The sequence below is a fragment of the Juglans regia genome, chromosome 4, assembly GCF_001411555.2.
Source record: "Juglans regia cultivar Chandler chromosome 4, Walnut 2.0, whole genome shotgun sequence".
NCBI classification, from domain to species: domain Eukaryota; kingdom Viridiplantae; phylum Streptophyta; class Magnoliopsida; order Fagales; family Juglandaceae; genus Juglans; species Juglans regia.
Genome location: NC_049904.1, coordinates 14,217,384 through 14,289,472, shown reverse-complemented (window position 1 = coordinate 14,289,472; position 72,089 = coordinate 14,217,384). Strand labels below are relative to the sequence as shown.

Genomic DNA, 72,089 nt, shown 5'->3' with positions numbered 1-72,089 from the left:
CTTCAATTAGCATCTATATATTAATTTTTCTTTTGAGGTCAAGAGTAAAATACTTGTTATTGATCCTCGAGGCAAAAAATGGTATTGTATGTAAAAGTGGTTATAGTGGCGTCATCTACCTTTTTCTTTTTTTCGCATTCGACGATAGGTAAAAAAGAAACAAATTGACAAACTAAGAAACTTGATAAACTAATATAGTCTCAACAAATATATAAGGGGTGAACACCAATCAAAATGCATAGTAATTCTAAGCAATATCTTCTTTTTATAAGAATTCAGACCCAAATTAAAACTAAAATAGTTTAGAAAAAGCATAACCAAGTAACATGAACAAATAACAAAAAAACTAAGAGCTTGAAACAAGAGAAAGACCTAAACAAAAATAGTAAAGGATAAAAAAAGAACCCAAAAAATCCTGAACTGAGAAGTTGTATTTTTACTAGAGGTAGCACTCCAGATATAGAGAACTTGTTACAAAGTATGTTATTCCAACTTGGCCGCAAAACCTGTTGCTTGAGTAACTTAACATATTTTCATTTAGCAAGACACTTTTATCTATAAGGCCATATGCATATGTATGCACTTATATATGCCTGAAGACCATTCAAGGTCAATTACCATTATACCTTGACTTAATCTTCTCCCACATTTGCAACATTAAAAGACTCAGCTTGACAATTTTGGCACCGATATCGTATGCAGACAGTATCTGTAAATCACACATTGATGGAATTAAGTTCTCATCCAGGGGGAAAGAATCTCAAATTTTCAAATATAAAAATAGATATAAACAAACCCATAAACAAACTAGCAACCACATAGATATAAACATAAAACCCAATCTCCAAAAGAAACTAAAACAAGAAATCAAACAAATATAACAGGAATGAAAAGAACCCATAAATGTGAAAACAAAAGGCAATATCAGGGGTGGTCGTGGTGGCTGCTAGGCATGGAGTGGTGGCTCCGAAGGAGCACGGTGGCGCTGGGGAGACCTGGTGGCAGTGGGCTGCGAACAGAGCAAGGGGGAGAGGGAGGGCCTCGGAGTACTGGGCTAGGCGTGTAGGAGAAGGGGGCTCTGACGAAGAACTGGCAATAGCGTCGACATGTGGGTGGTGGCGAACGGCACCCCTAGTGGCTGCGATATAGAGAAATTTGAGAGAGAGAAGGGTGATGCCAGATTCGGGGAGGGTAGAGATCCCACGAGGGCTGGGAGAGAATGAACGGGTGGCCTTCGAGGTGAGGTGGTGGTGGCATGGTGGGAACGTTGGCGACGAGCTGTGCAGCGGCGTGGGTTGTGTGCGACGAAGGGATTAGAGACAAAGAGGGGCGAGAGGGGGTAGGGGGAGAGGGATGGAGGAAAATGAATGGAAAAAGAGCGGGGCTCTTAATTTTAGTAGCTTTTTCAGGCAAGTATATAGCGCCGCTAATAATATTTTAAGTGGCCACAAATATTTTACAACGACAATTTTCGCTCAAAATTTATCTATTGCGGCAATTTTTGCATTCAACGGAAATGAAATTTTGGTATAGTCAAAAAGTACTTATTGCGATGGAAACAATTGCCGCAATAGCTGTAAAAGTCGTCGCAAAAACTTAACAATTAATTTCTTCCTCGGTATTATCCAAACTCGTGCTTTTAAGTCACCAGCGAAATTTAAATTGCCGAAAATAAGTATAAGTTTCGTTATTTCTTTTTTTGTGTCGATCAAAAATTCACTGGAAATAGTTTTTTGGGCGATTTTGAAAGTGCAAAAATCGCTGCAAAAGACCACTTTGCAAAAATCGCTGCAACAGTCGTAACAAGTTTTTTAATACGCTGGCAAATTGTTTCGTCGCAAAAAGTGAATAATCACTGCAAAAGACCAATTTAGTATTTGTAGCCAATACTATCATCGCAAAAAGTTCAAAAATCACTGCAAAAAACCAATTTCAAATTTGTATGTAAAAAAATAGCGACAATGTAAAAATCACTGCAATTAAAGGCTTTTTGCGGCGATTGTATTTCCAATAGACATAAAATTCCCGCAAAAATCCTTATTTCTTGTAGTGCCACCGTACTCACCACTGCTGACCTCAGCCAGCTAGCTCCCTGGGCCATCGTACATTCCCTTCCCTCACAGTGAGCCTCTGCCGCGTAAACCTTACTCCATGTATTATGAGCATGTTTTCAAACAACAAATATTCTACTGAAGCTTACCATAAAGTTGGTCAAGCATATATTAATTGAGATTAAGTTACATTATTACCCTATGAGTTACAAGCTGTGTTAGTGTGTTTTAAACTTTTAATATGTATTAGTGGACTCTATTTTATTTATGTTTACAGAAATCATTTAAGTAATTTAAATTGTTATTAAGTAAAGATTTCTTTCAAAAGTAAACGATAATGATGTAATTTTATTTTTAAACACTTTAGATATGATCTAGTTTATTAAATAAAAGTTGTTTTTTAATTTAAAATATTTTTGTATAATTATATTATATAGTATTAAATTTTGTAGTTTGATTACACTAGTAAATAAGTTAAGATTTAATGTTTCACTCGGAGTTATTAAGTGGACACTAATGAGTTTAGAGAGTGATGATATTTTAGAGTTAAGAGAAATTTTAAGTGTTTGAGGAATTAAAATAGGTATTTTAGGTGTAATTACGAAGTAACTGTTCAATTGGAGTTTTATTCAAGTGGCATGAATTTTCTATAGGTGACGATTGATTTTTGTTCAGTACTGCTGTGGAGAAATTCTGATAAGCTAAGAAGTTCAGGTAAGCAGGGTTCCTATGCTAGACTTTGCATAAAAAGAAAATGAAATGTGGTTGATTTATTAAAATGTGCATGATATATTTGTTTTTGAAAATAAATGTGAAAATAACCTCAGTTATTTGCTCTGAATCACTCATGAGATCCGTAAGAAGAGAAGAATATTTTTGTCATGACTGGTGTAGATATGAGCTAGTTTTTGTGCATTTTGTTTCTGATCTGGAAAAGAGCGAATATGAGTCTTTTTTTTAAAGTTTTGTCTTGATGAATTAAAAATGTTCTGATGCATGGGATCTAAAAGTTTTGTTGTGAATAAATGAAGATGTTTTGATTCTGTTTATTTTGATTATGTGAAATTATCTAAAGTTGTTCAACTTTTGGCTTTTGATATGAAGTGGCATCTGAAAACATTGGCATGAGATTCCGATTCCATATTCTGATTAAGTCTGATTATGATGTTCTGTTCGATTTTTTGTTACGGGCCAGCCACGGATGATAATAGTGGCATACGTCCCAACCACAGGTTATAATAGTAGATACAGCCCAACCACGAGTGATAATAGTGGATACGGCCCTTCCACAGGTTATAATAGTGGTTTATAACCCTATCACGGGGGTTAAATATGGTATCTGTCCCGATGTGATGCTCTGATTGATGAAGATGAGGTCTCAGATTTTGATCTGCCAAAGGATTTTTGAATAAGAATGTTTTCTGAAAGTTTCACTCTGATATTTTTGGTAACATGTTTTGATTTTGCATTCTGAAAGTAAATGTTTCTAATTCTGCATTCTGAAAGTAAATATTTTGTTATGCATTATAAATTCTAAAAATGCTCATGTTTACATACTAGTGTATGTTCTCTGTTTACTGAGTTGTAGATAACTCACTCTTTCTCTCCATAATATTTTTCAGATAATTTTGATGCCTCAGTTGGAAGTCAAGAGTATAAAGTATTAGCATGGTTTGATGGTCATAGAGGAATAAGTGCCAGAAGGTACAAGTTTTTATTTGAGAGTTGTATTTAGTAGGTTGATGATTTTATGTTATTTGGTATTTGGAGTTATGAATATTTCTTAATCTTTATGGAGTTTTTAAATTATTTCATTGAATTATTTATTTGGTGTCCTAGTTGAGGAACATATAATTTGGTTTGAATAAATGGATTTGTATTTTGATAGAAAATTTAGAGTATATAAATTTTATAAGAGATGGTTTTGGGTTACAAGAGCTAACTCTTCGAACCTCCGGGAACGGGGCAATATATTATACATGGCTGAAAAGATATTGCATGGTTCATTCAAGTTATAATTCTCCTCAAAGCAAAAGGAGTTTATTATTTTGTATGAGCTAGGTGTTCCTTGTGTATCCTTTGAGACAAAGGCTATTTGGAAAGATGGAAAGTCTTAAAAGTGACAAGGAATTTGTACAGGCACATCATGAAAGTCGTAGTAGAATTTGGTTGAAAATATATTTAGTTTCTTTGAGACAGTGACAAGTACTTGAGAATGAGTCGTTCTCTATATATGTAATTGGATAAAGCCACTCACGTGAAGATGTAAATACTACAGTTAGTTGACTTGAGGGTAGGGAGGCACATAGATTGGCCCTATTTAAGCAATGGTTATAGTCGGAAAACTCTTTGGAAACCAAGTCCGAGGTTGATAGATACCTAGCCAGAAGTTGTGAAGAACTTAGTGCAAGGTTTGACATTCTAATGTGGTGGAAGGTTAATTTTGTTAGATATCGCGTACTTTCAGTACTCTGTTATGATATGATGTTGCATCTGAAAACCTCTAGCATGATTTTTTATTTTTCCTTCCATCATGACCTTACCATGGGTGTGAAACCGTGGCCTCAGTTATAATGTTGGTACCAACATCTCTGTTTTTGGTGCACCCATGTGATGACCCGAGTTTGTCTAGGCTTGGCCCTTAGAATTCGTTCTAGGTTTCCATGGCATTTTAGGAGACTTAGTTACTTAGGAATGCCTTAGAATCTTTGATGTGGTAACTTGAGCCTAAGAGGAGAGTGGCCCTAGTTTACTTTGTAATTTTGGCCCTACTTGTAAACCCAGGTCCAATGGTTTAGGCCCATGACCCAACTCTAAGTCACTAGTGCCATGTGTCATGAGAATGTTACACCTTGAATTTAGTCTTGATAGTGAATTAAGGGGGAGAGAGAGAGGTGTAGGAAAGCACCAAGAATGGCTTGCATGTCTAGCCCATTGTTTTGTCCATAATTCAAGTTCCAAGGTAGATTTCTTGGAAAGGGAAGCCTAGGGAAGTGAAATGGAGCTTTTCTAGAAATTTTGCATAGGAAACTGAAGGGAGGCACATAGGATTTTGAATTTAGTCAACTTTTGCCAAGTGTCAAGCATGCACTAAGTTTCTAGAAGATTATGTGAAGAGACTTTTGTATCAAGGACAAGTTTGGCCTTAGGTTTCGGCTAGCACACTCCCAAGCATCTTATTCACTTTCCACTTGTCACTTAGTGTATTTTGGACCAATGGTACATGAAAGGTCACCTAGGGATGGAGTACTTGGAAGATGAAGCATCAACATGGGAAAGGAAGATGAAGAGGACGACTAGGACTATGGCACACACCCAATGCCACTTTTCATCCATGCCAAAGGTTACATGTTGAAAAAAGGAAAATGCATGTATTGTTTTGCCAAGCTACCCTTGAAGAAATATTTGTTTGTTTAAGGAAAGGAAGGGCATAAAGGGGAGAGAAGGAATTTCAGCCGAGGAGGAGAAACCCTACATGCCACCCCCCAAAATATCCCTTCCCAATGAAACCTAAGTGGGGAACTCCAAGAGGCATTTCGGCAATAGGGGAAGGATAAGGAGAAACTGATGCCACTTGTCATCCATGCAAGGATTTTGGAAGCAACCAAGGAGGGAAGTGAAGGGTCTCCTATAAAAAGGAAAGGGTTCATGCCAAGGGGCTTTTCCCTTGCCATTTTTCAGAATTGCATGAGCTCTCACTCTTTCCACACAATTCTCCCATGTTCATTCGAAAGCTCCCTCACTTTCTTGTATTTTCTTTCCAACCAAACAAGGAGGATCCTTGCAAGAGAAGGGATTTCGGCACCACCAAGGATTAGAAAAGTAAGGATTGGCTTCCTCTAAGTCTTGCACACACACATGTCACTTCTCAATCCGAAAATGAGATTAGATTTAAATCTCATTAGACTTTGAGAAAGATAAAACACACACTTTCTACCATTTTCTTGGAAAAGGACTTAGGGTTTTTAAGAAAACCTTTGAAGCCGATTAGTAAGGGGGAGTTCATCCTCCATGTTTTTAACCATCACATGTATCTTTGCTTACTTTAGGTTTTGTTTTACTTCATGAATGAAATGAAGGGGTTTTAACCCAAAAACCCTAGAAACCGAATGGTTTAAGACCAAGTGATGCCCTGGAAATATACACACATACTCAAGAACATGAAGTAGAGTTTAAGATACTTTTTCTAATATAGTATGTTTGGATTTATAGCTTTCTAGTATTTCTTTACGTGGATTTTTGTAAATATACACTCAACTTACTCTTGGTTAATGCTTGTATATATTTGTGTAAATCCTTCCATGGTTTTGATTGCTTGGTTTGTTATCTCTTGGTTGTTTGTTTGAATATGTTAATATGATCTTGGTTTGTTATCTCTTGGTTGTTTGTTTGTGTAAATGCCATGAAATGTTCCTATAAGTTTTGGGTTTCACTTGATTGAGGTTGATGGTTTATTTAACATGATGTTTCGGTTTGAACATGCCTTGGAAGTTTCAGACTTGGCCAAAAACCTATGATTTCATGTATTATTTTACTATGTCTTGATCTCTATATTATATGCTTGAGGTTTGGAACATGTTTAAGTGATGAATCTTCAAATTTTTGTATCTATGAGTTTTGGCCTAAGCTAGTTCTCATGGTTTCATGTATATGTTTTGATATCTCATATGGTTTATGTTAACATGCTATAAAATGAACATGTTATGCTTGGTTATTTCATGCACAACATTTCATATGTCATATGTCAAGTGTAAGAATGCATGTTATAAGTCTCATGTCACATGCATTTGGGGAAAAAGTGTTTTCAAAGAAGTGTTTTCAAAAAGTGTTTTCAAAGAAAATGTTTTCAAAGAAAAAATTTATAAGTTTTATCACGACCCCAAGTGCTAGGGCGGGGGAATGTCCTAGTGGAACTCTTCTATCCACTCTGAAGTGTTTAAAAATGGAGTGGTAACCCTTGGGTCGACAAAGTACCGTCGACAAACTTCGAATGGATTCTTTTCAAATGATACTGGTGCGAGGAACCACCAAATGCTAGTGGGTGCATAAGGCATGTAACCCGACGAAGTAAGGTCGAGTTAATATGAATCTCTGTTTATGACATATTCATCCCGGTGTATGGACCGCTGATGGTGTGGTAACTAGCAGGAACACGCGGTGTTAAGGGGAATCGTGTTGTGTCCACCCTCTAAATAAAAATATGAGCTTAAATGCTAAAGATCACTCGATGCAAATCTTGTAATATGTTCTGATAAGTCAAGTTCTAAATAAGTTCACGTGAATAAGAAGAAGTTAAGAAGTTTTATGAAAAGCTTAAGTCTCTGTTACAAGTCTCTTGAAAATGGTAAAGGGCATAAGTCAAGTTCTGGTCAAAGGCATAAGTCAAGTACATGTCCATGCACACATTTCATGATATACCTTTTGTATACTTGTGTTAACTATGGTATGTTATGTGATTACTTGCTAAGATTTCTTGAAATCTTGTTGTGATAGTTCCACTACCATTCCCCAATCGGAATGGTGGAAGTTATTACAGGTACCTCGGAAACCCATGAAAGATGAATCCAGATGGTTCCCTGATAGAGGACAAGTACACTGTTCGGGCTCGTCCTGACTACACAGTTGATGCATTAATACATACGGTTAAGCTTCTTAGGCAGATCTTATATAGTATTAGTGAGACTGAGATTGATGCTATGATCTATCAACCCTCTAAGAATCTGAAGTTTTGGTGGAATATGGACTAGTTATCTACTTACCTGGAACGAGCCTCAAAGGCCTCGACTGATGCAAAGGCAGTGGCAAAGGAATTAGGTTTGATGCCGCCCGAGCCTCAACACTCCCATAGGGTCTTTTGGTGTCTGTCTCCTTATGGGACAATGGTTATGAAGAGTACGGGAGCTTAAGTCATTTTGAAAAAAAAATGAAGAAGAAGGAAAACAATACTTATGGTTTTTGGACTTTAGATTTGTGGAACTATGTCTTTTGAGGAGGTCCCGTGTTTTGGGAGTTTTAAACTATGCTTTATGTTTTTGGGATATTACGCCTTTATGGTACATGTTTACGCTTGGACAATGTTTGGGATATGATATTAGTATGGTGCCATGTGCTTTGCAATTGCATATTACATACTGCTAGTATACTTAGGTGCATAGCATATTATCTGTCATGTACGAGGGGTGTGTAGCCTTGTGTTACATGTCCCAGTGTCTCAGTCACTGCCCAATCCCAAGCGTGGGCTGGGGGCACCACATCCCCCTTTGGAAATAAAGTAGTTTTCTTAGTAGTCTTTTCTACGTGCACACTTAGGGCTTCAAGAATAATAAGGGAAAGATTTCACAATCTCTTTCTACTCGGTTGGCCGTTGGGATTTTCACAATACTACCACGGGGTTAAACATGGAATATATTCTATTATGATGTTGTTCAATTATGTTTATGCCAAAGGATTTTGTGTATTTTATTGCTGTAAATAAATGCTTTTCTGAAGTTCGCTCTAAAAATTAGATAATTTGTTTTGTTCTTCATTTTGTACTAGCTCATGTTTACGTACTAGTATGGGTTCACAGCTTATTGAGTTGTTGATAACTCAACCAATTACATTCAATATTTTCAAATGATTTTGATGGTTCAGCCTAGAATCAGGAATTGGAGGCATGGGCAGGATTAGCTAAGAGGATAATGGATTTAGTACCTAAGGGTACTATGATTATTGGAGGATTTTATTCAGTAGATTAGATCTTATTCTGTAGATTTGGTTTATTGAGATGTTTACATTTTTTTTAGACTTTGTGGGATTGTTGATTTATTTTGTTGGAACGTTGTCGATTTATTAGAACTTATTGAGTCTTTGGTATTATGTAGCTTTGCAGTCCTTGTGAAGTTCTTTAAAATTTCTAGGTGTTGAAGGATATTTAATTGATGTTAGTTTTGTGGATGTAACACCCAAGCCCAATTTCTATTTTTTGGTGGATATCGAATATTTATTGGGCTTGCTTATTAAGTGAAAATCTTTAAATTTTTTTGGACTAGGTGGAATCTTTTTATTGGGCTGAGAAATTTGTGGGAAGAGTAGGAGTATTTTAGTGTTTGATTGGAGACCCAAAACACAGGAAAAAAACCCATTTATTATTTCACACACTACCCAGGACGTGGGCTCAAATACTTGAAATGGGCCCTACCCAATCACCTGAAAACCCAACCCGTGAAAACCAACGTCAGTTTTTTTTTTTTTAAGCCCACCACACATGATTTCCACTCCCATAGTCCCATGCATGTACGTCAGTCTCTAGGTTTTTCTTCTTTGTTTTCAATCACCTTTATATACATACTTTTATCCCTCTTGCATGAAGAAACTCCCAGAATAGGGTTGCCGCAACCTACCTTATTGCACCTCCACGCCACTTTGACGCCCTCCCATACACTGTCATCAGCACCTTCGCATCCAACTACCAGCCTTGGGCCACCTGGCCGTGACCACCAAGCCGTCGTTCAACTCTAGGCCGCATCCTCGCCACCATTGCCGCAAACCTTCAGGCTTCAGTAAAGCATTTCCACCTTGTAGCTGCTGTCACCACACATGAATCCCTTCAAGCATGGCGACTCCAACCATCTCCCAAGGCACCCTTTCACGTCGGAGACTCCATGAAAACAGCCCAGCAAACCTCTCTGTTGCATAACACTCCTACTTAGCACTGCCCATGTAATACCCGAGTCCTACTATGTAGACCTTTACGTCTTTTTTATTAAATTTTTTAAGTGAAATATTCTTTTATGCATTTTAAATTAAATATTTTAAATTATTTTATTTTAAGATGAGTATGCTTTATTTTAAAATGTGATTTATTAAAATTAATGAAAGGCTTGATTTTAAGACTTTACAATATTTTCCTTAAACTCTCTAATTTTACTTATTCAAGAAATGACCCAATTATTCTCTACCATTAGATTGGTAGGTGAAAAGTATCTTTGAGGTGGATAGATCTCCACCATCCAATTGCTTCCTTGTGGTGGAAGAAGGGAATAAATACCAAAAAGCCCTTTCCCCTTCTCCAAGTCTATGGCTAAGGCAACGAAAGAGAAAACAAAAACTATCCAAAGGCATTTTTACACCTACCCGTTGGTCTACACCCAAGAAAGAAAGAGAAAAATTCATCTTTCTCTCCAAGGAAGCCATAGCCGACATACACCTTCCTTTCTTCTTCTCCTCTCTTCTCATCTTCAAGAAACCAATCTCCTCTCATCTTCTTCAAGCTTTATGACTCCATAGCAAGGGAAGAAGAAAAACATTTTTCTCTCATCCTTTCTAAGTCGTACAAGTATACCCCCTCCATACCCATTTCTGGTTTTGACTCAAAGCTTGGAACTAAAGCTTGATTTCATCTTCCAATCGGTGAAATCTTGAAGGTAATAAACTTTTAGTTCACTTCCTAGCATGATTTCCATATGGATTTCAATTTTCATCATTTAACTTACCCATTGATGTTTCGGTTTTGGAGTTTAACATAGTGCCATCATTTCATTCATCATCTACACGGCTATTCCACTATTCGGTCCTCCACTTGTGTTTTGAAAGGGGCTAAGAGCTTAAGGTAAAAACCCTAATTTGACTCATTTGTTTTTAATGTGATTTTGGGAGCCAACTAAGTTGTTTTAGCTTGTGTTTTGGTGTAGTTGAATTCCAATGTTGCAAATAAATATATATGCCCTGTTTTTGGCCCAAACCGAATGATATTATGGTTGTTTTGCTATGTATTTTCCGATAATTCAAAAATACTATGCTGTTATTAAACTTGGTTTAATCATAGGTGATAATTAAAGTGATTTTAGTTTATATATGTTGGTACCATGTGTCTTGTGTTGAGGTTTGGTTGGTAATCTATTTTTAGGATGCTAGATATTCGGTTTAGAGGTTTTGTTTGGGTCTTGTAATTTTATATCTTGCCTTTGAAAGGTATTAAGTGAGTAAAGCATAAGCTTTAAGTGTTTAAAGGTTTTAAAGTTGCTTAATGGGTAACCTTGCTATACTTTATGTTACTCTAATTTTAATGGGATATGCTATCCAAACTATTTAAAATATTGCTTGTGTGATTAAATTATAGCATAGTTGGTTTAGGTATAGAAGATTAATTGTGCATGATATATTATGATATGTAAAGCTGTCCAAGTACCCCTAAGCCTATGTCATGCCGAGCCTTATCTTGATATAAAAATAGTCCATATATGTTGTCCCTCGTTTGGTTAAATTCTACCAAACCCAAGAGTCCAAAATATTAATAAGCTAACCTTTTATAATGAGGGATCACAAGTTGATTTAAAGGGCATATTTCCTAAGCTTGTTTAGCCTACTTGAGATGCCTAAATCTATTTTAAAGCCCATTTTTGAGAATTTCCAGATTTTACCTCATAGTGTCCATAATCCCGAGTGAAAGTGAACCGAAGAGACCCTGCTTGAAGCCTATGAATTCTTAACTACTTTTCATATAAGCTTTTTAAATTGCCTTTCATGGACAACTAGCATGTCTTAATATTTAAGTTATTTCTCTTGTAAGTTGAGGTGAGCAGTAGTCATTTAGGTTAATGTTAAGCATAGAAGGGATGTTAGATTATAGTATCATGGCCTTATCTTTTAAAGGGAGGGCTAAATAATATTGTATGAATATTAACACGCTTATGCTATTTATTGGAATAGGACCTATATTGACGTTGGAAGTATCAAGGAGCATAGAGGTAAGTAGCTATGACCATGCTTCTTACACCAAGTTCTCTTTATGAAAAAATGTTTCTCTCTCTTATTTCAAATGTTCTTCTAAAGAAAAGAGTAAATGAATATAGTATGTACAAGCCCTTTCTTGATAGCCCCTATTAAGCACCCTATCGATTATAATTGTGTATATGTGTATAAGGTAATCCATGCACATAAGTTCTAAATCATGAGATTTTCATACATGTTCTCTCAATAAACTTATTAATTATTCCTATATGTAGTATAGCATGAAAATGTATCTTGTTCATAAAAATGCATGTGCATCAGACTAAGAAAGATGATGAAAATGTTTTGATTGCAAAGAAAAGGAAAGGAACGTCTCATGCCTTATACTTTAAGTGATGCTTTAAATGATGTGAAGAAAGTGTTTTAAAATGTCCATATGAACTGATGCTTTATGGATGCCATGAAAGATGATGTTTAAGCTCATGCTTTTAAATGACGTTTTTCCATGAATGAACTGTTAAATAAAAAGGACTGAAATGAATAAAAGAAAGAAAGGACTGAATGATTGAATGTTTTAATGTATGAAAATACGTGACGGCCATGATTGAATGAAAGGGTAACAAAGGAGTATGCAAATTGCAATGCTGGGTAAGTAGTACTGGTAGTCCACTCAGTGTTGCCCCCTGACTGAAAGAGATTCCCAACCTGTGGCCACTGGTGGAATCCAGGTCTAAACGAAGACCGCTAACCCTAACACATGGGGTGTAATAGTGTGTACCGACCAAAGGAAAGTGGAACATGAAAGCTGTAATGCCCCGTTCCCGGAGGTCTAGAGAGTTAGCTCCTATTAATCAAGAACATCTCCAATAATCAATAATAAATAAACAGAAACTCCACGAAATACTTAACTTATTTGTTCGACCCAAAAATCGGTGTCCTTCCACAGAAATACTAAACAAAAACCTCAATAAAACAAATAACATCTCCACAAAGACTCAAATTATTCATAACTTGACATACCAAAATAACTGCCAGAGATAAAATTACTAAATGTGATCCTCCAAAATACTTGTATCCTCAGCACTCATTCATCTATGATCATCAGACTTTTCCAATACTTCATACTCTTGTTCTCCAACTGGACCATAAAAATATCTGAAAAATGTTATGGAGATAAGGGGTGAGTTATCAACAACTCAGTAAGCAGAGAACATATGCTAGTATATAAACATGAGCATTTTCACAGAGTTCAGATGCAGAAATAAAACATTTCAGTTTTTAATATGCAAATCTCAAAAATACATATTATCAGAAAATCAGAGCAATATTTCAAACATTTCATATTCAGAAACCAACATTTCATATTCAATGACTCCTTTGGCATAATATGACTGAACATCTTCATCTTATCATATCATATCAAAGCATCATATCAAAATAGAGGCCATGTTTAACCCACGTGGTAGGGTTGTGCATTCTGCAGAAAACCAAGTAGACTATAAATCGCCATGAATATCAAAGCAATTGCACTCAGAACAGAAATCCACTATTATATCCAGTGGTAGGGCTAGAAGTCACTATTATATCCCGTGACAGGGCCAGACGTCACTATTGTATCCCATGATAGGGCCAGAGGTCACTATTATATCCAGTGACAGGGCCATAAATCAGAGCAAAATAGAATCAAAATCACATGTCAGAATCAGAGTCAGAGTTAAAACAGAATCAGAACGTCATGCCAAAGGTTTTTCAGATACTAAATCATTCCAAGATAGAGTACTAAACAAATTCAGTTCATTTCACATTTTCCAAAAATAGATTCAGAATATCTTCACGTCACATGCAAAAATTATCAATTTTCATATTCGCTCATATTTTTCTAAGTTCAATAACAGAATGCCAAAAATAAGCTCATGTTTACACAAGTCATGCCAGAAAATATTTTATTCTTATACAGAATCTCATGAGCAATGCAGAAGAAATAACTAAGATCGTTTAATATTTATTTTCATGATACAACATGCACATTTCCCAAAATTGACCTCAGTCTATTTTATTTTTATGCAAAGTTTAGTATAAAAACCCCCTTACCTGTACTTCTTAACTTATTTATAAATTCTCCACAATAGTACTAAACAATGGTCAATCGCCACCAATAAAAATTCATGTAACTTAAATCAATCTCTAGTGAGCAGATAAATCTCATATTACACCTGAAGTATCTATTTTAATTCCTCAATACTTAAAATTTTCTTAACTCTAAATATCATCACTTTCTAAATTCATCAATATCCACTTAATGAATCTGTACCGAAGAGAATAATCAAATAAATATTACGATAAATGAATACTGGTGTTTTTAAGCTACTAAAGTACCCACAACGTATTATAGATTAGTAGAATACTATGGCTACTTAAAATCCTATAAAATAAGGCCAACTTAAAAATGAATTTAATTAAAAACTAAATAGTTCAAATTAACAATATAATCATATTTTATGTATAATGAAAACCAAGCACATTCATTAAAACACAACCAATTAAACCAAGCCCATTAAAACAAAAACCCATTAAACTAAATCCACATAACCATATATTTGAAAACTTTATACTAAGGGGGCAACATGTAAAAACACTTAAAAAGGTTTGAGGTGTTTTACGGAAAAATAAAGACCAAAGGCCTAATGGCATTTTCGTAATTACCAGGAATATCATGACCATAAAGTTTTAAACTATACATTAATATTTTCAAAGTGTGCAAAGTTTCCGCTTGTTTCCAGGAAAACATAAAACTCAACAAAAAGGAAAAGGAAACCAAAAGAGAAGGTGGTGCGACTGAGGCTCACCGTGAAGGTAAAAGGTCGCAGTAGAGCAGGGCGAGAGATGGGGTGTTTTCTTTACGATGGCACACTGAGAGAGAGAGAATGGAGAGAAGGAAAGAGAGAGCACAAATCTGAGAGAGAGATCGCAAATCTGAGAGAGGACGCGCGATGAGAGAGAGAGAGAGAGAGAGAGAGAATCTGAGAGAGAGGGCACGCAAATCAGAGAGAGAGAAAGAACATGATCTGAGGGAGGAGAGAGAGAGTGCGTGAATTAGAGAGAGAGAGAGAGAGAGAACACGATCTGAGGAAGAGAGCCTGGGAGGTGTGGGTTGGAAGAAGAAAGAGGAGGGAAAGAAAGAAGAAGGAAAAGAAAGAAAGAGAAGAAAAAGGAAATGGGGTGCGGCACTGAAAAAGAACTAAACATAAGGATAGGGTCTTCACCACTTGTTTACAACACGACGCCGTTTGAGGGGATTTAGTAGGCTAGGTTGAAGGCTCATGGGTTGGGTTGGGGACCAAAAAGGCTGGGCCTAAAGAAAACAAAACACACTCAAACAAGCCCAATCCAAAATTAGAAGAGTCCAACAAAAGAAAAAGGCACAATAAAAATAAATAAGAGCCAAATAAAACACTACAACTCGATATTAATAAAATAAAAAAATAAAATTCTAACAATAAAATTATTCATTAAAGCAAAGAGCAATTTAAATGCAAACAATAATTAATATCAAGAAAGCACCTCAAATAAATTTCACAACTTAAAAATTATAAAATAAATCCAACGAGAAATTCAATAAATTTAAAACAAGAAAACCAATATTTAGGTTAATTAAATAAATCCTACAATTAAAAAAATTACATTAAAATACAGGGTATCACAAAAGCATAGTTATTTCTCAAAGATATTTGTGCATGAAAGTATTGCGTATTCCTTAAAATGTTTATGCATGAAAGCATTGTCAAATTCTCAAAATGTTTATGTACACATGTTTTCAAAAGAAAAAGAATAGATAATTAGTACATTAACGACATGGTGTACTACTTATTGAGTATTCGAGTCACTTTGTGTTTATGTTTTAAACATCCAGGTAATGACGAAGAGACTGGGGAGCAATGCATTACTGCAGAGGGAGAGGCTGACGCTTAGTGTCTTCCTTGTTGGTTCGACCTTGTATGGATGATGGGTTATGTTTATGGATGTTGTTTTTATATTGGGATGGAGTCTCTTCTTAACTAGAACAGTTATGTTTTTATGAACGTTTGATGGACTCTGAGAGTCTCTTATGGATGAATATTTGAATAGAATGTCTATCTGGTGTTCCATTTATTAAATTAGAAATTTAAAGTATACATTTATCATGTTCATGCTGATCGCATATTACTAGAAAGACAAAAAAAGGGAAAAAATAAAAGAAAAGGGACAGGTATGTATGTAGCGATTTTGTTACAACCCAAGCCACAATAGAAACTGACCACAACCACCTTGGCCCTTCCGTAAACCTTTGCCCAGGCCTCACCGCCATAGATAGCTGTGAACCCACATCGGAAAACACCACCCTCAAACACACCGAAGGACCTCTGTTTTTGCATCTCAAAACAGGGCACTTCATCTTGTTCAGTACTACCAGCCACGACAAAGGGAAGCCTAGTGATGCCGACACCCCAACCACTCTGTGATCTGCCACTACCCAACCACCTTGTCGCTGCCGCATCGCTACCCTCTCGGTGAGTATCCCATGTGGTCTCTCTCCCTCTCACGACATACTCTCTTTCTCTCTTAGTACTTACCTCTCTCATCACTTCTCATCTCTCTCTCTCTCTCCCTCTCTCTCTCTCTCTCATCAGTGCTCAACCGCCAGTCTGCCTGTGTCTCCGCCACTTCGCAGCTGCTTTCACAGTGACCTTTCCGTTGCACGTGTATCTTAGTCCAGTAAATGTTTCCCTACAAACTAAGTTGGTTTTGCTGTTTACGTAAAGTTAGGGAAGATTATATCTAGGATATTATGATTTTTCCCTTGAGTTATAAGCCAAAGTGTATTTTTATTTTGGATGTGAATTGAACCATGGGCCTCAACGGGTTTTCAAAAAATTTGTAAGAATATTTTTAACTAGGCCTAGTTTCACTTTATATTGATAAAAAAAATTATATTATTTTTACAGAAATATTTTAGAATTAATGTATCAGTCGAAGGGATTAAATCATATCGAGGAAATTTGGGAAGTGATTATACTTTTGGGTTATAAGAGTTGTAGATTGTTTTTTTTTTAGGAAAAATAGGTTATTTTAGTAATTCAGGTTTAAGTATAGAAATAAATGTTCGATTGAAATTTATGAAAGTTACGTGACAATTGTATAGGTGATGATTGAATTTCGTTCAGTACTGCTATGGAGAAATTCAGAAAGTTAAGAAGTTCAAGTAAGCAGGGTTCTTATTCTAGACTTTGCATAAAATAAAATGATCTGGGGTTGATTTTACGAAAAACATGCATCCGTTGTTATGAAAAGAAATTTTGAAATGACCTCAGCTATTTGTTCTGCATTACTCATAAAATTGTATAAGAATAAAGTATTTTCTGGCATAATTGGTGAGACATGAGCTATTTTTGCATATTGTTTCTGACCTGTGCAAAAGAGAGTGAAGATGAAATTTTGTGCATAAATTATATTTTTGTGATCTGATTATGTTTTGTTCTGAAGATGTTCTGTACTTGATATGATATGATGTGATTTCTGAAAACTTTTGGCATGACATTCTGTTTCTGTTTCATTTAGACCTTACCACGGGTGTAAAACGGCCTTTGTTCGGCTGGTACCAACTTTTCTATTTCTGGTGCACCCACTTTGGAAGCAAAGTGGTTTTCTGCGTGATCTTTCCTGTGTGTACACTTTGAGCTTCGAGAATAATAAGGGGAAGATTTATACTTTGTTTCTGCTCAATTGGCAGCCGGGGTTTGAGCGACCCTACCACAGGGTTAAACATGGAATTTTGTTCTACCATACCAAAGGAATTTTAAATAAGAATATTTTTGAACTTTCGCTTTGATATTTTTGATAACATGTTCTGACTCTACGTTCTGAAAATGAAAAAGTGTTTTGTTCTGCATTCTGAACTCTGTAAATGCTCATGTTTGCAAACTAGTATATGTTGTGTGCTTATTGAGTTGTTGATAACTCACCCTTATCTCCAAACATTTTTCAGATAATCTTGATGGTTCCACTGGAGAGCAAGAGTAGGTAGTGTTAGAGAGGTTTGATGTTCGTAGGGGAATAAGTGTCCAAGGGTACAATACTTATTTGAGAGTCATAGTTAGTAAATTGATTATTTTCGGTTATTCTGATATGATGAATTAAGAACGTTTTTCTAGTTTTTGGGGAGTTTTTAATTTATTTTATTCAGAATTTATTTGTTGTCCTTATGAAGGAACATGGATATTTGGGTTCAACAAATAAATTAATATTTTATGGAGTTTTCTGAATTTTATAGTCGTGATATTGGAGTTTATATTAAGTAATAAAAGCTAACTCTACGGACCCTCGGGACTGGAGCTGTAACGCCCCAACCCCGAGAGTTCGAAGAGTTAACTCATATAACCTAATAATCAACTCCAACAATCCTAATATATTTCCAAATCCAAGAATACATACTTTCAAAACTTCAAATCAAACGTAAATACTTCAAATTAATAGACCATACATACTCACATATCAAATCCTCAATCCAATAACCCAAATAAAAATATCAAATATTCTTCAGGTCCCAAATAACAAACTAAAATAAAATAAAATTGACATAAGTCTCCATAAACCGTCTAAATCCATATAAATCAACTTAATAAATAAATAAAATCCAACAACAATACTAATACCGCGAGATACCCAATATCTATTCACAGATAATCGTGCCCACAACCTCTAATACTGATCCTCAACTGAACCTTCAATGTCATTTGAAAATATTATGAAGATTAAGGGGTGAGTTATCAACAACTCAGCAAGCAGAGAGCATATACTAGCATGTAAACATGAGCATTTATAACGTTCAGAATGCAAATAAAATATTTACTTTCAAAATGTAAAAACAACATATTTACTCTTGAAACGCATAAACAAACTTGGCACAAAAACACTAGAGCGAAATTTCTAAAGAGACAAACTTATTTCCCAAAAAGAAAAATCCATTGGCATTTCCAAACTGAAACATTATAATCATATCATCTCTTAGCATCACATCGGGACGAATACTATATTTAACCCCCATGGTAGGGTTATAAACCACCATTATACCCATGGCTGGGCCGTATACCATGTTTCACCCCCGTGGTAGGGTTATAAACCACCATTATACCCGTGGCTGGGCCGTATACCATGTTTCACCCCAGTGGTAGGGTTATAAACCACCATTATATTCGTGGCTGGGCCTTAACAGAAAACAAAACAGATATCATCCGAATCAAATCACATTCATATACAGAATCAGAACTTCATGCCAAGGTTTTCAAATGACACATCATATCAAAACAAAATACTGAATAGTTTTAGATCACTTCACATGTTCGAAATAAACAGAATCAAAATATTTTCATTTATTCTTAACAGAATTTTTAGATTTTCATATTCGCTCTTTTGCATAGTTCAAAAACAAAATGCACAAAATTAGCTCATGTCTACACCAGTCATGACAGAAATACTTTATCTTATATTGAATTTATGCATATACAGAATAAATATCTGAGGTTCTTTTCAGATAATTTCTTTTCAAAAACAAACATGCTTATTTTCAAAGTCAACCTCATTTTATTTCTTTTATGCAAAACTAGTATATGAACCTCGCTAACCTGACTTCCGTATATTATCAATACCTTGAGTTGGAACTCTAATAGTGACACCACCTAAACAAAACATATACCCAACATTTAATAAGCTAAACCAGTAAGCTACTATTTATTTAGTAATAAACCAAAACAGCCCCTTCTTAACTCAATAACTAACATAAAATTAAACCTGAACAGTACTCTCCTCACACCCTTAGCATTTAAACACCTTCACTGTCACTAAAAAAAATTTTCCACGCAGCAGCTAAATACGACTCATAAAGGTTACCTCTTACCAACAAGTATTTAATCAAAGACAATCAACCCCAAAACACCATTCCACCTTTGATCAATGTTAGAGACTTACCTAAAAGATTCACAAAAGCTTTGCACCTCCTTGAATCGAAGCACCCATTGTAAATTAAGCCCAAAAATTCACTGGAATCTCTAGTGGAAAACAAAAATAGATGATGGTCTGCGCAAGTAATGATGAAAGGTCTGAGTGTGTGCGCACGGCAACCAAAACAGAGTGGGTTTGTGTGTGGAAACAAAACAAAGCAAACCAAGTACAAGAGAGGGTCTGTGCGAGTAAAACCAGAAGAAAAGGAAGAAGAAGAAAAAATAAATATAAAAATGGAAGAGAGATGCCGGAACGAGAGAAAGGAGTTACCGACGGTAGTGCAAAAATAATGCAGTGGAGGTCAATAATTGAATCTCCAACAGCCCATGGTTGAAAGCACGATGAAGGGAGAGAAAAGTTGAGAGGAACTGAAGGACAAAGTCTGCTCAAAGGTGAGGGTTTGTTTCTTGAACATGAGAAGAGGTAGAAATAACTGCAGAGGTTATGGGTTTTGTGTGTACGGGTTGAGCAAGATGCAGAAATGCTGCGCAGTGGGAATATTTCATGGAGAAGAAAAATAGTGCATCAGAAATGGGAAAGGAACTCACCAAACGATGTCGTTCAAGCCTCCCTTCAAGCAAGTCGTGGGCCGGGCTTCGTGCAATCGGGCTGGCTTCAATAGAAACTGGGCTTAGAGCCTGAGTATTACATCCTCCCCCCTATAAAAATTATGTCCTTGGAATTTGTCACAAGTTATCAAGATTACTGACGAACAACTGTGGGTACTTGACTTGCATTTCCTCTTCCTATTCCCAAGAGGCTTCACTGATAGTATGATTATTCCATACCACTTTAACCAATGGAATAGTTCGTTTCCATAATACTTGCTCTTTTCTCTCTATAATCCGTATCGGCTCTTCTGTATTAGTCAGATTTTCCTGAAGTTGAAGAGGCTCATAATCGATAACGTGGGTGGGGTTAGGTATATACTTCCTCAGCATAGATACATGAAATACATTATGTACCCCTGAGAGTGCTAGTGGTAGGGCTACTTTGTAAGCCACTGGTCCAATCCGCTCAAGAATCTAAAAGGGCCCGACATATCTAGGGTTCAACTTGCCTTTCTTTCCAAACCTCATGACCCCTCTCATTGGTGCAATCCTTAAGAATACCTTATTCCCGACCTCAAACTCTAATTGGCGATGACGGTTATCTGCATAGCTTTTCTATCGACTCTGAGCTGCTCTCATTCTGGCTCGAATGGTCTCTATCTTCTCTGCTGTCTTCTGTATGATTTCAGGACCCAAAATTTGTCTTTCCCCCACCTCGTCCCAATACAAAGGAGATCTACACTTCCTACCATAAAATGCTTCATAAGGTGCCATCTCAATGCTAGCCTGGTAACTATTATTATAAGCAAACTCGACCAAAGGCAAGTGTCGAATCCAAGTTCCCATGAAATCCAGCATACACGCTCTCAACATGTCTTCCAAAATTTGAATGGTTCTTTCTGACTGACCATCCGTCTGCGGGTGAAATGTAGTGCTGAAATTTAACTTAGTGCCCATGGCCTCCTGTAAGCTTCACCAAAATTTTGAAGTGAAACGAGGATCCCTATCCGACACAATAGACACGGGTACCCCATGCAACCTCACTATTTCCTGTATATACAGCTCGACTAGTTTCTCCAGCTTATAAGAAACTTTGATAGGCACATAGTGAGCGGTCTTCATCAAACGGTCCACTATCACCCATATTGCATCTTGTCCAGTCAGTGTCCGTGGTAAGCCTGTAACAAAATCCATAGAAATATGCTCCCATTTCCATTCTGGAATCTGAAGTGGTTGCAATAACCCTGCTGGTCTTGGGTGTTCTATTTTCACTTGTTGGCAAGTCAGACACTGTGCCACAAATTTGGCAATCTCCTTCTTCATGCCATCCCACCAAAAAGATCCCTTCAAATCCCAATACTTTTTTGTACTACCTGGATGAACTGTGTAAGGAAAGCAATGCGCTTCTTCGAGGATAAGCCTTTTTATTTCATCATTATTCGGTACATAAAACCTATTTTTGAACCTTAACACTCCATCTTCAGAAACACTGAACTCAGATTTATCCCCTTTTTCTACTTCTTTGATTAATCTCTCCAACTTAGAATCTTCTTTTTGGGCAAGCTTAATTCTGTCTATTAAAGCTGGTTTAACTATTAAACTGGCTATCAATGCCAGCTGGTCACCAACAACAACTTCAATAGCAGCTCTTTCCAAGTCCATTATTAAGTGGGGCTGAGTGGTAAGAGTTGCAATTGCTAGTCTCATTGGCTTCTTGCTAAGTGCATCAACTACAACATTAGCTTTGCCTGGATGGTAATCCTTGACTAGTTCGAGCCATCTCCTCTGTCTCATATTCAGTTCCTTCTGAGTGAAGAAGTACTTCAAACTCTTGTGATCCGTATAGATTTCACACCTTTCACTATATAAATAATGTCTTCATATTTTAAGCGCAAAAACAACAGCGGCTAACTCCAAATCATGTGTGGGGTAATTCTGCTCATAATTCTTCAATTGACAAGATGCATATGCTATTACTTTCCCATGTTGCATCAGCACGCACCCCAATCCCAATCGTGAAGCGTCACTATAAACTACAAATCCTCCTCTTTCGCTAGGGATTGTCAGAACTGGAGCTGTCACCAATCTCTTCTTCAATTCTTGGAAGCTTTCCTCACATTTATCAGTCCATTCATACTTATTGTTCTTCCTAGTAAGGGCAGTAAGAGGAACTGCAATTTTTGAGAAATTGTCAATAAACCGATGGTAATAACCAGCCAAACCCAAGAAACTCCTAACTTCATACACATTGGTTGGTTGGGTCCTGTTAACTATTGCTTCAATTTTCTCGGGGTCTACTGAAATACCATCCTTTGAGACTACATGTCCCAAAAATGCAATAGACTCAAGCCAAAATTCACACTTCTTCAACTTACCAAGTAATTTCTTATCCCTGAGTGTCCCTAGTACTTGTCTCAAATGGTCTTCGTGTTCAGCTTTGCTCTTGGAGTAGATTAATATATCATCAATAAACACCACTACAAATTTATCCAAGAATTCATGAAATACTTGATTCATCAAGTCCATAAATATGGCTAGGGCGTTGGTTAGGCCAAAAGGCATGACCAAGAATTCATAGTGGCGTACCTGGTCCTGAAAGCTGTCTTAGGCACATCCTCCGCCTTGATCTTCAATTGATGATAACCCGATCTGAGATCAATCTTGGAGAATACTTAGGCACCTTGCAACTGATCAAATAAATAATCGATGCGGGGTAGCGGATATTTATTCTTTATGGTCACTCGATTCAGTTCCCTGTAGTCTATACACATCCTCATTGTCCCATCCTTCTTCTTCACAAACAAAACTGGAGCTCCCCAAGGTGACACACTAGGTCTGATGAAACCTTTGTCTAATAAGTCTTGCAACTGTTCTTTGAGCTCGGCTAACTCTGATGGCGCCATTCGATAAGGGGCTTTGGAAAGAGGGGTCATGCCTGGGGCTAACTCAATAGCAAACTCTACCTCCCGATCGGTTGGCAAACCAGACAAATCTTCAGGAAAAACCTCTGAATATTCTCTCACAATAGGAATATCTTCTAACTCCAATTCCTCCCTTGGTTCATCCACCACGAAAGCCAAGAACCCTTGACACCCATCACATAATAACTTGTCAACCTGAAAAGCGGAAATAACAGATGGAGGGGTACGCACTCTGGAACCCATAAATCTAAGTTCCTCTCCCTCTAGAAATTTGAACACCACCTCCTTTTAAAGCAGTCAATACTAGCATAACTGGAAGCTAACCAATCCATTCCCAAAATCACATCAAATCCAGTCATAAGAAAGACTATCAGGTTAGCTGGTATTTCCTTCCCGCTAATAGTTATTGGGGCACTTAAGTATTATCTTGTTGCAATTCACTATGTCACCTGCTGGGGTTGAGACCCTCAAATTGTAATCCATCTTATCAGCATCAACAGGGCAGAACTTAACATAATCCATTTAAATAGGGAGTGGGTAGCCCTCGAGTCAAATAAAACAGTAGCTTTATTGAGAAACAAGGGGATAATTCCTGGGTTTACGTCATATAATCCATAGAGATAATAAGATAAGTAATCCTTAATTCTTAACATAAAAATGCTAAAAAAAGGACGATCAGAAAAATTATACCTGTGATGACATCATCCTTGTCCTCAGCTTCTTCTGGTGTCAAAGCAAATACCCGTGCCGGTACAGTCCTCCGCTGATTGTTGCCTTGATTATTCGGCCTAAAGTTTTGAGGTGGGTCGGGCCTTCTGTTTTTCTCCACAAGCAATGGACATTCTCTGATGAAGTGCCCATCCTTACCACATTTGAAACATGATCCCACTTCCTTTTTGCACTCCCCAGCGTGTATGCGATTATAGAATTTACAGAGGTTAGATATATGATTTCCTTGTATCTGTCCTTGACTTGAACTGCTTCCCTCATTTCTCTTCTTCCATGACCCTTGATCTAAATTAGAGAATCCTTGTGGCATAGCTCTCTTCCTCCGTTCTTGCAATTCAGCACCCCTCTTGAGATTTTGCTCGACTAACATTGCCTTGTGCACCAATTTTGAAAAATGCCGAATCTGTAGGACCATCACTCGTTCATAAATCCTGTAGTTCAAACCTTCTTCAAACTTCCTGGTCTTTTTCTCTTCATCAGGAATCAAGTATGCGGCAAAGTGTGATAATTCCGCAAACCTTGCAGCATACTGTCGCACAGTCATGGTCCCTTGCACCAAGTTAGTGAACTCTCGAGCTCTAGCTTCCCTATCAGCCTTAGGGAAAAATTAATCAAAGAAATTCTGCTTGAATTGAGCCCAAACAATCACTCCAGTCCCCTCAGCTTCCCTGATGACTTTTTTAGAATTCCACCATCTCTTCGCTTCTCCAGTTAGCTTAAAAGTTGCGAACCAAACCTTTTGCTGATCAGTACACTCGAAAACACTGAATATTTCTTCAATGTCTTGAATCCAATCTTCCGCTGCATTCGTATCGCCTCTTCCATGAAAGATGGGAGGATTGCTTTCGATTAAATTGTTCAAACATGCAACCTCCATCGTTGTTGTTTTCGTTCAAATCTTCAAGGCTTCGAACTCGACGACGAGCCGCCATCCTCAAAGCTTAAATTTGGTAAAACGTTCTAAAATAATTAAAAATGAAAATACTAAGTAAATAAAATAAATCAATAAAATAAATAAAATATGCATATTAACACAAATACATATATATATATATATATATCAATTAACTATTTAAACCAAACATCACTTAATACTCACATATGTCATTAGAATCTAAAAATCTCAAAGTTACCAATTCAATTCATAACATCTGCAAAATCTAAAACCACAAATCCCATCAAAATCAATCATAAGGTTAGAAGCTCAAACCTAAAGTATTCACGTGATCATCCTTATAGTCCTCAAGTTCCTATACTAAAATTTTAACATCCTATGAACCCACAGATATCTAAACCTCCAAAGACTATAGTATGCAGAATTACTTACCTGTCTCTGATACCAACTGTAACGCCCCGACTCCGAGGGTCTGAAAAGTTAACTCATATAACCTAATAATCAACTCCAACAATCCTAATGTATTTCCAAATCCAAGAATTTATACCTCCAAAACTTCAAATTAATAGACCATACATACTCACATATCAAATCCTCAATCCAATAACCCAAATAAAAATATCAAATCTTCTTCAGGTCCCAAATAACAAATTAAAATAAAATTGACATAAGTCTCCATAAACCGTCTAAATCCATAGAAATCAACTTAATAAATAAATAACATCCAACAACAATACTAATACCGCGAGATACCCAATATCTATTCACAGATAATCTTGCCCACAACCTCTAATGCTGATCCTCAGCTGAACCATCAATGTCATCTGAAAATATTATGAAGATTAAGGGGTGAGTTATCAGCAACTCAACAAGCAGAGAGCATATACTAGCATGTAAACATGAACATTTATAACGTTCAGTATGCAAATACAATATTTACTTTCAGAATGCAAAAACAACATATTTACTCTTGAAATGCGTAAACAAACTTGGCACAAAAACACTAGAGCGAAATTTCCAAAGAGACAAACTTATTTCCCAAAAAGAAAAATCCATTGGCATTTCCAAACTGAAACATTATAATCATATCATCTCTTAGCATCACATTGGGACAAATACCATTTTTAACCCCCGTGGTAAGTTATAAACCACCATTATACCTGTGGCTAGGCCGTATACCATGTTTCACCCCCGTGGTAGGGTTATAAACCACCATTATACTCGTGGCTGGGCCATATACCATGTTTCACCCCCGTGGTAAGGTTATAAACCACCATTATACCCGTGGGTGGGCCTTAACAGAAAACAGAACAGATGTCATCGGAATCAGAACACATTCATATACAAAATCAGAACTTCATGCCAAGGTTTTCAGATGACACATCATATCAAAACAAAATACTAAATAGCTTTAGATCACTTCACATGTTCGAAATAAACAGATTAAAAATATTTTCAGTTATTCATAACAGAACTTTTAGATTTTCATATTTGCTCTTTTGCATAGTTCAGAAACAAAATGCACAAAATTAGCTCCTGTCTACACCAGTCATGACAGAAAATACTTTCTCTTATATTGAATTTATGCATATGCAGAATAAATATTTGAGGTTGTTTTCAGATAATTTCTTTTCAAAAACATACATGCTTATTTTCAAAGTCAACCTCATTTTATTTCTTTTATGCAAAACTAGTATATGAACCTCGCTTACCTAACTTTCGTGTATTATCAACACCTTGATTTGGAACTCTAATAGTGACACCAGTTAAACAAAATATATACCCAACATTTAATAAGCTAAACTAGTAAGCTACTATTTATTTAGTAATAAACCAAAACAGCCCCTTCTTAACTCAATAACTAACATAAAATTAAACCGGAACAATACTTTCCTCACACCCTTAGCATTTAAACACCATCACTGTCACTAAAAAAAAATTTTCCACGCAGCAGCTAACTACGACTCATAAAGTTTACCTCTTACGAACAAGTATTTAATCAAAGACAATCAACCCAAAACACCATTCCACCTTTGATCACTATTAATCCCCACCAACCGTGTAATTAGAATTCACACCACCACCATACAACTATACTTTATCTACATTTCAAAATCCAACCATGTAATACCCAAGAACATTACCAAAATTTTCGGAAGAGACTTACCTAAAAGAATCACAAAAGCTTCGCACCTCCTCGAATCGAAGCACCCACTGTAAATTAAGCCCAAACATTCACTGGAATCTCTAGTGGAAAACAAAAATAGATGATGGTTTGTGCAAGGAAGGATGAAAGGTTTAAGTGTGTGCGCACGGCAACCAAAACAGAGTGGGTTTGTGTGTGAAAACAAAACAAAGCAAACCAAGTAGAAGAGAGGGTCTGTGCGAGTAAAACCAGAAGAAAAGGAAGAAGAAGAAAAAATAAAAATAAAAATGGAAGATAGATGCCAGAATGAGAGAATGGAGTTACCGACGGTAGTGCAAAACTAATGCAGTGGAGGTCGATAGTTGAAGCTCCAACAACCTGGGGTTGAACGCACGATGTAGGGAGAGAAAAGTTGAGAGGAACCGAAGGACAAAGTCTGCTCAAAGGTGAGGGTTTGTTTCTTGAACGTGAGAAGAGGTAGAAATAACTACAGAGGTTATGGGTTTTGTGTGTACAGGTTGAGCGAGATGCAGAAATGCAGCGTAGTGGGATGATTTCGTGGAGAAGAAAAACAGTGCAGCAGAAATGGGAAAGGAACTCATGAAACGACGCCATTCAAGCCTCCCTTCAAGTGCTAGCAAGTCGTGGGCCGGGCTTCATGCAATTGGGCTGGCTTCAATAGAAACTGGGCTTAGAGCCCGAGTAATACAGTAGCGTTACAGTGGAAGTACGTAGATTTTTATTAAAAGAGTTTTGGTGAGTTGTAGAGTTGCTTTCCTTATGATCCTTGGAATATATATATATATATATATATATATATATATTGTATTGTTGGGAGATGATTTAGGAAACAGGAACTAACTCCCTGGATTTGGTACAGGCATTACACTGGCCTTTCATGACCACCCCACCCATCACATTAGTGGTCGAGATCCCATGCAGGCAGTATTGGTTTTACCCCTAAGATCGTGGCTCTGGATTTTGCTGCATGAATGTGATCATGAGGTGCATGCTAATTTGCCCAAGGCTTCCTTGGTTAATTTGGGCTCGGATGATATTTCCATTATGCGCACAATCGTGGTTTTGCCAAAGACTTTCTCTAATTAGTTAATTTGCACAACATTTTCTGTTGATGTTTGGGCCGGATCAGAGGCTATGCGGAACTTTTCTTGTCGATATCCAAGAACTCTTACAGTACTGTAGGACTGGGTCAAGGATTTACCATATTGCATATATGAGAATTCTCATGCTGATGCGTGGAGCTTTCCGTGTTGATGCTCGAGGAACTTTTTCAATGAGGTTTCATTAATCAAACTGGACTTATGATCTTGTGTAGGACTTCGCGTGTTGATACAGCTAGAAGACTGGCCAATATACATACCAAGGTCGGTCGTGGCTCTAATCAAGGAATTTTGTTCTGTGGGATTTCCTACATGATATCGATGCTAGCTTGAGGATCCTTGTACGTCAAGGAGGCCGCCTACTGAAGCTGCTGCACATTGATGCTGATGTAGTTTTTCAATAAACTCTATCATTAGCTTTTTGTTATTTTTAGCCAACACAGTTAATATTTTGCTTTGGAAAAAACATGTCATTAATTGCTGTTAGTTTCAAGAATGCTTATAAGTTGTATTTGGTTTATGGCATACGTCAGAACAGTTAGAATCAATCAAACAAGTTGTTGGTTGAAAGTTCACTTCTATTTTCATAATTTTCTTTTGTTCTATTCCTCTATTCCAACATTTGGCATCAGAGCAGTTTTCGGTCTTCTTGGTAGATATGGCTGCTAATGGCTCCTCTACATCAATTCCCATTCTTTTTGGTGAAAATTATGATTATTGGAGCATAAAGATGAAGACCTTGTTCTTGTCTCTTGATCTATGGGATGTCATGGAGTCTAGGGTCTCTACAGTCAAAGGAAGCTCGGATGGTGGCACCTCTAATTCAACTCAAGTCAAGCTGGAAAAACAAAAGGATGCAAAGGCTTTATTCACCTTGCAACAAGCTGTAAGTGAATCTATCTTTCCAAGATTAATGAGAGCCACAACCTCTAAGCAAGCTTGGGAAATCTTACAACTTGAGTTTCAAGGAAATAGTAAAGTTAAAACCATTAAGCTTCAAGGGTTGATAAGGGAGCTCGAGAACCTCAAAATGAGAGATTCTGAGACTGCCAAAGAATATTGCTCAAAACTCGTTGAAGTGGTTAATCAAATAAGGGCTTATGGATAGAACATGACAGATGAGAGAATTGAGCAAAAGATTCTCATTAGCTTGATCGAGAAGTATGACACAATGGTTGCTGCCATTGAAGAATCTCGGGATCTTTCAACACTATCAGTCACTGAATTGATGGGGTCCTTGCAAGCACATGATCAAAGGCTTGACAGAAGAAATGAAGCCACTCTTGAGAATGCATTCTAGCTGGAAGTCCATCTCAGAAATTAGAAGCAAAAGGACTTCAAAAAGAAGTACAAGGGCTCGGCAAAAGGTGGTGATGGCCATAAGCAAAAGTGTACTGCAAAGGGGGACTTTCCATCTTGTGGTATATGCAAGAAAACAAATCATTTGGAGAAGGATTGTTTTCATCGTGGTAAACCTCAGTGCACCAACTGTAAAAGGTTTGGTCATGAATAAAAAGATTACAAGCTCAAAAATAGGAATCAACAAGCAAATTTCATTGAAGACAAGGAGGAGCAGCTGTTCTATGCTTGTCAAGTAGCTGCTGAACAAAAGGAGTGGTTTCTCGATAGTGGTTATAGTAACCACATGACACCAGGTTCAAGCTTATTTTCTCGGATTGATGAACCTGTCAAAGTAAAAATTAAACTAGGAAATGATGACCTGGTGGAGGCAAAAGGAAAAGGCACAGTAGCTTTGCAAACTAAAAATGGAACCAGATTTCTTTGTGATGTCTTGCTCGTTCCAAGTCTTGATCAAAGTCTATTAAGTGTAGGACAAATGATGCAAAACGAGTACTCTCTTCACTTTGATGATGATCTGTGCACCATCTATGACTTAAAGAATAATAATCTTGTGGTGGCTGAAGTCAGGATGGGAAATGGGGAGGAATTTTCCTATTTGTTGGCAATATCCGAAGGCTCTTGTGGCTAAAACTGATGAAACTACCTTATGGCATCAAAGGTTTGGACATTATAACCTTGATGCACTAAGGCTATTAAGTCAAAAAAATATGATGAGAGATTTGGTTCTCTTGGATTAGAATATGCCCGTATGTGAGGGGTGCATGTTGGGCAAACAACATATAGACAATCCTTTCCCAATGGAGAAGCCTGGAGAGCCAAATCAGTTTTAGAGCTTGTGCATACTGATGTGTGTGGTCCCATGAGGACACTTTCTCAAAGTCAAAATAGGTACTTAATTTTGTTTATTGATAATTTTTCTAGGATGACTTGGGTGTATTTCTTCAAAGAAAAAACAGAGGTTTTTGAAATTTTTAAGAAATTCAAGTTGCTGGTGGAAAATCTTAGTGGCAGAAAACTCAAAATCTTGAGAAGTGATAGAGGTACTGAGTTTAACTGAGGAAAGTTTGATGAGTTTTGCAAAAATGAAGGGCTGGAACACCAGTTGATAGTTGCCTATACTCCACAGCAAAATGGAGTCTCAGCAAGGAAAAATAGGACTGTCAGGGAATGGTCAGATCTATGCTAATGGCAAAAGGGAATCCCAAAAATTTTTGGGCTGAGGTTGTCAACACAGCCGTGTATCTCCTAAACAAATGCCCTACAAAGGTTGTGAAGGATTTTACTCCTATTGAAGCTTGGAGTGGGCACAAACCTACTGCTGGTCACCTTAAAGTCTTTGGATGCATCTGCTATATCCATGTCCCTGAGCAAAAAAAGCACAAGTTGGAAGAGAAGTCAGCACATGGATATAGCTCTCAATCCAAAGGATATAGGGTCTTCAATTTAAAAACTCAACAGTTGGTAACCACTAGGGATGTGGTGTTTGATGAACACTCAACCTAGAATTGGGAGAAGAATGAAGACTCAAATTAGCCACTGATTATACCAGCAATTGGAGAACCTGGAGTGAGGCTTGAAAATGATGATGATAATCAGCCAGCAACACCAACTCCAGCACGAAGTTCTGACAGCAACCTTGAAGTTTCAGACCAATCTTCACCCAAGTCACCTCTTAGAAGATTAAGACCTCTAAGTGAAATTTATGAATCTTGCAACTATACCTCTTTGGAACCTGAAAACTATGCAGCTGCTATAAAAGAATCGGTTTGGGTGGATGCAATGAAGGAGGAGATCAAGATGATTGAGAAAAACAACACCTGGGAGCTTGTTCCATGTCCTGATAGCAAAGAGGTTATTGGAGTTAAATGGATTTATAAAAGAAAGCATAACTTTGATGGCTCACTAAAAAAATGAAAAGCAAGATTAGTTGCTAATGGGTACTCACAACAGCCTGGGATAGATTTCAATGAAACCTATGCTCCTGTGGCTCGGCTGGACACCATCAGAACTGTTGTTGCACTTGCAGCTCAAAGGAGTCAGAAGATTTCCCAACTTGATGTCAAATCAGCATTCCTCAATGGAGAACTTGAAGAGGAAGTGTGTGTATGTTGATCAACCCGAAGGTTTCAAGAAGGAAGAGGGAAAAGTGCTTAAGCTGAAAAAGGCTCTCTATGGGCTTAAACAAACACCTCGAGCATTAATACCTAAAATCAACTTAAATAACAAAACTACAAAATCCAAAAAATCCCATAAAATATTAATCCATTTAATCAATCCAAAAATCTAAGTTTCTCCATGGGGACAATAAAGAAATTCTCAACAACATATATTAGAAATTTCCCAAAAACTCGAAATTATCCTTAACTCATCAAATCAAAATACCCAAAAAATAAAATCAGCTTACTAACTACGACTCTCAAATAAGCACTTGTACTCTCAGGCACTTATTCCACTTCGAACATCACACCTTGCTAAAACTTCCTACTCTTGTTCTCTAGCTGAACCATCAAAATTATCTGAAAAATATATGGAGATAAGGGGTGAGTTATCAACAACTCTGTAAGCAGAAGACATATGTTAGCGTGCAAACATGAGCATTTACAAAGTACGACATGTTTTCAACAGTAATAGAGCAATGGTTCTAAGACAAGTAAAACCCCTAGTACTTTGGCATAACATAACCTGAGCATCATCATCACATTAAAACAGAGTATCTCATAGAGCAGAGACCATGTTTTACCCCCGTGGTAGGGTTGTGCTATCCATGGTGGCCAAACCGGGCAGAGACAGAGGTAAAATCTTTCCCTTATTCTTCTCGGAGCCCCGAGTGTGCACACAGGAAAGACCACAATAAAACCACTTTGTTTCCAAAGTGGGTGCACTCAGAGATAGAGAAGTTGATACCAACCCAAACAGAGTAGAGCATAACAGAGCAGAGCAGAGACAGAGTCAGATACAAAATCAGTACACCATGCCAAAGGTTTTTAGATGCCATATCAAAATAAAACAGAGTGCCAAAACATAATTAGATCATTCCCTCTACACTGAAAACAAAAGTCGGAGCATCTTTCTAAATAAATGCACAATTTTTTAGAACTCTCAAATATCGCTCTGTTTCAGATTTCAGAGACATCATAACAAAATTTAGCTCATGTCTACACAATGTATGTCAGAAAATAATTCTCCTTTTCCACACAGATTTCATGAGTATGCAAATCAACAACCAAGGTTGGTTTTGTTTTTCCCAAGTTCTCATTTCATCACAAAATATGCAAAGTTTTCAGAAAATCAACCTCAGTCTCAATTATTCGTGTAAAGCCTAGCATAGGAACCCTGCTTACTTTGACTTCTTAGCTTTTCAAAAATTTCCTCAACAATGCCGAACAAAAAATAATCGTCACCTATAAGATAATCACATCAAACTTTCATAAATTTCCAATCAATCTCGTATTTCGATATTCAAGCCTAAAACTTCTAAAATAATCTATTTTTAATTCCTCAAATCCAAAATTCTCATTATTCCTAACATAGCAACATCGCTTTCTAAACTCATAAATATCCAACATAATAACTCCGACTAAAACATTAAATTCTAACTTATTTACGATTGAGATCTTACTATAATTTATAAAACTAAAATAACATAACTATATTGAAGTCATTATAAATAGATAATCATACTTTTGTTTAAATAAAAAATATTCTTTTAAAAGGATTCAAAATAAGATTTTCACTTCAAAAATTCATCAACATTTATATGATAAATATTCCATTAAAATATCAGTCTCTTAAAAAAAGCAACTTATCAAAATCATTTATGTAAACATGGAAAATTTTAAAGTTTACAAATACTTATTAAAGGTTTAAAACACAATAATGAAACTTGTAATCTCAAAGGTAACAATGTAAATTTATTTATTTATTAGATAAACTATGCAATAGCTTACGAAATTCTTCATCATTTGAAAACATGATCAGTGGGCATAACAGTTATTACTCTTATTCTATTAGGTTACAGACTTACCCATATATATATATATATATATATAGTCAGCAACATGAAAAACAAAAGAAACAAAGTGCAGCGGCAATGACTTACGACTAAATCGAGAGTATGCGTGGAGGGGCAAGGCGCGATGGCTAGTTGGAAGAGCTACGGTGGCGCGACTGGAGTGCAACGGAGGTGTCGTCGAGTTGGGCTGAACACGAGAGAAAGAAAGGGATAGGTGAGTGAGAGAGAGAGACACACGGTGAGGGAATGAGGGAGAGACCGAGAGAAAACAGAGGAACCCACCAGAAATGGCGTGAGCTTACGGGGGAACTTGAGGCCATGTGCGGCGAACTGGGGTCACCCGGGGCAGCATCCAACAGTGGAGGCTTGTCCTCTAGCGACTTCTACTGTCAACGACGTCTTATGCGGCTGTGTGGGTAGTGGCTTAAGGGTAGTGGGTATTTGAGACAAAGATACTCTGTTTTTGAACACCGAAATAGAGGTACTTACGATTTCGTGTGAACTGAGCATGGTGGTGATCTATGGGAGAAGCAGTGACGAGGTTGGCTTGTCTTCGGGGTGGCGAGGCTGCTGGATGTAACAGAGGCTGTGGGTTGCAAGGAAGTCGTGAGGGTGCAACTACGTGGGAGGCTACAATGTAGTTTCGGTTTGTTCTTGGCTCTCGATGATGGTTAAGCAGCGTCTCCATGGGTGGTGCACTGGCAGAGCAGCGGCTTCCATGGTGGTGTTTTTCGATGTGGGTTCACGGCCATGCTATGGTCGTGGCGTCAGGTTTCACGTGGGGATGGTGTTTTTTTCTGAGTGGGTGAGGACCGGGCTGCGGTGATGCTGGGACGGCGTGGGTCATGGCTTGTGGAGGTTGATTTTGTGCGGCAGCTAGGTGAGCCGCGACTGGGTGGTTCTATGATCGTTTCTGCATGTGGAGTGGCCGAAAAGCAGTGCATGGTGGCAGACAGGGAAGACGGCAACAACGGGATGGCTACTTAATCTAGGGTTGAAGATGAACGATAAAATCATGAGGAATGAGCGTGAACTATGAAGTTAACTTTGGAATATATATATATATATAGGAAACAAAAAAATAAAACCCTAGCGAAAGCAGGAAGGAGAGACGTGCATGAAATGAAAATAACGGGTGCGTGGCGTGCATGGCATGGAGACTAAAAAGATTTTCACGTCTTGCGTTTTGGATGGGGTTTTATTCCTTAAAAAAAATTTGGATCTCGACTAACCTCTAAAAAATATATATATATATAACTTGTCCCACTAATTTTCAGTCCAATAAAAACTTCACCTAATCCAACATATTTAAAGATTTAAACCTACTCAGCAAAATCCCAGAAATTATACGATTTCCATAAAAAATAATATAAACAATTTGAGCTCGTAGTCTATTCCAACAATAATTGCAAATTTCAAGTGGGCTTTGTCATAAAAATTTCGGACGCGAATTCCTTGCTTGGCCTGGGTGTTACAAGCATGGTATAGCAAGATTTATGGTTACTTTTGTGAACAAGGCTTCAAGAAAAGTACGAGTGAGCCTACACTTTATGTTCAAATCAAAGGTAAAAATCTGCTCATAGTCTCATTATATGTTGATGATTTAATCATAACTGGAAATGATCCAGGTATGATTGAAGTTTTTAAGCAAGAGATGATGAAGACTTTTGAAATGAGTGATCTGGGATTAATGCATTACTTTCTTGGTATGGAAGTAAGTCAAGAGGATGGAATTTTCATTTCTCAAAAGAAGCATGTTGAAGATTTGCTCAAAAAGTTCAATATGTCTGATTGCAAACCAGTGGCAACTCCTCTAATTGCAAATGAAAAGTTCAAGAAAGAAGATGGGGGAAAATTGGCATATGATGCTGCCTATAGAAGTTTGATTGGAAGCTTGTTATATCTTACTTCTACACGACCTGATCTCATGTTTGCCACAATTTTGCTTTCCAGGTTCATGCAAAATCCCAGTCAAATCCATTTTGGTTCTGCAAAATGGGTACTGAGATACGTTCAAGGCACATTGAAGTATGGCATTTTGTATAAGTCGTATTCTTATTCAAAATTAATTGGATATAGGGACAGTGATTGGGCTGGTTCGATTGATGATATGAAGAGCACTTCAAGATTTTGTTTCAATCTGGGATTAGGTGTTTTCTCATGGAGCTCGAAGAAACAAGGGTCAGTGGTTCAATCAACAGCTGAAGCAGAGTATGTTGCTGCTGCTGTAGCTGTCAATGAAGCCATTTGGCTGAGTAGGATCCTTGAAGATATGGGAGCAAAACAACAATTTCCAGTGGAGATTTACTGTGATAATAAGTCAGCAATTGCAATGGCCAAGAATCCAGTTTATCATAGCCGAACTAAGCACATTGCAATCAAGTATCACTATCTAAGAGAAGTTGCTGCTAAAGGAGAAATTGAGCTTAAGATCTGAAAGTCAGAAGAACAAATGGCTGATATTTTTACGAAGGGCACTTCCTAGAGACAAATTTTAGAAGCTGCGTATGATGCTTGGAGTTTCAGAAAAATGCATCAAGGAGGAGTATTGAAGCTGCTGCACATTGATGCTGATGCAGTTTTTCAATAAACTCTATTATTAGCTTTTTGTTATTTTTAGCCAACACAATTAATATTTTGCTTTGGAAAAAACATGTCATTAATTGCTGTTAGTTTCAAGAATGCTTATAAGTTGTATTTGGTTTATTGCATACGTCAGAACAATTAGAATCAATCAAACAAGTTGTTGGTTGAAAGTTCTCCTCTGTTTTCATAATTTTCTTTTGTTCTGTTCCTCTATTCCAACACTGCCAAAGGATCGGATTTAGCCTCCGCATGCTCAAGCGCCCTTACTTGCGGCCGAGAGGCCTCAGTCAAGGATGAACCCTGTGTGCATGGAGGGAATTAATCTCCTTGATTTGTCGATGTCTTTGAAACCTTGTCGAGGAGGCCTCAAAAAATAAAAACTTATACCGTGTGGGACTTTCGATGTCAATGTCCAAGGAGCAGTCATACCCCATTCTTTTTAGTGTGATCTAATCGTCTGGCTAACTTAAGCATCGGAACCATTCCCTCTGGCTCTGGATGTCCTGGACGACATTATGTGTTCGACCAGCTCTTATTTTCAGGGGCTCTATTGAGAAGATGGGCAAATGTTGTACAACTTTTCTGCACAATATTAGCACATCTCGAACATGTTTGTCGCTTTTCCCCATTCGTTGTTTATTAAAAGTTGTATTGTACTCAAGAAATTAAATTACTACGTACTACTGATTATCCAAATTAAATGCATATTGCTTGTTTACAAACTAAACATCGAATGTATTTGAAGACAAGATACACGCGGAGTACCACTAGCTCAAAAGAACACTTGAAAGATACACATCACATCCCATGTATTTCTGCATTGATCAATCGATCCATAAATTATAGCCAGTATCAGGGTAAACATATGGATACGTGGGCTCTTGGAGCCACAGCGCAGTAGCTAGAATGTCCATAAATCCAGGGCGATCTGTTTCTAGCATGCACATGTCCTGAAACGAAAATGGCTAGTCCCATATACTGTGGACATTTTGATCAGATGTTTCAGATAAACTAAATGTAACACCCCGTACCTGGAATGGTCGGAGAATTACTACCTGTCACTTACCAACCTGTCTCTCCAAGCACCTAAAACTCCAACAATTTCATAAATAGCACACAATCTTATATTATCCAAATAACCACAATACAAACTCCATAAGTCATCATTTCAAAAATAACATAAACCAAAAGGGTCCACAATTTTTCCAATAATCTCAATGAAAACAGAACGATACATCTTTAAAATCTCAATAGGTCCAAGCAACTCCAAGTACTTCAATTACTCAAGTTGTACCCTTCTACTAATAATGGAACTCAACTTTCTATCCATATATAGACAAGCTCCAATTTATAATCCTGACCCCCGGCTGGACAATCAATGTCATCTAAAAAATATAAGATAAGGGGGTGAGTTATCCATAACTCAGTAAGTAGAGAACATATACTAGTATGTAAACATGAGCATTTTCAGAAAGTTCAGTATGCAGAAACAAAACATTTTATTTTTATATGCAGATCTCAGAAAAACATGTTATCAGAAAATCAGAGCGACTTTTCAATCTTTTCATACTCAAAATCAACTATTCATATTTAAAGATCCGTTCATATTCAAAAACGCTTTGGCACAACATAACTGAACATCTTCATCTTATCATATCATATCATGTACCATGTTTAACCCCCGTGGTAGGGTTGTGCTATCCCCGGTGGCCAAACCAGGCAGTGTCATATGGTGAACTTCCCATTTTTCAATCTCGAAGCCCCGAGTGTGTACACAGGAAAGAACACGTAAAAAGACCACTTTGTTTCCAAAGTGGGTGCACTCATATCATATCATGTTGGTACCAACCATATCAAGAGAACCAGTATCATCATATCAGAACCATATTTAGAATCAGATTCAAAACAGATAAGTATGCCAAATGTTTATCATATCCATATCATATCAAAACACGTGAGAAAACATATTCATATTATTTCCATTTGATCAATAACAGTTCCAAGATATTTCATATCACATGTACAAAAATTCGCATATATCGTATTCGCTCTTTAGCACATTTCAAAAACATGTCAAATATTGCTCATGTCTACACATTTCATGTCAAAACATTTCTTTTCTCTTTCATACGTATCTCATGAGTGAATGCAAAACATATACTAAGGTTGTTTTTCACTTTTTTTTTTAAAACAACATGCACATTTTTACAAACCAACCTCAGTTCATTTCTTGTTATGCAAATATAGCATAGGAACCCCGCTTACCTGGGCTTCTTAGCTTTTCAAAAATTTCCTTGAAAGTGCCGAACAAAAGTTAATCGTCACCTATAAAATAATCACGTAATTTTCGTAAATTTTCAGTCGATCACGTACTTCGATATTTAAGCCTAAAATATTGGAATAACCTATTTTAATTTCTCAAAAACTTAAATTTCCAATCTCTAAAATATCATCATTTCTCAAACCCTTTAGTGTCCAACTTGACCTTTGACTAAAATATTAAATTCTAAATTATTTATTATTGAAGAATCAAAATAACAAATTTAATACCAAATAGAATAATCACACCAAAATATTTTAAATTATATAACAACAATTATTTAATAAACTAGATCACAATAAATTACCACGTTATGATTTACCTTTAAAAGAAACTTTACTAAAAATAAATTTTAACTTACTAAAAATCATTTCTGTAAACATGGAAACTTAGAATTTACAAATACACATTAAAGGTTTAAAACACAGTGATGAAACTTGTAACTTGTAGATAATAATGAATTTTTTTTTTTGACCGACTATACAAGGGCTTTTGAATATCTATATAAACATATATATATATACACAACAATTTAAAGTTAACAAAATGACAAGGAAACAAACAGAGGAATGTAGGAGCTACGACCAAACCATGTGTATGCGTGGAGGGGCAAAGCGCGCTGGGCTAGCTGGAGGAGCTACGGTGGTGCGACTGGAGTGCAACGGAGGTGTACGGCGGTGGGGTTACCTGCGTTGGACGGCGAGAATGAGAGCGAGACGCACGGTGAGAGAAAAATGAGGTAGAGACAGAGTGGGAAGAACCAATAAACTAGAAATGGTGAGCTTACCGGGGGACTGAGGCGGCGTGCGGCGGACTGGGGTGATGGAAGGTCCTCGCCGGCAGTTTCTATGGGGCCACTGCGTGGTGGAGCTCTCGATGGAGCGTGACTGCAGCGGCTTGGACGCTGCTCTGTTTTAGACAACTAAACTAGAGTATTTCGGGGCTTGCAACAGAGGCTACGAGCGTTGGGTGGCAGCTCTGCATGGTTGGGCACGGTGGTGAGGTTTGGACCGAGTTTCACAGTGGAGAGTGATGACCGAACGATTTGGGGTGGCGGTTTACTAGGTGCAAACCGAGCCCTTCGGTTTGGTGTTTTACGGAGACACGATGGCTTGATGCGTGGTGGTGCGGTTCTGGACTAAGGTTCACAGAGGGAAATGGATGTTCAGAAGCATTTGGATGGCTGAGGCGTGAATGAGAGGGCAGCGGCAAAGAATATAGGGTTGAGAAAAGCATAACATATATATAGGCCGCTATAAATGGAAAATAGATAAAACCTAAAGAGGAGGAACGGATGGACGTGCATGAAAAAGGAAATATGGCGTGAACTTGAGACTGAAACTAGAAACGTTATCCACGTACACGGGGCTAGCAATGAACTGGGTTTTACACTAAAATTCTCCTCTCTATGTTGGCTTCTAACAATTTCAACAACTGGATCAGTGCCGCGTGAAGAAAAGAGATCATTAATGGGCATTTGTGTTGACATCGGTATACCTTTAATGGCATCCATGTTTGGCAAAACTGGGGCATCGCAAAGTAGGAGATCTTGAATCATGGAAGAATCGTTCTTGTTAACTTCAACCACAGACGATTTCACCATTTCTGATATAGTCGTTGATGACGAAGTGTTGATCTTACTGCGCTTTTTCAAGTGCGCGTGCCAGTAATTTTTTATTTCATTGTCAGTTCTTCCGGGAAGCTTTGCAGCAACTGCAGACCATCTGAAATAAATTGAACACAATAAGGACATTACAATACTCAAGTACTGTAATTTAGAAGATAATCCGCCGGGTTTTACTTTCTTTACTATTAGATCCTCTAAAAATGATTCTAAAGTATCTTCAACATCTGGGTTTAACAGAAGTCTAAAATTAAAGCTTTTGCCTTTCACCTAGTACGTACTATGAAGAGAGAGAGAGAGAGAGCTCAACCACCTTTGCCTGTCATCATGGCATGCTTATAAAATCTTGCTTTTAATACTATCTGAATTCATATTACGAAAATAGAAGCGAAATTGTAGCTGATCTACAACCCTCGATTTTCTAATAGTAGACCCCAAATCGCATCCTTACCATCTCATAAAAGGATTATAATTTGTGAAATTAGAGCTATGTTGGATGGATTGCTTTTATGTCTAAAGTTAAAGATTCCTGCCATAGAGATTTAAATTTGAGTCTGATTCTTTGGCGATAGAACTTTAATAATGCAAGTTCTTTTTCTTTGATGTGTATAGTTTGAGGTTTGTACAGCTAATGTTCCATTTGATTTTGTTGAGCTTTGTATGTTGGTGTTTAGTCCCACCCAAATGAGAGCGATGCAGTGATAACTCTATTGAAAAGACTGAACATACCATACATTCGTCTGCTAAAACATGCACAGGTGTAACGCCCCAAACCCGGTTGGCCTGGAGAATTACTACCTGTCAATTAAGAACATGTTTCCCAACACAACTAAAATAAAACTCCAAAACTTTATTAGCAAAACTCAATCTCAAGTACTCTAAATAACCACATTGAAACTCTACAAAGTCATTACTGCAGCAAAATAAACTAAGGAGTCCAAAATCTCCCTGTAGTCATAACAAACCAAACTAATAACTTCAAAAGTCTTACTAAATCCAAGCCCAAGATATAATTAAATCTTAAAAGACATTAAAACTAAAGGACATCAGAATTCCTTCTTCTAACATCCTCTCACAGCCTAATCATGCTCACCAATCTAATCCAGGTCCTTAGTTGGACTCTTCACATCATCTGAAAAATATTATGAAGATAGGAGGTGAGTTATCAACAACTCAGTAAGTAGAGGACATATGCTAGCGTGCAAACATGAGCATTTACAAAGTATAGCATGCAGAACAAAATATTTTCCAGAGTTATCATGCAAAACAGAACATATTTTCAAAAGTAACAGAGCAATGGTTTTAAGACTCGTAAAACCCATAATACTTTGGCATAACATAAATTGAGTATCATCATCAGATCAAACCAGAGCATCACACAGAGCAGAGACCATGTTTCACCCCCGTGATAGGGTTGTGCTAACCCCAGTGGCCAAACCAGGCAGATACAGAGGTGAAATCTTTCCTTTATTCTTCTCGGAATCCCGAGTGTGCACACAGGAAAGACCACAATAAAACCACCACTTTGTTTCCAAAGTGGGTGAACTCAGAGACAGAGAAGTTGGTACCAACCCAAACAGAGCAGAGCATAACAGAGCAGAGCAGAGACAGAGTCAGATACAAATACCAGTACACCATGCCAAAGGTTTTCAGATGTTATATCAAAATAATACAGAGTACCAAAATAGAATCAGACAGTTTACACACACTGACAACAAAAGCCAGAACATCTTTCTAAATAAATGCACAATTTTCTATATTCTCAATATCGCTCCATTTTTCAGATTTCAGAAAAACACATGATAGAATTTAGCTCATGTCTACACAATGCATGTCAGAACATATTTTCCTTTTTCATACAGATTTGATGAATAATGCAGATAAACGACCGAGGTTGATCTTTGTTTTCACAAGTTTTCATCATATCACAAAATATGCAAGTTTTCATAAAATCAACCTCAGTCTTATTAACTTGTATAAAACCTAGCATAGGAACCCCGCTTATCTGGACAACTTAGCTTTTCAGAATTTTCTTCAAAAATGTCGAGTCGAAAATAAATCATCACCTATAAAAATAATCACATAATTTCCGTAAGTTTTCAATCAATCACAGATTTCGATATTTAATCCTAAACTTCTAAAATAACCTATTTTAATATCTCAAAATTTAAAACCCTCGTAATCTCAAAATATATCATCACTTCCTAAAAATCACCAATATTCACCATGACCAACGTCAAACTCAAAACACCAATATTTAAACCCGAAACAGCCAACAAATTTCATAGCATAAACCAATCTCACACAAACAACTCCATCATCAAATCCAACCGACCCCCTTACTCCTCGGACTCATTCCGGCACAACCAACAAATTCACAGTAAATATGAATTAGCACAGAAATACATTTAAATCTCAAAAGTTCTTTGGAAAAAAATACTTACAATGCTATAATATAATTTTTGAAAGATCACGGAGGTGCTAGAAGCAGCAACGCAGCAACAAAACAGTGCCAAATGCACTGTGGCCGTGGGTCTCAAAAACCCACTTTTGAACGGGTCAAAACAAAGACCCGAGATTGATAGGGTAGGGCTTAGGGATGTCGGTGAAGCTAGTGGTGGTGGTGGTTGGCCGTGGGTGGCGGCGTAGAGGGCGGTCGAAGGCTAAAATACCCAAAACGAAAATGTGGATAGTGGGGCTTCACCGATGACAGATCGGAGGTGGGGTTGGGTCCATTGGGTTGCTAGGAGATCGAGGATGATGTGGTGAGAAGATGGTGGCCGGTGGCGGTGCAGCGGCGCAAGGAGTGCCGCGGCTTGGTGATGCGCGTGGGAGCTAACAGCGGCTGAGATTACAAGGGGTGGTATCCGGTGGCTGGGGAGGACGGTGGGCCGGGCGGTGTCTTGCACGGCGGCGAGAGGCGGCGGGGCTGGGTGGACGAAGGAACGGATGGAGAGAGAGGGAGGGGGGCGCGCAGGAGAACCAGGAAGAAAGAAGAGAAAAAAAAAAGAGAAAAGAAAAGAAGAAAAAGAAAAAGGAAGAAAAGAAAAGAGGAAGAAAAGAAAAGAGGAAAGAAACAATGTAGGGAAAGAAATGAGGTCCAATCCCCACATCTTGGGTCACAAAAATGATCCAACAGAAATGATTTCAAAACAACAAGTAAAATAAAATAATTCAAACGTAGTGATTAAAAAGAAAATAAATAATTAAACCCAACAATAAGTTAATTAAATTTGAAAAAAATAATTTAAATGTATTACAATAATCAATTATAAGAAAGCACTTCAAAATAATTTTCACAAAATTAAAATCATAAAAATAAACCCACTAAAAATCCAACCAATTTTAAAACAAGAGAATAAATTTTTAAATTAATAACAAATAATTTTTCAATTAAAAATACACTAAAATACGGGGTGTTACAATAAGAATAAGCTAGCATTTTAACTTTGAAGTACTCGTGGAAAACGAAAGAGAAAAGATAGGTTTTTTCTTCTTGCAATACCACTTGTTCCAAATTATATCCATTCATGACCTGAATCCAAATCCCATCAAATAAATTGATTAAAAACAATGTTTTCCTCGTAAATATGAATTTTGCTTTATGGAATAGCAACAACATATGTGCATTTAAAGAACACTATTTTCCGATCACCGGCAAATCTTCCATATAGAAGTTGTAATGTACTTTACTTACCAGTTTCCCAGCAGCTCATGCCACTTGAGTATGGTTTCCTCGTCTTCCTGGCTGAAGTTTCCTCGCTTAATGCAGTCAGGCCAGAGGTAATTCACCCAACGGAGCCTGCAACTTTTCCCAGATCGTGCCAAACCTAAAAGAAAAGCAAGAAACATTAGGTTAATCAAAGTATAAACACCATGTAATACCCCGTATTTACGTGTACTTTTTTCATTAAGTAACTATTACATTTCTTAAGATTATGGACTTATTTTAAATTTTAAATGATTTACGTTATATTATTTTATGACTTTTAACTATGAAATTTAAATTCAATATGTTTTATTGTTATTAATTATTGTTCATTATATAAAATAATCTTTATTTTAAACTAATTTATTGTTAGATTTTATTATTATTTTATGTAAGCTATTCACCGCGTTTAAATTATTTTATTTAACTTGTTGTTTTGAAATAATTTTCGTTAGATCATTTGTTGACCCAATATGTGAGGATTGGACCTCATTTCTTTCCCTCGCTTTTTATTTTTCCCTTTTTTTTTCTCTCCTCTTTTTCTTTTCCTTCTTTTTCTTTTTTCTCCATATTTCTCCCCTGCTCTTCCAGCACGCGAAGGCCTTCTCTCCCTCCCTCCCCGTGCATTGCTTCTCCTCCACCTAGCCACCGCCGTGCGCCGCCGTGTGCCTCACTGCCCAGCCCACCTCCTTCCCCACCCACCGGCGACCCCACTCCTGTGTTTTCAACCCCTCCACTGCCGCGAAACTCCCCCATGCGTGGCTTCAAGCCACATGGGTTTTGGTGCTCGCGCTCCGCCGTCGCGCCACTGCTTGCCACCACCTTTTCACCACACCATCCTCGACCTCCCAGCTACCTAATGCACCCATCCTTGGCTCCGATCTGCCACCTATGAAGCCCGTTTATCTCCATCTCCGATTTGAGCAATTTGGCCGTCAAATGCCGCCCACGCCGTCACCCATGGCCAACCACCACCACCCATGGCCAACCACCACCACCACCACCACTAGCTTCTGCGACATCCCTAAGCCCTTCCCTAGCAATCTCGGGTCTTCCTTTGTACCAGTTAAAAAATGGGTTTTTGAGACCCACGGCCAGTGCATTTGGCACTATTTTGTGGCTGTGATGCCACTTCTTGCACCTCCGTGATCTTTAAAAAATTATATTATAACATTGTAAGTATTTTCCTAAAGAACTTTTGAGATTTAAATGAATTTTCACCCTAATTCATATTTATTGTGAATTGGTTGGTTATGCTGGACTGAGTCCAAGGAGTAAGGGGGTCGGTTGGATTGGATTATGGAGTTGTTTGTGTGATTGGTTTATGATGTGAGATTTGTTGGTTGCTTCGGGTTGAAATATTGGTGTATTGAGTTTGACGTTGGTTATGATAGATATTGATGATTTTAGAAAGTGATGATATATTCTGGGATTGTGAGGGTTTTAAGTTTTGAGGATTTAAAATAGGTTATTTTAGAAATTTAGTGCAATGCCCCGTTCTCGGAGGTCTGGAGAGTTAGCTCTTAATAATTAAAATTAACTTAAATAACACAACTATAAAATCCAGAAAATCCCATAAAATATTAATCCACTTAATCAATCCAAAAATCTAAGTTCCTCCTTGGTGACAATAAAGAAATCCCCAATAACATAAATTAGAAATTCTCCAAAAACTCGAAGACATCCTCAACTCATCAAATCAAAAACCCGAAAAATAAATCAGTTTACTAGCTACGACCCTCAAAATAAGTATTTGTACCCTTAGGCACTTATTCCACTACGATCATCACACCTTGCTAAACTTTCTACTCTTGTTCTCCAGCTGAACCATCAAAATTATCTGAAAAATATATGAAGATAAGGGGTGAGTTATTAATAACTCAGTAAGCAGAGGATATATACAAGATATAAACATGAGCATTAACAGAAATCAGAATGCAGAACAAAAAATTTTCATTTTTAGAATGCGGAAGCAAAACATGTTATCAAAATATCAGAGCGAAGATTTAGAAATAATTTTAGTCATAAGTATTCTTTGGCATAGCATAAATGATCATCATCATCATCAGAACATCATATCAGAACAGAGGCCATGTATAACCCCCGTGGTAGGGTTGTGCATCTGCGGATAGCCAAGCAGAATATAAATCACTCTGTCACCAAGGTTTGCACTCAAAACAGAGACCACTACTATAACCCATGGCAGGGCTGTATCCACTATTATTACCCGTGGTTGGGCCGTATCCACTATTATAACCTGTGGTTGGGCCAGATCCACTATTGTAACCCGTGGTTGGGCCGTATCTACTATTATAACCCGTGGTTGGGCCGTATCCACTATTGTAATCCGTGGTTGGGCAGCATGCCACTATTATCACCCGTGGCAGGGCCGTAACTGAACAGAACGGAAACAGAATCAAATTCAGAATCAGCAAGTCATGCCAAAAGTTTTCAGAAATCATGTCTTATCCAAACAGAGTACTGAACAAAATCTTCAGAATAGAACAAAATCATATTACAACATAATTTATGCACAAATTTCATATTCACACTCCTTTTCAAAGTTCAGAAACAAAATGTCAAAAATAAGCTCATGTCTACACCAGTCATGACAGAAAATACTTTCCTCTTAGGCAGAATCTCATGAGTAATGCAGAACAAATAACAGAGGTAGTTCAAATTTCTTTTCATAACAAAACATGCATATTTTCCAAAAATAACCTCAGCTCATTTTATTTTAATGCAAAGTCTATCATAGGAACCCCGCTTACGTGAACTTTTTAGTTTTTTCGAAATTCCTCAAAAATGTCGAACAATAATTAATCGTCACCGAGAAGAGAACGAGAGACGCAACGGAAGTGCTGGGCGGAGGTCGAAGGTGGTCCACGCAGCTGCAGATCACTGAGATTGAGAGAGAGAGAGGAAGAAAGATGAGCGAGAGAGAGAGAGAGAGAGAGAGAGAGAGAGAGAGGGAGAGAGAGACGGAGAGGAGAGTTGAGTTCGGGGGTAGCTTACCGAGAGGAGAGTCACGAACTTGGATGGAGTGCAGCACCCAACGATACTCACTATGCGGTGGTGATGTCGTCGAAGAGGTTGGCGGCGGCGGCGCTCGGCTGGTTTGCGTCGAACAGCTGCAAACATTAAAGAAAATTTGCTCTGTTTTCAAGGACAAAAACAGAGGTTTCAACAATGGGGTTGAACGATGGCTTAGGGCAGGGCACGACGGTAGCGTTGAGTCTGATCCGTGGGTTGCTGCTATGGGAAGGACGCTGGTGGCAGCGGCTGGGTTGTGGTTACCTGAAGGTGTGGTGCGGTGGCAGTGGTAAACCGAGAGAAAAGAAAAAAAAAAGAAAAACGGAAGCGGCTAGGCAGCCCAAGGTTGGCGGTTGGATGTGAAGGTGCTGACGGCAGTGGAGAGAGGGAGTTAAAGTGGTGTGGAGGTGCAAGCAAGACAGTCTGCGGCAATCCTATTATGAGAGTTTCTACAAGCAGGAGGTATAAATGTATGTGTGTATACGTGATTGAAAACCCTAGAGAATTAGGGAGACGTGCGTGCAAAAGAAAACTGAGTCGTGCGTGTGTATGGAGTGGATAAAAAAAAATACGTTAGAGACGTGTGTGATCATGCATGTCGTGGACGAGAGGGAAACTTAAGGGGACAAAGAAAATAAACGGAAAGAATGAAATGTGCGGAAGGAAGAAGAAAAAAAAAATAATGTGCGAAGAAACTAACATAAAATAAAATGAACTAAAAAAATAAACAAATAAAAAATAAAATAAAATTTGAGCATGATTGGGTCCGGGTGTTACATTCTCCCCCCCTTAAAAAAATTTCATCCTCGAAATTTTTTACACCTAAAGTAACGTCCAAATATTCATCCGCTACAAACATCCAATGCCTTCCCCAAACGTCAATCATATTGTCGAACTTAATTAATAATCCAAAATTTGTTGAACCTAATATTCCAAATTCTAACCCTCCAATATTGTCGATCGTATTCTCCGATATTTCCCTAGCCATACAGGTTCGCACACACTGCCTTTTCAAGTCTAGAATATAAACCTCCAAAATGCAATTAAAGACCAAAATAAATAAATAAATAAATTCCAACATCTCCACCTAATATAAAACCTCAATAAAAATAATGAAATAAACTTTCAAATTATCATATCACTATAACCACGCTTCCGCTGCTTACTCTAATAACTTATAGTCCTAAAAACATTGAATCTCATACATTGGAAAAGAATTAACCTCCACATTTAACCAGTCCGCACACTTTTTTCTTTTTTTTCTTCACAACTAACTAACAGAGAACTCCTAAAACAAAATCATATAATCAATAGTTCCAAGCTTAAGTCCTAAATAACCTCGATTCACAAATTTCAAATCCTTAGAAAATCTACTCCCAACCAAACTTAAATATTCTAAGCTATCATATTAGAACAAATCCATACAAGCATAACTAATCTCGACTCAATTAAAGAGAAAAAAAAAATTTCAAGGAGAAAGTAGAGTGAGGTACCTGTGATCTCATTGTTGTCACCCTCAGCATCTTCAGCTGTCAATGCAAACACTCTAGCTGGTCCCATTCTACGTTGATTGTTTCCCTGTGTCATTTGTCGGGGACCTGGAGGTGTGTTGGACTTATTCTTGTCGTCTGTCAGTAATGGGCATCCTCTGATGAAATGACCAGTCCTTCCACATCGGAAACATGACCCATTTTCCTTTCTACACTCCCCAGTGTGTATGTGGTTACAAAACTTGCACCGGTTATTAGATTGATAACCTTGCATTTGCTTTTGTCCCGAGCTTCTCCCATCATTTCTCTTCTTCCATGGCCCTTGATCCATACTAGAGGATCCATGTGGAGTAGCTCTCTTTCTCTGTTCCTGCAACTCAACACTTCTCTTAAGATTCTGTTCCACTAGCATCGCTTTATGTACCAAGTCTAAAAAGTTTTGAATTTGTAAAACCATAACCCGTTCGTAGATCCGGTGATTTAAACCCTTTTCAAACCTCCGAGCTTTCTTCTCCTCATCTAGAATCAAATATGAGGCGAATCGTGACAACTCTGCAAATTTTGCAGCATACTGGCGTACCGTCATGGTCCTTTGCACCAAGTTAGTAAACTCTCAGGCTCTAGCTTCCCGGTCTGCTTTCGGAAAGAAGCGGTCGAAGAAGTTTTGCTTAAAGTGAGGCCATCTCACTTCTCTAGTTCCACCAGCTTCTCTGATGGCTCTCTCAATATAACACCCCGTATTGTAGTGTATTTTTAATTGAAAAATTATTTGTTATTAATTTAAAATTTTATTCTCTTGTTTTAAACATGGTTGGATTTTTAGTGGGTTTATTTTTATGATTTTAATTTTGTGAAAATTATTCTGAAGTGCTTTCTTATAATTGATTATTGTAATACATTTAAATTGTTTTTCATATTAAATTAGCTTATTATTGGGTTTAATTATTTATTTTCATTTTAATTATTACGTTTGAATTATTTTATTTTACTTGCTGTTTTAAAATCGTTTCCGTTGGATCATTTTTGTGACCCAAGATATGAGAATTGGACCTCATTTCTTTCCCTACATTTTCTCTTTCCTCTTTTCTTTTTCTTATTTTCTTATTTTCCTTCTTTTTCTTTTCTTTTTCTCCTCTCCTCTCCCGCGTGCCGCACGTCTCTCCCTCTCTCTTCTCTCCATCCGTGCGTCGTCCCCCAGCCCGCCGCTGTGCGTCGGCAGTGACCGACACCGCCCCTCCCTCTCACCTCCCCTTCGACCGACGATCACCCCCTGTGATTTCAGCCCCTAACTCGCCGCCGATAGCCCCCACGCACCACACCAAGCCGCGGCACACCTTGCACCACCGTCACGCCACCTCCGGCCACCATCTTCTCACCACATCATCATCGACCTCCTAGCAACCCATTGGACCAAACCCCACCTCCGATCCGTCACCGGTGAAGCACATTCATCTACATTTTCGTTTTGGGTATTTTTCACTTCAACCACCATTTGCACCGCCACTCACGGCCAACCACCACCACCAGTAGCTTCACTGACATCCCTAAGCCCTACCCTATCAATCTCGGGTCTTCGTTTGCACCCGTTCAAAAGTGAGTTTTTGAGACCCACGGCCACAGTGCATTTGGCACTATTTTGTTATTGCGTTACCGCTTCTAGTACCTTCGTGATCTTTTAAAAATTACATTATAGCATTATAAGTATTTTCCCAAAGAATTTTTGAGATTTAAATGTATTTTCGCACTAACTCATATTTATTGTGAATTGGTTGGTTGTGCCGGACTGAGTCCGAGGAGTAAGGAGGTCGATTGGATTGGATTATGAAGTTGTTTGAGTGATTGGTTTATGGTGTGAGATTTATTGACAGTTTCGTGTTTAAATATTGGTGTTTTGAGTTTGACTTAGGTTATGGTGGATATTGATGATTTTAGAAAGTGATGATATATTTTTGGAATTATGAGAGTTTTAAGTTTTGAGAAATTAAAATAGGTTATTTTTTAAGTTTAGGCTTAAATATCGAAATACGTGATTGATTGGAAACTTACGGAAATTACGTGATTATCTTTATAGGTGACAATTTATAGTCGACTCGACATATTTGAGGAAAATTCTGGAAAAGTTAAGTCGTCCAAGTAAGCAGGGTTCCTATACTAGGTTTTTATACGGATTATTGAGATTGAGGTTGACTTTTTAAAAACTTTGCATATTTTGTGATGAAATGAAAACTTCAGAAAAATCAACTTCGGTCGTTTATTTGCATCACTCATGAAACCTGTACAAAAAAGAGAAAATATTTTCTGACATGCATTGTGTAGACATGAGCAATATTTGAAATGTTTTTGAAATATGCAAAAGAGCGAATATGATATCATTGAGATTTTTATGCATGTGATATGAAATGATTTGGATCTGTTTTTGATAAAATGGAAATGATATGAATATGTTTTGCACGTGTTTTGATATGATATGGATGTGATAAAACTTTGGCATAATTATCTGTTCTGGATATGGTTCTGATATGATGATACTGGTTCACGTGATATGGTTGGTACCACCATGATATGATATGAGTGCACCCACTTTGGAAACAAAGTGGTCTTTTTACGTGTTCTTTTCTATGTGCACACTCGGGGCTCCTAGGTTGAAAAAGGGGAAGTTCACCACATAACACTGCCTGGTTTGGCCACCGGGGATAGCACAACCCTACCACGGGGGTTAAACATGGTATATGATATGATATAATAAGATGAAGATGTTCAGTTATGTTATGCCAAAGCGTTTTTGAGTGTGAAATGGATCCTTAAATATGAATTGTTGATTTTGAGTAAGAAAAGATTGAAAAGTCGCTCTGATTTTCTGATAACACATTTTTCTGAGATCTGCGTATAAAAATAAAATGTTTTTGTTTCTGCATACTGAATTTTCTGAAAAGGCTCATGTTTACATACTAGTATATGTTCTCTGCTTACTGAGTTGTTGGTAACTCACCCCTTATCTCCACAATATTTTTCAGATGATTTGAATGTTTCAGTTGAGGATCAAGGATATAGAGCATGGGTGAGAAGACTTAAGAATGATGGTTTAAGCATAGAAGGTTTATATGGGTATTGAGGATTTTCATTCAGTAAGCTTGTTGTGCACTGATGATGTGATTTGTTGGGAGATTGATGTTTATATTAAGACTTTGTATTGTCTTAGAATAGTTATTCTGGAGTAATTGATGTAAATATATGAGTATTTTGTGCGATAGAGAAAAATTAGAGTATGTACTATGTGGAAGGAAAATGATTTTTAAGTGACATGAGTTAACTCTCCGGACCCTCGGGGACGGGGCGTTACACTCAAAGTTCCACCATCTCTTCGCTTCTCTGATCAATTTAAAAGTTGCAAAATGAACTTTCTGTTGATCGGTGCACTCCAAAACATTGAATATCTCTTCGATGTCCTGAATCCAATCCTCAGCTGTATTGGAATCGGCTCTTCCATCAAAGGTGGGTGGATGAGTGCGATTAAATTGCTCGAACGTGCAGTCTCATTGTTGTTTCCATTCAAATCTCCAAGATTTCGAACTCGACAACGAGCAGCCATCCTGGGATCTTAAACTCAGTTAAACGTTCTAGGGAAAGAAAACAAAACATGTAAAACATAAATACCAACTAAAATATTTAAAAACAAGTAAAAAAAAAAATAGATGAATCAAATAGTCTTTAATCAACTCATATAGTCTTTCCTACCCTATATAATTGTAAGCCCGACATCGTTCTAAACTGCCTTACATCTTAGAATCTAAACCTCAAAGTCTAAACCTTAAATTAATCTTTATAAATATCATCTCCTATATTCCACAAATTAAGCATGTTGGATATAAAATCCCTAAACCTGAAATCTCAAAACAAAATAACAAAGTCTTGCAAAATCTAAAACCTTAACTATCCACATAATCGTCTCTTATTCTTTAAAATTCTACACCTCAACTCTGAAATTACTTTGTAAACCCACAGATATCTAAACCTCCAAGGTTTATAGTATGCAGAATTCAAACATGGCTCTGATACCAACTGTAACGCCCCGTTCCCGGAGGTCCGGAGAGTCAGCGCTTAATACTTAAAATTAACTTAAATAACACAACTATAAAATCCAAAAAATCCCATAAAATATTAATCCACTTAATCAATCCAAAAATCTAAGTTCCTCCATGGTGACAATAAAGAAATCCCCAACAACATAAATTAGAAATTCTCCAAAAACTCGAAGACATCCTCAACTCATCAAATCAAATACCTGAAAAATAAATCAATTTACTAATTACGACCCTCAAATAAGCATTTGTACCCTCAGGCATTTATTTCACTACGATCATCACACCTTGCTAAACTTTCTACTCTTGTTCTCCAGCTGAACCATCAAAATTATCTGAAAAATATATGGAGATAAGGGGTGAGTTATCAACAACTCAGTAAGCAGAGGACATATACTAGTGTATAAACATGAGCATTAACAGAAATCAGAATGCAGAACAAAATATTTTCATTTTCAGAGTGCGGAAGCAAAACATGTTATCAAAATATCAGAGCGAAGATTTAGAAATAATTTTAGTCAAAAGTATTCTTTGGCATAGCATAAATGATCATCATCATCATCAGAACATCATATTAGAACAGAGGCCATGTATAACCCCCGTGGTAGGGTTGTGCATCTGTGGATAGCCAAGCAGAACATAAATCACTCTGTCACCAAGGTGTGCACTCAAAACAGATACCACTACTATAACCCGTGGCAAGGCCCTATCCACTATTATTACCCGTGGTTGGGCCGTATCCACTATTATAACCCGTGGTTGGGCAGTCTCCACTATTGTAATCCATGGTTGGGCCATATCCACTATTATCACCCGTGGCAGAGCCGTAACTGAACAGAGCGGAAACAGAATCAAATTCAGAATCAGCGAGTCATGCCAAAGGTTTTTAGAAATCACGTCTTATCCAAACAGAGTACTGAACAAAATCTTCAGAACAGAACAAAATAATATCACAAGATAATTTATGCACAAATTTCATATTCGCTCTCTTTTTCAAAATTCAGAAACTGAATGTCAAAAATAAGCTCATATCTACACCAGTCATGACAGAAAATACTTTCCTCTTAGGCAGAATCTCATATGTAATGCAGAACAAATAACTAAGGTAGTTCAAATTTCTTTTCATAACAAAACATGCATATTTTCCAAAAATAACCTCAACTCATTTTATTTTAATGCAAAGTCTAGCATAGGAACCCTGCTTACCTGAACTTCTTAGCTTTTTCGAAATTCCTCAAAAATGTCGAACAATAATTAATCGTCACCGAGAATAGAACGAGAGATGCAACGACAGTGCTGGGTGGAGGTCGAAGGTGGTCCACGCGGCGGCAGAGCACTGAGATTGAGAAAGAGAATGGAAGAAAGATGAGCGAGAGAGAGAGAGAGACGAAGAGGGACGGAGAGGAGGGTTGAGTTCGGGGGTAGCTTACCGAGAGGAGATCGACGAACTTGGATGGAGTGCAGCCCCCAATGATATTCGTTGTGCTGTGGCGATGTCGTGGAAGAGGTTGGCGGCGGCGGCAGCGGCGCTCAGCTGGTTTGCGTCGAACAGCAGCAAACAGAAAATAAAATTTGCTCTATTTTCGGGGACAAAAACAGAGGTTTCAACAATGGGTTGAACGATGGCTTAGGGCGGGGCGCGACGGTAGCGTTGAGTCTGATCCGTGGGTTGCTGCTATAGGAAGGACGCTGGTGGTAGCGGCTGGGTTGTGGTTACCTGAAGGTGTGGTGCGGTGGTAGTGGTAAACCGAAAGAAAAGAAAAATAAAGAAAAACTGAAGCGGCTAGGCAGCCCAAGGCTGGCGGTTGGATGTGAAGGTACTGATGGCAGTGGAAAGAGGGAGTTAAAGTGGTGTGGAGGTGCAAGCAAGACAGTCTGCAACAGTCCTATTATGAGAGTTTCTACAAGTATGAGGTATAAATGTATGTGTGTATACGTGATTGAAAACCCTAGAGGATGAGGGAGACGTGCGTGCAAAAGAAAACTGAGCCCTGCGTGTGTATGGAGTGGATAAAAAAAAAATACGTTAGAGACGTGTGTGATCATGCATGCCGTGGACGAGAGGGAAACTTAAGGGGAAAATGAAAATTGACAGAAAGAATGAAACGTGCGGAAGGAAGAAGAAAAAAAAATAACGTGCGAAGAAACTAACATAAAATAAAATGAACTAAAAAATAAACAAATAAAAAATAAAATAAAATTTGAGCATGATTGGGTCTGGGTGTTACACTTGGGCTTAAATATCGAAATACGTGATTGATTGGAAACTTATAGAAATTGTGTGATTATTTTTATAGGTGACGATTTATAGTAGACTCAACATTTTTTTAGGAAAATTCTGAAAAGCCAAGTCGTCCAGATAAGCGGGGTTCCTATGCTAGATTTGCATAAAAAGAAATGAGCTGAGGTTAGTTTGTAAAAAAAATGTTCACGTTGTTTTAAAAAGAAAATGTGAAAAACAATCTCAGTATATGTTTTGCATTCACTCATGAGATATGTATGAAAGAGAAAATAAATATTTTTGACATGAATAGTGTAGACATGAGCAATATTTGACATGTTTCTAAAATATGCAAATGAATATCGAGATTTTTATGCATGTGATATGGAATGATTTGGATCTATTTTTGATCAAATGGAATGATATGAATATATTTCGCATGTGTTTTGATATGATAATACTTTCGCATACTTATCTGTTCTGAATCTGATTCTGAATATGGTTCTAATATATATGATGATACTGGTTCACGTGATATGGTTGGTACCAACATGATATGATATGATATGAGTGCACCCACTTTGGAAACAAAGTGGTCTTTTTACGTGTTCTTTTCTGTGTGCACATTTGGGGCTCCTTGATTGAAAAATGGGAAGTTCCCCATATGACACTACCTAGTTTGACCACCGGGGATGGCACAACCCTACCACGGGGGTTAAACATGGTATATGATATGATACGATATGATATGATAAGATGAAGATATTCAGTTATGTTATGCCAAAGCGTTTTTTAATATGAAACGGATCTTTAAATATGAATAGTTGATTTTGAGTATGAAAAGATTGAAAAGTCACTCTGATTTTCTGATAACACGTTTTTCTGATATCTGCATATAAAAATAAAATATTTTGTTTCTGCATACTGAACTTTCTGAAAATGCTCATGTTTACATACTAGCATATGTACTCTGCTTACTGAGTTGTTAATAACTTACCCCTTATCTCCACAATATTTTTCAGATGATTTGAATGTTCCAGTTGAGGATCAAGACTATGGAGCATGGGTGAGAGGAATTAAGAATGATGGTTTAAACATAGAAGGTTTATATGAGTATTGAGGATTTTTATTCAGTAAACTTGTTGTGCTCTGATGATAATATTTGTTGGGAGATTGATTTTTATATTAAGACTTTGTATTGTCTTAGAATAATTATACAGGAGTATTTGTTATGAATTATATAATGAGTATTTTGTACGATAGAGAAAAATTAGAATATGTACTATGTGGATGGAAAAATGATTTTTTGGTGACATGAATTAATTCTCCGGACCCTCGGGGACGGGGCGTTACACACCATGCATGAATGATCACAAAGACGTTATAATCGAGATTGAAGGTTTATAATCTGTTTCCTACCGGCAGCTTCTGGCATCCGACACCAATTCCAAATGCCATATCGCTTAATATAGGCTTTCAACTTCTGGTCTTCTTCAGGACTCCATGAGCCTCTTCTCGCGGGCATTTTTTCATTACCCTCTGAATTAGTCTTCACCATCTATAGCTGTACGTACGTATATAGCTCAATATTTCGACTTGCAGAGACCTCAAAACCCTATAAATCGTTAAAGCGACTATTGCTTCGCACGTAGTGTCATAGAATTCAGTAAAAAAAGGTTTTTAACTTTTCATGTGATAATGTTTTGATCCGTAGATATATATATATATATATATATATATTTATATAAAGGGAAATTAATTAGCTTACTCGAGGTCCTGGAACACGTCTTAGTTATACTTATATAGTCAAATGCAAGTCAACTTTCTTTTGATTGAGATGGGCAAGTTGATATATGTTTTATTCCGTCAACGAGCAAACAATATTATAAAGTCAAACAAGTCATTGTTTCCATATATATTAGCAAAAGGGGAATGATATTAAGTGGAAGCTAGCTAGGAGGCCGATATCAGAGTTAGTATTGAACGTACGGCTAATAATAATTAATACTTGATCCTAGCTAGCTAGCTAGGACAAAGAAATCATAAATAATTGTTGAAATAAACAAATCTCGATCTTCTAGTGACATGGCCTTAATTAATTGAAGAAAGGGATGCCATCTTTTGGCCTAGTTTCATCAGCATATGTGATGCCAGCATATATATGTGAATCGTATATATCTACATGCATGCATGTACATGAAGGATATATGATCAGATTTCTCGATCGATCGGTTCAACTTTATTATGTTTCATTATATGATTGTTTGAACCCTCTTGATCAAAATTGGTAATCCAGTCAATTGATGCAGGCGTAAGCCATGATGTGTAAACCATGATTGATCGGTTCAAGGATATATCATGCACTGATCTAAGAAACTGATATGATTTTAGTATTACGATGAAAGGAATTGGAAGATAATTTATAATAACACCACCAAGTCTCCCTACAAATTGACCATTAAGTAAATATTTCTTGTACGAAAGCAATATATATGCATGTTTTTCCAAGGAATTGTTATGCATGGTCATCAACCATTGAGTAGCAAAAGTAGAAAATTAAATAAAAACTTCTTGTTCTTCATTGTAAATCTTGTCATTCTCATTTATTTACACTTGTTATGTGATATCCAATATGATAAGGATAAAGGTATATGAGATCTTACATTACTTGGGAATAAGAAGTTCTTGCTTTTTATAAGGTTCTAATGGAACTCCAATTGTATCATTGATTAGTCATTTTGGAGGATAAACCATGTGGTTTGGGTCATCCATTGAGGCTGTAACACCCCGTATTTTAGTGTATTTTTAATTGAAGGATTATTTGTTATTAATTTAAAAATTGATTCTCTTGTTTTAAATTTGTCGGATTTTAGTGGGTTTATTTTTATGATTTTCAATTTGTGAAAATTAAATTTGATATGTTTCCTTAATATTAATAATTGTTATGCATTTAAATTTCTCTTTATTTTAAATTAGTTTATTGTTGGCCGGTTTAATTATTTTATTTTCATTTAATTACTACATTTGAATTATTTTATTTAACTTGTTGTTTTGAAATCTTTTTCGTTTGATCATTTTTGTGATCCAAGATGTGAGAATTGGACCTCATTTCTTTCCCGGCCTTCATTTTTCTTTTCTTCCTCTTTTTCTTTTTCCCTCCATTTCTTTTCTCCTCTCCCGCGCCCTGGGCCATTCCCCCTCTCTCCCTGTGCATTTTCCTTCCTCTCCCAGCCCGCCACCGTGTGCCTCCGTTCGGCGACACCACCTAGCCCACGGCCTTCCCCACCCTCCGGCGACCACCTCCCTCCAATCTTAGCTCCTCCCGCGCAGCTGTTTGCTCCCACGCGAAACACTAAGCCGCGGCGTTCCTTGTGCTCGCGCGCTGCCGTCGTGCCACCACTGGCTACCATTTCTTCACCACTTCATCATCGACCTCCTGGCAACCCAATGCACTCAACCCCAGCTCCGATTTGCCATCGGTGAAGCACATTCATCAACATTTACGTTTTGGACATTTTAGTCTTCAACCACCCTCTATGCCACCACCCATGGCCAACCACCACCACCACCATTGGCTTCACCGACATCCCTAAGCCCTTCCCTACCAATTTCGGGTCTTGGTTTATCCTCGTTCAAAAGTGAGTTTTCGAGACCCACGGCCACAATGCATTTTGCACTATTCCGTTGTTGTGCCGCCACTTCTAGCACCTTTGTGATCTTTAAAAATTATATTATAACATTGTAAGTATTTTACCAAAGAACTTTTGAGATTTAAATATATTTTCGCGCTAACTCATATTTACTGTAAATTGGTTGGTGGTGCCGGACTAAGTCTGAGGAGTAAGGGGGTCGGTTGGATTGGATGATGGAGTTGTTTGTGTGATTAGTTTATGCTATGAGATTTGTTGGTTGTTTTGGATTTAAATATTGGTGTTTTGAGTTTGACGTGGGTTATGTTGGATATTGGTGATTTTAGGAAGTGAGGATATAATTTGGGATTATGAAAGTTTTAAGTTTTAAGGAATTAAAATAGGTTATTTAAGAAGCTTAGGCTTAAATATCGAAATCCATGATTGATTGAAAACTTACGGAAATTACGTGATTATTTTTATAGGTGATGATTTATAGTTGACTCGACATTTTTAAAGAAATTCTAAAAAGCTAAGTCGTCCAGGTAAGCGGGGTTCCTATGCTGGATTTTCATAAAAATAAAATGGGTTGAGGTTGATTTTTGAAAATATGCATGTTTTGTTATGAAAAGATATTTGAGCTATCTTAGCTATTTGTTCTGCTCTACTCATGAGATTCTATTTAAAAATAAAATATTTTCTAACATGACTGGTATAGACATGAGCTATTTTGCATTTTGTTTCTAAACTATGCAAAAGAGAGCGAATATGAAAGTTTGTGCATAAAATTATGTTTTGTGATCTGGTTCTGTTTTGTTTTGAAGATGTTCCGTACTCTGATATAATGTGATTTCTGATAACTTTTGGCATGACATTCTGAATCGGGATGTGGTTTGTGGAAGGTGATCTATTTGACCTACCACGGGTGCTAATAGTGGCTTCTGTTTGGGTTGGTACCAACTGTTCTATTTCTGGTGCACCTATTTTGGAAACAAAGTGGTTTTTTTGGTGGTCTTTCCTGTGTGCACACTCGGGGCTCCGAGAATAAATAAGGGGAAGATTCACATTCTGTTTCTGCTCGGTTAGCTACCGGGATTTGCACAATCCTATCACGGGGGTTAAACATGGCCTCTGATGTGATGTGATGTTCTGGTATAATGGTGGTCAGTTATGCTATGCCAGAAGTCTTTAAATAAGAATATTTTCTGAAACTTTCGCTCTGATATTTTTGATAACATGTTCTGACCCTGCATTCTAAAAATAAAAACGTGTTTTGTTCTGCATTCTGAAATCTGTAAATACTCATGTTTGCATATTAGTATATGTTCTATGCTTACTGAGTTGTTGATAACTCACCCCCCCTCTTATCTCCAATATTTTTAGATGATTTTTAGATATTTCAGCTGATGATCAGAACTACGAAAAATTGGATGAGATGACTTAAGAATAATGGATTAAGAATAGAAAGCTTTCGATGAGTATTGATGATTTTGATAATTATGTTGTTGAAATGTGAGTTTAAGTGACATGTAGAGAAGTTGGTAATTTTTGGGGTTACTGTATTGAGGATTTTATATACGAGTATGTGTGGTTATTTAAATTTGAAGTGTTTACGTTTGATTTGGAGCTTTTGGAAGTATATTAGCAATGTTGGAGTTGATTATCAGGTAACATGAGTTAACTCTCCGAACCCTCGGAGATGGGGCATTACAAATGGTATCAGAGACAAGTTCCATGTAACACCCGGATCCAAAATTTGTATGGTTGGATTATGAATATATATTTTGTGTGTGTGTTTCCAATCACTCACGTATTCACACGTTAACTTCAGTTCACGCACGTTTCATTTCTATTTTCACTCCAACCATCCCCATATATAGATAGAACTCGTACGTGGAAGACGGAAGTGATCACTAACCTAGACTAGACTGCCGCTACACCATCTAGAGCTCAAGCCACCTCCCCATACAGAATCGACGCAACCATGCTTGCACGAAGCCCTCACCGTGCACTGCCGTGCCACCCCAGCACCTCCACATAGTCGCCGTCCAGTTCATCCACCCCTCGTAAACATCCTCCCAGACCAACCACCAGAACCGCGTACCACAACCTCCACCCCATGTAAATTTCTACCCAAACCTGTACCACTGCAAGACTATACCGGAGGTAACCTTGCTGTAACAGCCCACTAGAAATTCATTGGTGGAATTTCTATTGAGTTTAGGAATCTCGTGAAAATCCCATAAGTTTTTACGAATCGACCAATCGCGCAGGTTTTAGTCTGTCAACATAGTCAGTGTTATAACTCACTATGGTGCTAGAAATATGAGTTTAATTATTTGAGGTAGTTAGAAGTATCAGAATGCGTTATGGTCTACGCCATTAGACTCAGTGGATTATTAGGATTTTATGGCTCAATAGCTTGTTTTTATAATTCCGGATGAAACGTCTGTTAAAAATTGTTAAATTATTTTTAGGGGTACTTCAGGGTTGAATTTCGTTAAACTATTTTCACTATAGGTTAATATGAATATTTAGAATTTTTTAGTACTAAGTTTATTATGAATTTTTTTTGAGTGAATAGTAACCTCGATAAGCGCACCCAGTGCAGTATTTTCAAAATCATAGTCTGAAATGTCCAAATTAGGTTGGAAGAGTTTATTTGGACACTTGGCAAGATCTTAGCCACATATAGTGAATAATATTAGACACTTGGCACCATGAGGAACCATTAGATGGATTTGTGAAGGAAGTCAAGGTGTGAGATAATGCCACCTAAGCAAAGCTCTATTTCATCTGATCAACTAAATTGTGCCAGACCAAAGAGGGTTCCAACCCTAGCAAAACCTAAATGGCTGGAATCCAATTGAAACCCCAAAAGCTTGATTGAAACCAAAACCCTAAACGGTTTTCTCAAACCCTAAAGTTGGCTTCCAAACCCTTTTTAATCCGATTTATAGCATTGTGTTTAATCACTTGATTAAATTACTTCCACATGCTATTAATTAATCAAATCCTTGTTATGACATCATTATCCAACCTTTTAAACCTTGAAAATTTGATTGGGCCAAGAAAAAATTAGTTTTGGGCTTGATTGCATCTCAAACCCTAACCAAACCCCCTTTAAACCCCAAATTGAAGCCCACTTGGTGGGGCCCACGAAATTGGCCACCTTGGCAAAGCTTCTTGGAGAAGTTTCCTCTCCCACATGGCAGACCATCCACTGCCATTGGCTGCATCCAATAGTGCCTTGATGTGAAGGAGAAATCCACTCCATCAACCTCCATCTTTCATAGCTGCTGCAGGCAGTCTTTGCACCTCACTATTCTCCACTTTATGTCACATAGCCACCTCCAATCAAGGGTCATTCCAGCCCAGAACTTCCCCCTCCAGGAGTCTATAGTCGTGCAAGGCACTTTTCATTCCATTTTATCACTTCCTTTCCCCCGTTCTTAGAGAGAAACCCAAAAGAGCTCTCTCTGGCAGATTTCTGGGACATTTTACGCGGCCATTTACGACCCTTTCTAAGTATTTTTGCACGATGATTCATTCACATAAGTTGTTCGTCTTTGAGTCTAGTTTCCGTGGATATCTTATTAGTCTCATTTCATGCTTATTTGATCGGTCAAAAGTATTTTTTAACCATGGAAAGGTCATTCTGGGCGTGAAACTGGAGAGTATGTTATGTTTTGGAAGTTTTGACCAAGATAATGGACATATCTTGGTCCGAAAATTTTATGGAGTGTTGTTAACATGTGTTTATGAATGTTCATTAAGGTTTTGTTGCTTGAATAAAGCTTTTGATGATAGATTTTCTTAGAGTTAGAAACTTGAAAACTGGAAGTGGAAAAACAGTTTCTGTTTTGTGAAAGTTTGAATATTTCGTGGTTTAATCTTATTCCAAAGGCTTTGATATTTTTATATGATGATCCTAAGCCTCTTATATACATGTTAGGATGTTATTTCGAAGATATTTAGTATTATTTTTAAAGATATGATTTTCTATGCAAGAGGATTTCGGTTAGGCCTAAACTTTGATGTTTTTGAGTTAGATCCATGTTTTATTAAATTTTAGCCATGTGATTTTAAGTTTGATGGTTGGATCTTCTTTAGGACACATTTTTAAACCATGTGATGTGTTAGTTTGAAGATCACATGTCTTTAAGCCATGAATCAAGAGATTGATCAAAGTTAGTTGGGAAAAACAGTTTATGTTTTGGACTAAGTTTAAAACCAAAAACTCCAAGTGTTGTTTTGTGATTTTTGGTGAGTTTTGTTTGATGATTTAAAGCATTTTTTATCTTAGGATGATGTTATGAATATGTTAGAAGTAAGATTTGATTTCTTGGAATTTTTGGAGATGTTTTTATTAAGGTCAAAACTTGTGATTTAAGGTTTACTTTTTGTTAAAAAGTTTGGGTCTTTTTACAAAATGTTTGGTGTTGATAATTAGCTATTTCTTGATGGATATTTTTAAGTGTATTTTTAAACTTACGATAGGAAGATCCTTGTTACAAAATTTTGGTTTAATCATGGGTTTTGAATATGGAAGAAATTGCAACCAAAATCAAGAGAAATGGTCTATGAATGTTTCGGTCATTGTGAGTCTCCATAGTTGTGATTGGTTTTAAATTTTTCTGAGTTGTTATTTGAGTCTAGGACAAGATTTACATGAGGAATGTAAATTTTGGTAATTTTTGGAGTTAGGATGTGAAATCCTTAAGTTAGGGGTAAAATGGTCATTTGCCCACATATAGAGGGTAAAATGATAATTTTACTCCTAAGTTGTCTCTTTTCAGATTTTTAATTGTTATTAATTAATTTCTAACATTTAGAATACCCTCTTACAGTTATTCGTGTTTCGCGCTTTATTCTAGTATAACGCGACGATCGAGGTAAGTTAGCTTTTAACTTATTATCAGTTTAATGTGTATGAGTGAAAAGTAAGGGAACTAAATTGTATGTATGCATGTTATCATATGCGCCATGCCAAGTCATTACATATTTATCTGTTACACAGAATTTATTCTGTCATGAATTATTCATCTGTTACACAAGATATTATGTCACGTATTCCTATACATTGCAAGTATGTCATGTTAAATTAAATATTCCATCTGTTACATGTATTTCATGTCACGTAATATTCACTATCACATGTTACACCATGTTAAGAAATATTGTCTATTATATGGTATGCCATGTTACGAAATATTGCATGTTATATGTATGCCATGTTATGAAATGTACTCTGTTACATTTATGTCTTGAAGTATGTCATGTCTGTCATCTTACGTTCATGTCACGTTATGCTACATCAGGACTTTTATCTTTTATGTCACGTTCATGTTACGTCACGTTACGAAATGTCATGTATGCCAGTTAAGTTATTCATGTCAATCACGACCCTAAGCGCTAGGATGGGGTAATATCCTAGTGAAACTCCTTTGTTCACGCGGAGTGTCTAAATAGGTGTGAAATTCCTTGGGTTGACGAAATACAGTCAACAGGTTGCGAATGGGGCCTAATTAGCTGGTCACCGGAGCGCTCCAGGCACTAACGCCGATGGTGCCACACATTATGTTACGTGTGTCCATAGCAAGTGTGGCACAAACAAATAAGTCATGGGGCCATAACAACTGTGGAGTACGTATTAACGCACTCACAGCTGGTATAGAAACCTGTGATGTGATGCGGTAATCGGCAGGGACACACGGCTCAAGGGGACCTGTGTAGCACCCATATGGTCACTTTAATGATTAAGTCTATTGAATAAGATTTTAAGTTCATGTATTTCACGTTCAAGTCATGTTTCAAGTTCACATTATGTTATGTTCAAGTTTACATTCACGCAATCATGGTAATCCCATGAGACAAGAATATGTTTCAAGTTCATGTTATGTTATGTTCACGTCTACGTTATGTTCCAAGTTCACATTTATGTTATGTCATGCTCAAGTTCATGTTCAAATTATGCATGGTCACGTTCACGTTATGTTTCAAGTCCATGTTATATTTCAAGTTCACGTTCATGCTATGTTTCAAGTCCATGTTATGTTTCAAGTCACGTTCATGCTAAGCTTCAGTTTCAGTTTAAGTTATGCCAGTTATGTTATGTTGTATGCCAAGTTATGCTATGATTACTTTGATTTGATTATGCATTCATGCTTTTACTGCCATGCATGCATCATTAACCTGTGTGAAAGTTTTCTGTTAACTTGCTGAGATTTGTAATCAAATCTCACTGTGGTAGTCCCAACTACCATTCCCCCCAAATGGTAGATTTTGTTATAGGATATGAAGGAGAACCAGGAATCGACCAACTGGAAACGGTCGACTACGCGATGGTGTGACGTAGATGGTAGTACAGTAGTTACCTCAGATTACTACTTGTATTTGTGGAGTTCAATCTCCAGCACTCTTTTGATCACAACCTTATGGACTATTATTGTGATCTTAGTTATTTAGTATGTCGTTAAGTATGTAGTACGTTTTAAGTATTTGGGATATTTTAGTTTGGTGCATAGTATTGCTAAAGAAAAATTTATTATCCGGTGCGAATATTGCATAATGCTAGATGCATGTTAGGAACATTGCATCTTATATGTCATGAACGGAGGCAAGTAACCTTGTGTTGCATGTCCCGACGCTTCAGATGTCCGTGCGATCCCAAGCGGAATCTGGGAGCGTCACAGGGCAGCACCTGAAGCAGCCTCTCCACCCTCGGAAATAGCCCAAACAGTTGCCACCATCACCAACTTCCGTGGGAAGTGGAAACTGCAGTTGCTTTGTTTGAAGCCATGGAGACAGAGCATCCTCGTCCAAACCGAGAGCCATGCCTAGCCACAGTTGGGCAGCAATGTCACAGTCAACAGAAACAAATAACGCTGAAGCTTAAGCCTCCACTGCCCAGTGATGTCCAGTGCCACCGTCCGAAGCCCCATGCACGCCGCATGATGCGTACAACTCTCTCTCTCTCTCTCTCTCTCAGCGTTATTCCACCGTGAGCCACTACAAACCGCCATCTTGCGCGTCAGAAACCACAGTAAAAGCAACAGAAATCGCCGTCGGTGACACCCTCGTCACCCCATGCCGATCGGTGAGCCCACTGACTCTCCTCCATATTTGTTCCCTCACGGTTGCTCTCTCTCTCACTCTCTGTGCTCTCTCGCTTATCACCCTCTCTCTCTCTCTCTCACACACACACACACGCTGCTCTCTCTCTCTCTCAGTGCCATGCTGTTGCGCCGACCAACTTCGACGTCCGCCCACCACACTGCCCGTCGCGCCTCTCCTTCTCTCTCGGTGAGTAGAGACTCTCCTCTGTAGTCTGTCACACGGTTTTGGTCTGGAGGTGTTGAAATCTCAAATTTCTTTTGTTTCCTTGTTCTGTTTATAGTTTTTCCCAAAACGCCCTTCTGATTTAGAAGATTTCATGATATTTATAAAGAAATTGTTTTAAGTATAATTATAGTACTGCATCTAGTTTATAAGTTAGTATGCTTTCTTGCTATTTGATTTTTATTTTGATATTGAGTTTGATTTATTTGAGATGTTTTTTGGAAGTCATGTTTAGCATGAAATTATAATTTTATGTAGATAGTATTTAAAGATCTAAAATTTTAGTTATATAGTCATAATGGTTATAACTGTAGTGGATTAATAATAAGATTTTATTTTATTCTAAATGTTTCAAAATTGATTTGAGTATATATTACTAAATGAGTTTTTCCGCTTTTTACATTATTTGAATTTGACATAAATATTTTAATAAGCTGTAAATTGTAAGTGTAACTTGGCTTTTATATTTTAAAAACTATTGAAATTTGTTTAAATGAGCTAACTTTTGATGAGTTTGATGTTTAAAATAGATTTGTTGTATTTTACGTTAATGATTTTTTAATGAACTTTATTTTATGTATTACTACTGCTTAAGAAACTTATGATGTCCTAATACTTTGTTTGTTGGCAGTATTAAATTATTGTTTTAATAATTTATAGAAAGATGAGTTTTAAATATAATTAAGTTAATTTTCGAAATGAATTTAAGTTTGCCTTGCCATATTTGATAAAACTATATTATAATAAGTTTAGAATACACTTTGAACGACTATAGTATTTTGTTAGACTTCTGATAGCTAATAATTACTTTTTTAAAAACTATTTCCGTAGTATGAATTTAAGTAAACGGAGAGTTTTAGCAGGTCCTTTTAGAAGTTTAGTAACGCTTAATGCTTTGTATATGTGACGATTGACATTCATTCAGCATGATTGTGGAAAGATTCAGAATAGTACTTAAGAAGTTTAGGTAAGCGGGGTTCATATACTAGTTTTGCATAAATGAAATGAAATGACGTTGGCTTTGAAAATAAGCATGTTTGTTTTTTAAAAGAAATCTAAAAACGACCTCAGATGTTTATTCTGCATATGCATAGATTCTATATAATAGAAAGTATTTTTCGTCATGACTGGTGTAAACATGAGCTAATTTTGTGCATTTTGTTTCTGAACTATGCAAAAAGAGCAAATATGAAAATCTAAAAGTTTTGCTATGAATAAATGAAGATGTTTTGGTTTCTATTTATTTCGAATATGTGAAATGATCTGAAGCTATTCAATATTTTGTTTGATATGATGTGTGATCTGAAAACCTTGACATGATGTTCCGTTCTGTTTCTGTTAAGGCCCAGCAACAGGTATAATAGTGGTTTATAACCCTACCACGGGGCTGAAACATGGTATACGTCCCAACCACAGGTATAATGGTGGTTTATAACCCTACCACGGGGGTGAAACATAGAATACGATCCAGCCATGGGTATAATAGTGTTTTATAACCCTACCACGGGGGTGAAATATGATTTACGGCCCAACCACAGGTATAATGATGGTTTATAACCCTAACACGGGGGGTTAAACATGGTATTTGTCCCGATGTGATGCTATGAGATGATATGAATATAATGTTTCAATTTAGATATGCCAAAGGATTTTCTTTTTGGGAACAAGTTTGTTTTTCTGAAAATTTTGCTCTGATATTTTGTACCAAGTTTTGTTTATGCGTTCTGAAAATAAATATGTTGTTTCTACATTTTGAAAGTCAATGTTTTGTTCTGCATATCGAACTTTATAAATGCTCATGTTTACATGCTAGTATATACTCTCTGCTTACCGAGTTGTTTATAACTCACCCCTTATCTCCACAATATTTTTTCAGATATTTTGATGGTTCAGCTGAGAATCAAGATCTTGAGGCATTGGGTGAGATGATTTAAGTATGGTGGTTTGAATCGAATTTTCTATATGATATTGGGAATTTGGAGTCTATTTTTTATATTGTTGAAATGTGAGTTTAAGTATTAGGAAGTAATTCTCCGACCCGTGCGGGACCGGGGCGTTACATTCCAACCAGAAATGTGAATCGTATATGTGATGCCAACATATATATGTGAATCGTATATATCTACATGCATGCATGTACATGAAGGATATACGATCAGATTTCTCGATCGATCGGTTCAAGTTTATTATATTTCATTATATGATTGTTTGAACCCACTTGATCAAAATTGGTAATCCAGTCAATTGATGCATGCGTAAACCATGATGTGTAAACCATGATTAATCGGTTCAAGGATATATCATGCACTAATCTAAGAAACTAATATGATTTTAGTATTACAATTGGAAGATAATTTATAATAACACCACCAACTCTCCCTACAAATTGATCATTAAGTAAATATTTCTTGTACGAAAGCAACATGCATGTTTTTCCAAGGAATTGTTATGCTTGGTCATCAACCATTGAGTAGCAAAAGTTGAAAGATAAATAGAAACTTGTTCTTTTTCATTGTAAATCTTGTCATTCCCATTTACATACAATTGTTATGTGATATCCCATATAATAAGGATAAGGGTAGGTGGTGTATGGGATCCCACATTACTTGGGAATGAGAAGTTCTTGCTCTTTATAAGGTTCTAATGGGGCTCTAATTATATCATTGACTAGTCATTTTGAAGGATAGACCATGTGGTTTGGGTCTTCTATTGAGGCGTTACAAATGGTAGCAGAGACAGGTTCCAACTAGAAATATGGGACTTGAGCCATGCCACCTACAACGGATTGGCTCGATGAGGATGTCAAGAATTTAAGGGGGGTAAATTGTGATATTCCATATGATAAGAATAAGGGTAGGTGGTATATGAGATCTCATATTACTTGGGAATGAGAAGTTATTGCTCTTTATAAATTTCCAATGGAGCTCCAATTGTATCATTGACTAGTCATTTTGGAGTATAAATCATGTGATTTGGATCTTCCAATGGGGCGTTACATGTTATGCAGCACATGATTTTAACTAGTAACTACATGCTATTTAATTAGTAGTTGGCACATGAAACCACTTAAATAAACCGTGCACGTACGTCAACAAGTACATATGACTTGAAATGACAAGATTCACGATGAAAATGTAATATTATGCAAATAAAAATGATTAATTTGGTCGTGATCAATAAGTGATCATGGGAGTCAATGAATAAGTACATAAATTATAAAATAAATAATCAACAGGTGTTTTTTTTTTCTAATGTTGGTTGTTTCATCAGCATGGAGAAATGAATTGAGAACGTCCATTTGGAATGTTAACTAGAATCTGATCACAATTAAGAGGCTCATTAAACTAATAATAAAAGTATAGATCATCAAATTAACAAAGTCTAGTGTGATCCTACGCACGTGGCATTATACTTTAATGTCTAGTGGGAGATTATTATTCTGAATTCTAGAGGTTTCAATGAAATAGAAGGTGAGAGGTTTGGAAAGAAAGCGGTAGACGACAAGGAGAGGCGCATATCACAATTCATTATAAATAATCTAAATCAATATCTTAATTTTGTTTGATCATAAAATTATATATGAACACCCGTTTAGTCAAAGCTGTCATGACCCATCGATCTTACCATGCATATTTGTGCATATATATATATATATATATATATATATATTTGTTATATCTTTTGCTTTCTGCATTCAACTCATGATCCCCTCATGCCTCCGTTTCATACTTCCAATTCAAAGGACGTAATATAAAATGATGTTTTGTAACTCGCGGTTTTAGTCAAATTAATATATATAGAGTGGTTTTTTTGTTATTTTCTGCATTGGCCTTTCTAGTCTTAATTTCTTTGGTCTAAAACTCCAATTAAATATATGTCTTGATTTTGTTGTTGTCTATGCATGTCTCTTTCCTCTCGTTCATACATATTCTAGATAAGAGATCATCCATACATCATGATCAGGTTTTCATATGCATACGCACGTACGTACGTAGCGCCTTAATTTGTAAATTTAGGACCAACTTAATTAATGAATCTCCTGCTTTTAATTAATTTATTTTTCTTCAAATAATATAATAACCTTAAATATTTTTTTTTATGTTTGGCATAAATCGTTTTCAGATGATAATATGATCTAATTCTAGGAAAATTACAGATTTTCCATTAATATTGAGTGTTACCTTATATAAAATAAAAATTAAAAATAAAAAATAAAGAAAGTGATCACAATATATATCTCCGAACCATGAGTTATACCTTACCCAAAATAAAAAGGCTGCAGGCAATAAAGGTTGAACACAACAATTTTTGAAAAAAACAGTACTACTTTTTTATCAGCTTTAATATTCAATCAAGTTGGGTACTACCACTTTATTGATTTTATATATTCCGGTGACAATGGAGTTTTAAATTGCATCTTCTTTCAAAAAAGAAAAAAAAGAGGAAAATATCACTACAACAAATAGTGGTTTTTGGGACAGAAATAATTCCCTCGAATACTATTTGGTAACAAATAACTACGTTTTGCCACCAAACTCACGTCGTCAGAAAATTCTCACCTCAAATAATTATATTGGGCCATTTTATTTGTCATGATTTACAATTTGTGAAAATTAAAGACTCTTTCCAATAAAATTAAGCTCATTAGAAAAAGTTTGTAGATAATATTTTTTTATAGTGACATCACTACAAGAAATAACGCCTTTTCCAGCGATTTTACTATCGCCGCCAAAAAAATCGCTGCAATTAACCCTTATTTGCGGCGATTTTAAAATCGTCGCTGAAATTTAAAGCAATGTATACGAAATCTGATGTTGTAATTACTGTTCACTATTTTGCGGCGACTATTTGATCTTTTGCGGCGATTTTAAAATCGCCGCAAATAATACTAGAACTGTAGCCATATTTCAATTGTGGCGAATGGGAAAATCGCCATAATAGCTAATTTTGCGGTGAATAAAAAACGCTGGAAATAGTCTTCTAGAAAATTTAGACCTTTGCCAACGATTTTAATATCGTTGGAACAAAAATACCACTAATAAACGTTATTTTCAACGATTTCTAAGTCGCCGCTTGCCAACGATGGAAAAGAAATTACTCTTACTTTTTGCAGCGATTTTAATATCGTCGCAAATTGAATAATATATATTCTTTGCAACGAAAATATTCTCAATAATTTCGCCGCAAGAGCATATCTAGTAAATGATATACTATTAGCGGCAAATCAAAATCGCCGGAAAAGTGAAATTAAATTAAATTTAAACAACCCGCCTAACCATTTCTCCTCATTTCTTTCCCTCTCCCGCTATGCCTTCCCGAATCCCAATCCCTCTTCTCCCTCAACCCACGCCACCGCGCACAACCCCCCACCACGCCACCGCCACCTCTCCTCGACAGCCACTCCCCAATCCTCACTCACAAGTACAAGTTCCTCCAGACGAAATCGAAGCCATCCCTTCTCTGCGCAGCCCCTCCCAGACGCAGACGAAGACCAACGAAGCTCTCCCTTCTCTGCGCAGCCTCTCCCAGACGAAGACCACAGAGGCCCTCAATCCTCACTCACCTAGACGAGGACCGAACCCGACCCAGTTTCCCTGCTCTGCGCAGCCCCTCCTAGACGAAGGCCACCGAAGCCCTCAATCTTCACTCACCCAGACGAAGCCCGAAGCCCCCCACCCTCACTCTCCCTTCTCTGTGAAGCCCGAAGCCCCCTACCCTCACTCTTCCTTCTCTGCGAATTCCCCCCACCCAGTCCCTTCAGTCCCCGAAACCCTAGAAGACTGCAGCTCTCTCCCTCACCCCCTGCAAGAGGAAGAGGAGATGCTGGTCCCGCATTCGGATTTAGTTGAGGGTCCTCAGCCTATGGAAGGTTTATTATTCGCATTCATTGCAATTCATTCCCTAAATGTCATGAATTTGTTTCTATTTTATATTCTCGAAAATTTTCATGCGAGTAATTTATCCGGAATTAGTTTTTCTTTTTTCCATATATATAGCATGGTGGAGTTTGTAACACGATCGGTATGGACGCTAGGGTTTTTTTTTTCTATTTTTGGCTTTGAGTTTTGTTATGTATTTTGTTAGTCGTGACTCAAGTGGAGCCTTCAAGTACAGTGGAGAATCAGCAAGTGGAGGATCCACCATCTTTGAAATTCACGTGGACAATTGAGAATTTCTCTAGGTTGAATACCAAGAAGCACTACTCTGAGGTTTTTGTCGTTGGCGGTTATAAATGGTATTTGAATGTTTCCCTCTTGTTAAACCTATCTATGCGTTTGCAACTTGCTTTGAATTATGTGTTGTGATTGGTGTTGGACTTCTGTGATCAGGAGGATACTTGTTTTTCCAAAAGGGAACAATGTGGACCACTTGTCGATGTATTTGGATGTCGCTAATTCTACCACATTGCCATATGGCTGGAGTAGATACGCACAATTCAGCTTGGGTGTGCTTAATCAGGCTCACAGCAAGTACTCAATAAGAAAGGGTATGTTCTTCACTGTTCTTATTGTCTTTCAATGGTT

General features: G+C 37.2%; 1 protein-coding gene, 2 long non-coding RNA genes and 1 pseudogene across 5 annotated transcripts in view; 2 read left to right on the top strand and 2 right to left on the bottom strand.

Moving 5' to 3' along the window:
- The first annotated feature begins 10,299 nt into the window (after positions 1 to 10,299).
- Positions 10,300 to 15,853, top strand: LOC108992521. Its single transcript, XR_004801337.1, has 4 exons — positions 10,300 to 10,456; positions 10,549 to 10,641; positions 11,742 to 11,779; positions 15,673 to 15,853. It is a non-coding gene; the product is annotated as an uncharacterized LOC108992521 (long non-coding RNA).
- A 13,253-nt stretch (positions 15,854 to 29,106) lies between these two features.
- On the bottom strand, positions 29,107 to 31,714 carry LOC108992519. 3 transcript variants are annotated; one of them, XR_004801335.1, is made up of 4 exons: positions 31,467 to 31,714; positions 31,068 to 31,358; positions 30,834 to 30,884; positions 29,107 to 29,844 (listed from the first exon to the last, which is right to left on the bottom strand). It is a non-coding gene; the product is annotated as an uncharacterized LOC108992519 (long non-coding RNA). The 3 variants fall into 3 exon arrangements; XR_004801336.1 differs by having other exon boundaries at positions 29,107 to 30,884; positions 31,068 to 31,156; positions 31,243 to 31,358; XR_001996346.2 differs by having other exon boundaries at positions 29,107 to 30,884.
- Positions 31,715 to 36,943: 5,229 nt separating this feature from the next.
- Positions 36,944 to 56,153, bottom strand: LOC108992524 (annotated as a pseudogene).
- A 14,719-nt stretch (positions 56,154 to 70,872) lies between these two features.
- LOC108992523 (ubiquitin carboxyl-terminal hydrolase 12-like) overlaps positions 70,873 to 72,089 on the top strand; it is a 2,691-nt gene continuing 1,474 nt past the window's right edge. Inside the window, exons 1-3 of the mRNA XM_035689174.1 lie at positions 70,873 to 71,434; positions 71,650 to 71,800; positions 71,895 to 72,052. Of these exons, the coding sequence (XP_035545067.1) occupies positions 70,873 to 71,434; positions 71,650 to 71,800; positions 71,895 to 72,052 (871 nt within the window). The remainder of the gene's footprint in view (positions 71,435 to 71,649; positions 71,801 to 71,894; positions 72,053 to 72,089) is intronic.